The sequence below is a fragment of the Lytechinus variegatus genome, chromosome 2 (genome assembly GCF_018143015.1).
Source record: "Lytechinus variegatus isolate NC3 chromosome 2, Lvar_3.0, whole genome shotgun sequence".
In the NCBI taxonomy this organism is placed as follows: domain Eukaryota; kingdom Metazoa; phylum Echinodermata; class Echinoidea; order Temnopleuroida; family Toxopneustidae; genus Lytechinus; species Lytechinus variegatus.
This window is the reverse complement of record NC_054741.1, coordinates 61,852,738-61,924,826: the sequence shown is the minus strand read 5'-3', so window position 1 is coordinate 61,924,826 and position 72,089 is coordinate 61,852,738. Positions and strand designations below refer to the sequence as shown.

The window sequence follows — 72,089 nt, the reverse complement described above, 5'->3', positions numbered from 1 at the left end:
ATCGCACTCGTGGCTATTCACTGTGTGTGTACTATTAACTTTCCCAAAATATAAAAGAACAACTCATCTTTTCATATCCATGCCAACTATGTGTGACTGTGTTGTATTACGGTATATTAATATAGGTAACAACATGGATATTCAAATGTCCACGAGTGATTTCTTTGTGATTGGACATGACCATATCCATTGTCGAAGAAATCACTTGGCTTTAAAAGGAACTAGCAGAAGTTTCATCTCGGCACTACTTGCTAGAACTTGGAATTCCTAATTTCACACCTCTTGTCTTCAATATCAATCAATCTCAAGTCATGTGTGGTGTCAAATATAATACCTGAATGTTAACCCTCCGAATTTGGATTACCTTTCCTTTTGAATAAGCACTGTATTATTAAAACTTTCATATGTTCTTATGAATTCTACCTGTCATATGTTGTTTGAAGGTTTGCATGGTGGCATGTACAATTGCTTCTCGCCTATCCACTTCTTCTCTTCTATCCACTGTTTCTATAACACTCCACATGGTGTACCGTAAACCACATCAGCAATTCTACCTGTCATGTTTTTTTTTATTCTTGTTTGATAATAAAAGGAAAAGAACAACATTATCGATTTTGAATAGTTTATTGATGAAAGACACTTCATGGCCACATAGCCGAGTTGCAGATTTTACAACATAGTAAAAAACAAACGAGATCAATGAAATAGAAAATAATTGTGGGAATGCACATTCAGAATTGCATATCAGTTATCTCATTAGAGATACTCGAATGGGGCATTTTCACATACATCTCTCATGATAAATAAAACAAAACATGATTTATTCCTCTTTTCAGAGTACCATAAATTTTGATACACCGTGGTGCTAAAGTTAGTGAACTCCACCAGAAATGAACTCCTTCATGCTGGTTGTTGGACGGAGAGAACAACTCTACAATGTTTTGCGAGCCCAGAGAAACAAACTTCATTGAATGTAATATTCACTATTGAATATCTAAAACATGGCAGAACATGTAAGCTTGAATGCATGTTAATTTTCTAGTGGGGTTCACGAACTTATTTTGTTTAGCAAAGTGTTATGGCATAAGTGACTAAATTTTCCTGTGAAATCTGATTAGTTCATCTAGTCATGCACGGTTGAGTATGTATAAAATGCAAATTTGTAATTTCCAAGTCGCATGGATAATTTTTGTCCAAATAACAGTCAATAGCTCTTTTTGTGCTTTATTTTTGGAGTGCGCTCTATCAACCATGACGTGGTTACCTCTTGTCATAAAAGATGTGAAAATACAATTTGATATGAAGATATCAAATTTAATTTGGTTAAATTATAATTAATGGATTTTACATTAAGAACACTGATTTTGATTTTTCTTTAATTAAAATTCATGGATTTTATATCGAGCACATTTAAGCCTTAGAAAAGGTGGGATGATAAACATTGATGCAGTTTACTCATTCACTTCAAACAGAATTTGGCAAAAAAATTACCCCCCCCCCCCCCCCACCATTACCCTTGTAATTTTTTAAAAAGTTAAATAATCCCTGAATTACATCATTTTCCCTTGATTTTATGCATATAAGTTTACTTATGACTAGAGGAGCACATCTGCCAAATTATTTTGCTCAACCAATTTGTAAAAAGAGGGAGTGTTTTTGGTTGTTAACAATGTAGCTAAAGTGTAACACTCTTGTAGGCATTCCTTAGAGAGAGGAATTGGATGGGTACTAGAGGAGAGAATCAGAGATACAGTCAGAGAGGGAGGGAGAGAAAGAGAAGGCCATGAAAAGGGATAAATTGTATTATTAACCACATCAGACATTTGAGCAGGGCAAATTGTTGCCTGTTTTTGACTGTGATCAAATGGTCATTCAATAAGTTTCCAATTGTTTATCCACGGACCAAATTCATTGCCCGCTCAGGAAAGTCTATGAGAAAATGCATGGAAATGTAGCGGGCAATAAAGGCAGAACTGGCATCTGGGTATTCTACACATTTTTGTACGCGTCCTAGAGCTGCGCAGTGCTATAGTACGTCATAATGTTGAAGTTGAGACAACCCTGGATACTGCGTCCCCAGGCCAGGGACGCGTCATTTCAAGTACGTCACAATGGTAAAATTCAGAGGCCTAGTCTGCTCAACATGACAAATAGATTCCGTTCTTAAACTCTAAAATATCAAAAAAGAAATTTTCACGATTTTAGCTCTAGATGCCTGATTTGGTTAATAATAGCAATATTGAGTAGCCTGGGGTGAAAGGACGAATATCGCCCTCACTAAATTGATATCACCCTCGTGACTCGAGCGATATAAATCTAGTTTGGGCGATACATGTCGTATCACCCCGAGGTCAGTCAATATCGCTTTAATATCAAGATATAGCTTTAAATGTATAAAATGTTAATATGATCTTGATAAAAATATAAAATTAATATTTATAATCTCATATACATTAAATATGGTAAATATAGTACTAGCTTGCCTGCCATCAAAGGAAGGTAACTATTAAATGTTGATGAAATTTTAACATAAGTTAATATTTATTCAATAAAAGTTTTGCAAAACCAAACAAAACACAAAATACAGTAAACTTTTAAAGAATTTGGAAATACAATAAAACAAACCCTGAAACCACAGGCCATTTATCGCCCAGGTATGACCATAACTTATACAGACATAGCTTGCCACATTAACTAAGGAATTAATAATCAGATTTTTTTCATTAGTTGTATAATTCATATATAATTTTCCGATGGGAAATTTGATGATTGTGAGTTCTCAAGTTCTTGTTTAAATTTAAGTTAAAAAGGTCCACTGAGAAGGGTTGCTCTTCACATGCTTTTATATTCAGAATATGCCCCAAGGGTATTTTGGGATATAATACAGGTGAGAAGTTCTTCCAGACACTTTTGGTGGGATCATGCCTAAAAATTGCCAAACATGGCACCTATGGGATAATAAACAAAATATATATATGTATAACAAATATGCAGATATCTTAATTTGAAATAAATATCCATGTAAACTCATGAAATACATCTACTAAACATATCATATCATCAACACAAATAAAAGAATAGCACCTTCATATAATGTAGTAGTAAGGAACCAGAACAGTAATAAGCACTTTTAGAATTTTTGATGTTTTACCAAAACTTAAAAGAGACTAACATTTTTTCCTGACTCACTATATCGAGCCTTACACAATAGTTCTTCATTTTTCCTTATATGACTTATAAAGTACTGAAAAGTGTAATATCTTAGGTACCTCATCGTGTATTCAATTGGCATCAATGATCTTGTGCATCATTCATTTGTGAAAGTTTTGATACGATACCACTTTGATTTCAAACTGACCAAGACTCATAAACTTACAAAAAAACATCAGTACTGAATTAGACAAAAGTAATAAAAAAATATTTCACACTCAAATAGATTTTTGAAAAATCTAAGTAAAGAAATAATAGTACTTCCACAGGCAGTCAAATTTGACCTTTTCGCTTTACAATTTGTTAATAAAACAAAGTTAAACTCCATGAAATAAATGTTCATTTCTTAGGAACAGGGACTTAACTCTAAACAGATAATCACTGTCCCCAAATTTCCCATTTTAACATTTGTTATAATAACAAATGAGACATTCATGTGAGTGTACTTCAAAAGCTTGACAAATGTATCAGTACAAGATACAAAATTAAATCCTTGTTATCTACTTCGACATACTTCCCATGTGTTTTCATGTTTATTGCTCTCATATTACAGAATGGTGTAGCTAGTTGTACTATTAATCACTCCATGCCCCTCCGCTACTGATGGCCAATGATTCTCCTATCGATGAAACTGAATATTGCAGATCCCAAAAGTCATTGCAGTACACCACTGAAAGAAAATATTCATTGGAATACAAAAAAAAAATCAAACAACTGGCTGATCAACATTTCTCTGTTGGTGGGATGCTTAGCCTACAGAATATAGATTTTTAAGATTACAGATATTTTTAAGATTACATAGCCTAAAGAATGTAGATTTAAAAGATTGCATATTCAATGATGAAAAATGGTTTTTGTTTTGGGTTGACTGCAAATCAAATTTTGTCAATATCAGGTCAGGGAGCGTGGAGCAATCTGGGTACTTACATATGTAAACAAACAATCATGATCTGATGGTAATTTCAACATTTTGTTTCACATGTTCAATGAAAGAAAGCGAGGTTGAAGCTAGTGATGAGATGCTTTACTAAAGAAATTTGAACTTTATAAAAAGAAAATCATGCTTGCATTTTAATAGTTTACTTAAATAATGTTTCATTGACTTCCTGTTGATTTCCATCACATTGTTTAGCGAACAATCAGACTTGCACATTTTGTTATCTATACTCCTGCCACAGCGGGCAACCATTAAAAGAAATTTATCTACAATTTTTATCAAAACTATACAAATATGACTGAACAAACAAAGTTTTTTTTGCTCTAAGCTTATTTTTGTCAATTTGGTTGTCACTGGGTAAAAGACAGAAATGGACTTTTCCAGGGTGCTATAACTTCCCTTTGAAATACAGATACCATCAGCCAAATGACCATTTGGTATCCCTTTTCCAATCCGTTTTGACTTACATGTCTCTCCTTCTTTCAAAGTTCCTTCCAAGACGCTGCATGTCTCTTCACAGACGTCGGCTGGGAACAGTTTAAATCTAAACTGACCTTTGACCTGACTGACCCAGGTCACCTGCATGTTGGCTGGGTCAAATCTCTGTTAAAAACACACACATGATGACGGTTTCGGTTTATTCTTTGATTAACAAGGAGTAAAGCGGAAAAAGCTTGCACATCAAGACATTAATGCAAACCTGGGGCCCTGTTTCATAAAAAGTTACTGCTGTAACTACCATGGTAACCTTGAATACGATTGACTGCTGAGCCCTGATGCCATGGTAGTTGCAATAATGGCAAAGTTACAACAGTGTAAGTCCTTTATGAAACGGGCCCCAGGTGATGCACACGTTCAAAAAGTAAATATGAGAAGTATATACGTAGAATGAAATGGAAATTATATTTCCAAGACTGTTATTGCAATGAAGGACGGCATAGAGGTAATGGTAGTTATATTTCCCAGACTCCAGAGTAATAAATGAAGTAGGTGTAACAATTGGGGAATTGAATGTATGATAAAATAAGATATAGAATTTAATGAATGTTTAATGAAGCTCTGGTAAATACATGAAAAAGAACATTTTTGGAGAGTTCATTTCCACAAACTTTGTGTCTATCTTCAGCTTTATTAAACAAGAAGTTCACCCCTTTAATAAAGGGGTGAACAACAAGTTTGTTTTAAAAAAAAGTAGATAATCTTTGAGAAAATATTGGTGAAGGTTTAGATAACATGTAAACATGCCTACTTACCCTATATTCTGATGCTATCTCTTCGTCTTTTCTTCCTCCTACTATAATGAAGTTTTTGGGATCAGCCTCCACCATCCCTGGTAGGAAGTAAGGTCTGCTGTAGTACCGCCGTAATACTTTAGCTGCTGGCAATTTACAATGTCCCCTGTTAGGGCAGCAAAAGTGACATATCAAAAAAACAAAGTGTAGCAGGACGCTGTCCAGTACAATAATTTTGATTTAAATATTTCTTTAATTTACATCAGCTAAATTTCAAATGATGTTGGTACATCACAATCTGTGTCATTAACCACTTGTTCACTGCTACCACCCTGCCTGTGGTGAATGTACAGGTGAGACTATGGTATGCCAATGCTGTACATAGCACGCACTTTAAAATATCATTAAAATATCTCTTTTATGACCAAAATTCCTAATTTCCATACAGTTACAATTTATTTTTCATTAGTAACTTGAGAATAATTTTTGTATTCACCAGAGCGCTCAAAAACTTGAATTTTTGGCATGTTTCTGTGTACGCCCTCTATTGGTGGAAAGTGATATGGCAAGAAAATTTTCATTTTCAATCTCTATTTTTAATTAAGGAAAAATAATTTAAAGAATCAAATTGACATAAGAGCCAAATTATATGATGAATAGGTGTATTGGAAACTAACAGTGTAAAAAAAATCAAGCATTTGTCCCATAGAAAAAGAGAAAATAAGCCATTTTGCCACCTTTTATTTTGCCACACATGGAGATGTAACTGAGAACAAGGTTACATCATAACCTTGTTCCTTGAATGAGTGTCATTAACAAGCATCTGAAGTGAAACTTTCTTATTTGTCAAACTTTGAGTAGGGTTATAGGAAATTGAGTACTACTTTTGTAAATATGGTAGTACAAAAACAAATACCAGTCATTTGTAAAGTCATTCCTAATTTTACAAAATGCCTTTATGAAACAATCCTCAGGATGTTCCAGATAGAGATGAACAGGATACAAATATACCAGGCTTTGAGTAAGTGTAGCGGGAATTATTCATCCGAGGTTGGACTGGCATTACTATTTTTCCCTCAGGCTTGGGAAAAATAGTAATACCGGTCCCACCTTGGACAAGTAATTCCCTCTATATACTTTCAGAATAAAAGCATGGTAGGCTATATTTGTTTTATATCCTACATTTACTTAGTCAGAACAACAGATCTTGCTTGACAAGAGTGTCGCTAAGGCGAGCACATAATACACACGCCCTGTAATTCAGAAAATGGAGATACTAGTCAAGCAAGAAAAGTGGAAGGTGGCGACTTCACCTTTAACCTTCTGACGTCAAAATCAATAGAATTCCTGAGATCCATGCTAGTATCACACAAATCAAATTATACCAGCCTAGGTTAACTTAAACTGAAGTTATCAGGTATACAAGGACTTTAGAAGGTTAAGATGAGAGCATGTCACTGTCGACCTTGACCTCTGACCTTTTGACCTCAAAATCAATAGGCTTCCTGAGATATATCATACACACCAAATAATATGAGCCTAGAATAAATTAAACTGTACAGGGTAGTTAATTATCATGTTTACAAGGACTTCAGAAGGGTAAGATAAAAACATGTCACTGTGACCTTAACCTTTTGACCTCAAAATGAATAGGCTTCCTGGGATCCATGCTAGTACCATACACATCAAATGATATGAGCCTAGCTTAAGTTAAACGGAAGTTATCTCGTTTACATAACAAGGACTGCAAAGGGTAAGATGAAAACATGTCATTGTGACCTTGAACTTTGACCTTTTGACCTCAAAATCAATAGGCTTCCTGAGATCCACGCTAGTATCATACCATGGACCTTCCACAACTGGACATTCAACGAGAGCATTTTATGACCACCATGTTTTTCTAACTGTCAAAATTGCTGTCATAAGGTGTTTCCACAAGCTCCTTGCTTTTGGTCCGTTCCAACGACCTCCGTTTTCCCAAACATTTGTAGTTCCGAAGCCCGTTCCGAGGGCCCTCCTTTTTACAATAAGCCCACTCCAAGGCCCCCATTTTTTGTCTCGCCCGCGGCACACCCCCACCACTTTTTGGGTCGAGTGCCCCCCCCCGACCAAAGGTCATTGACCCTAAATGACCTTTGACCTTGGTCATGTGACCTGAAACTCAACCAGGATGTTCACTAATACTTGATTAACCTTATGCCCAAGTTTCATGAACTAGGTCTATATACTTTTTAAGATATGATGTCATTTCAAAGATGTTGACGCCACCGCCGTCGGAAAAGCGGCGCCTATAGTCTCACTCTGCTATGCAGGCGATTCAAAAACAAAACCACACACATCTCATGAGCATGTGGTCGATGACATGTGGCAACTCCTGCGTGATCAAGAAGAGACCACATTCACCCGATCTGGCTCACTCTATTCTAATCAAGTGGTTTTCTCGACAAACCATAAGAGACCATGCCAGAACCATTTTTTTTTAGTTACCAATAATGCATACAGCATTTCCATTTATTTGAAAGTAGATTAAATACCTTGCTCATGGGCATAGGTGCCGCGGCTGGGAATCGAACCACGAACTTTTCATGTAAAGCCAGGGGCCGTATTCTGAAATTGTCTTAAGAAAAACATTCTTGTATCTTTAGAGTTAGACCACTCGGCCACGGCACCTCCACTATAATTTTTTTTTTAACAAGTGCACACCTAGTTACCAATATAGCATTTCCATTTATTTGAAAGCAGGATAAAAGAGCATTGTAGATTAAATGCCTTGCTCACGGGCATAGGTGCCGCGGCCGGGGATCGAACTCCGGACTTTCCATGTATAGCCAGGCGCCTTAGACCACTCGGCCACGGCACTTCCATGAATGACGGTCACCGATCGATCACTGGCCCTCTTTCGACCCAAAACGGTCATGTTTTAGCCCCGATTGCTCAGAGGGAAAGTCCCTACATATTACCTAGAATGCAATGCGCAATTGTATCTGTATATACGCTGTCTTGCTCTTGCGTGCTACTGTCGTCTGACCACAAAAACAAATCTCGTTAAATTTCATCAATCCTGTGAAACAAAAGTGCGCCAAAAGTCATTTTTGGGCAATTCAGATTTTTAATTTTTGTTATGCCCAGCTGAATGACAACACTTTGAAGAATACTTTAGCAAAATATGGCACCAAAATATTTCATTCCGGAATTTGCATAAAGGCTGTTAATTTCCTACGGCCTACCTCAAATCGTAAAATGTGACATTTTGCGAAATGTCTATATGACATGACAACCAAGTTGAAAAACAGGCCATTTCACAGGAGGTTTTTCATGTAGGAATCTGAAATGGCTCCCACATAATCCTGATATATTATTTTTTCGTGTGAAAGGGTTAAAAGGAGATAAAAGACACCTTTCAGGAGGTGTATAGAATTATTCCTCGAAATAGGCTGAAAATCTATGTTTTTTGCATTTAGGGGCCTAGATCTTTTATTAGAAATGTTTAGATTTCCGTCTAAATTCTATAAGCATCATTTTTCCCGATGTCTAAGCTTTAAGTCGATACCAAATTTTGCTACCCGTTTTTGCCCGTTGTCATTTTAGAGCCGATTTTACTTGACACAACACCCCAAAAACCTCCTAAAAAAAAATCAGTCATTTTTATACTGCGCAGTCATAGCGCACCTTATGGGTGTACATTGCCGTTCACTTTAGCTCAAGCTAACATTACCGGCGCTCAGTGCATTCAAGGAAATAATCCTACCGGGTACCCATTCACCTCACCTGGGTCGAGTGCAGCACATTGTGGATAAAATTATTGCTGAAGGAAAACACGCCATGGTTAGGATTCGAACCCACAACCCTATGTTTGAAAGGCAAGAGTCAGAACCACTAGACCACGGAGCGCCCACAATTAGCATTGTTTGAAACTATATGGTTCAGTCAAGTTGATCCTTATTGCCAAATCTGTAAAAATGAAATATTGTATAATTCAAACAATAGAAAACAAAAGAAAAAGTGAGGGACATCATCGACTGTCTCATTTGCATGTCACTGAGTTGTGCATATCACTGTTTTGTGAAAAATAACAAAATTTTAAAATGTCATAACTTTCTTATTTAACATCCGATTTTGATTTAGCATTTTTTTGCGATTTTCAGCGTTATGCTAGTTTGCTATTTTTCTCTATTTAATCGCATCAACATTTTGTGGGGTGGACTTGACCTTTAAAGTTTTTATAAAGATGAAAAGATAAATATCAGTGACAGAGGAACAGAAGATAGATAGAATTAACTTTTTGAGATCTTACCAATGAACTTGGAAATGATCTAATGTATGCATCTTTTGGAAGAAGCCTTGCAATGTTGAAGCCATGTCTAGTCCTGAAACACTGCACACAGACGTCTCTGATAAAACTGGATCATCAGTGTAAAGCTGTAAAAAAATACAATGTTCACATGTGACCATCTAGCTCTTAACTGAGAATGAACTGACCAAAGCCAAGTGAGTATTTCTTTTTCATATAGTTCCCATAGGCGGATCTAGGGGGGCCCGAGGGGCCCGCCCCCCCCCCCCTTGGCTGAGCAAAAATAGGGAGAAAGAGGGAAAAGAGAGGAGAAAAAAAGGGAGGAGTGAATAAAATAAGATAAGGGGAAGGCTTGGAAAATAAAAATAATCTTTCATGTCACTACATAAAATTTTTGCTCGCGCTTTGCGCTCGCATTATTTGATTTTCAAAAATATGTAACTTCATGGCTAACTTGCATACACATTTTATTCATTGCCCAGAATGCTCAAAATTTTAGGAAAAAATACATAAGATTTAAAAAAAAATTTTAGCTTGCGCTTCGCGCTCCCATTATATAAATAAGGATTATGGTATTATATATTTATGTTTATTCACGAGAATCAAACTAAGAAGTGACTATTAGGACTACCCCTTCAAAGAAACCTAAAATCCCGGCAAAAATCATATTCGAGCGGCCAATCGGGGAAAATATGGCTGAAAAAAAATTTCTGGGGCCCCCCCTATTGGCGAAGGCTGGATCGGCCCCTGAGTTCCCAACCATCAAAGTAATGTAATACATTGTAAAACTTTATCAACTAAACCCACAAAACTTATACAGTACAACAGTACAATCAATTCATTAATTATTTGGTGAATAATGAATTACAATTGGTCTCTAGATATATAAACTTGGGTTTAAATGATACCACCAACTTTCTTTGTTAAGAAATGTCTATATTGATTGATTGATTGATTGATTTCCATGCAATCTTTGTAAATTTTATTCCCTTAAAACATGCTCCAAATCAAGATCTTGTTCATGTAATAAAAAATCAAGACAAATATTTGGAAGAGGATATTTCCAAAAACGTGATTTGATAAAATCATAAAACATACTGTTTTTTCTTGAATAAATGTCAATACTTCTTACTCAAGAAACATACACTCTCATGAAATTTTTGAGGCTTTTTTTATATTTGAACCTTCACAATCCTTTGTCACAGGTTCCATGTGAAAATTAAAACAAATATTTGGAAAAGGATATTTTCTAAACACAATCTGATAAACTAAAAAACCATACTGTTTTTTTGATTAAATTCTACACTAAAATCTCCAAAAACAAACACTTTCAGGTGATCTGAGGGCTTTTCTTTTCATTTGAACCTTCCCAATCCTTTCCAACTCTCGAAGCACATACCTTAGAGATGTAATCTAAATCAAAATCCACATCTTTGACAACCTTCCATGTTTTCATTGCATCTGTCACAATGATCGGGACAGCAATGAAGAGATGATCTTCTGTCATGGCATCCTGGCTAATATTTTCAGCTCTCTCCACCGTTGACAGACTGGCTAAAGGCTGCATAGGATCACAAAACATAACCGTTGAAGTGCACCAACCACTGGTCATATATTTGCAGGGTTTAAACTTTAATGGGAGCTTGGTGGCCAATTGCTCCCCAGAACGTCATCAGGCTACTTAGGAAATGCTTGAACAAAGCCAGCTGGCCCCCTTTTCAAGTACATGTTATTTATGAAACTCTAGCACTAGCTAACACAGCTTAAAATTCATACACTGCACACAATTTTTTTAAACTTCATATACACACTGAATGGCCCATTGGTTGAACTAGGGGTTTATGCAGATTTCCTGTATACATTATGCTTATTTACCGCTCATTAAAAAATGCTGATGCGCGCTTTTGTAACAGTGCGCTAAATTGACGCCTGTTGCCGTGGTTATCCATGCTATTTTATTCACGAGTCCACCGTTTTGCATTAATGATTCTACTCTTTAGTGGACTCATGAATAGAATAGTGTACTTAACCATGGCAACCGGTGTAAATTTGGCATACTGTGACAAAAGCACACATCAACTTAGGAAATTTTTTAATATACATGGTAAATAAGCGTAATTTACACAGAAAATCTGCATAAACCATGGCTCCAACGGAAGATTTTAACAAGTGGAATGCCTCTGGCCGTCTCACCTGCATCACGCGGTTCAATATAGCAGCAGTGCTGACTTTGAATACTACTCTAACTCGCACAAGATGTTCAGTGATACATGGTTACTCTTATGTCCACTTTTTTATGAACTAGACCAATAAACTTACAGAGATATGATGGTTATTCAACAAAAAAACCCAAACATGGCCAAAGTTCATTGACCTTACATGACCTTTGACCTTGATCATGTGACCTGAAACTCGAACAGGATGTTCAGTGATACTTGATTACTCTTATGTACAAGTTTCATGAATCAGATCCATAAACTTTCAAAGTTATGATGGTAATTCAACAGATACACCCAATTCCGCCAAAGTTCATTGACCTTTGACCTTGGTCATGTGACCTGAAATGCGCACAGGATGTTCAGTGATACTTGATTACTCTAATATCCAAGTTTAATGAACTAGACCAATAAACTTTCAAAGTTATGATGGTAATTCAACAGATACCCCCGATTCAGCCAAAGTTCATTGACCCTAAATGACCTTTGACCTTAATCATGAGACCTGAAACTTGCACAAAATTTTCAGTGATGCTTGATTACTATTATGTCCAAGTTTCATGAATCAGATCCATAAACTTTCAAAGTTATGATGGGAATTCAACAGATATCCCCAATTCGGCCAAAGTTCATTGACCCTAAATGACCTTTGACCTTGGTCATGTGACGTGAAACTCATGCAGGATGTTCAGTGATACTTGATTAACCTTATGTCTAAGTTTCATGAACTAGGTCCATATATTTTCTAAGTTATGATGACATTTCAAAAACTTAACCTCAGGTTAAGATTTCGATGTTGATTCCTCCAACATGGTCTAAGTTCATTGACCCTAAATGACCTTTGACCTTGGTCATGTGACATGAAACTCTAATAGGATGTTCAGTAATACTTGATTAACCTTATGGCCAAGTTTTATTAACTAGGTCCATATACTTCCTAAGTTATAACATCATTTCAAAAACTTAACCTCAGGTTAAGATTTGATGTTGACGCCGCCGCCGTCGGAAAAGCGGCGCCTATAGTCTCACTTTGCTTCGCAGGTGAGACAAAAACCACCAATGTCTCCCTAAAAAGTGTAGAACCAAAGGTAATAAGACAAAGGATTTCACTCTTCAGGCTTTTCATTTTGACATGTTGACCAAATTATCTGATGTGCAAACATCAGCCAAGATTAAAGTTGGTCCATCTTCAAAGACTTCACTTAGCAAGAGAACAAGCAATTTTCAGTATGACATGCCTTTGACCTAGTAGCTACAAAGTAAAAAAAAAAATCAGGCATCCTTTACCTCATAAACTAACCTCTGATTTCTACTGAAGACTTTCAAAGCTCTTCAAAGAAAAAACTTATTATGTGAGTAAGCAAATGTCAATATGACTTTTGACCTTTGACCTTGCACAAACAACTTAAAGTAGACCTACAAAAAATTAAACAACCTTTACCTTGCAATCGTCCTCTGTGATTCCTCCATAAGACTGGTATGGATTTTCAAAGAGACAGTCCCTTGCATGGATTGTCGTCCAGTCCCAGTAGGGCAACACCTAACATATATAAATATTAATAAGTTTACACATTATCAACTTCTTTAAACATACATGTACATGCAACACTAATACTTGCCCAAGTTTTGAATGAAAGTTATGAGCACATTACTTGGTCAGAGTAATCTTGCACTTACATGTATGCACCAACTGTTTACAGGCAAGTGATAAATTACATACATATCTAAATAAAATTGCATTTACTAACAATTATGCATACCGTAATCTCAAAGATACCATATCAAATGAAAAGAAATCAGTCAACAGGATTAAAAAAAGTTATATTCACAAATCAAACAATTATTTAATGAAGACATTTTCAGTTGTAAGGTATCCTTTAGCTGATTTGATCTGCATGAAGCTAGAATCAATTAATTTTATTTAAACAAAATCTTCAAAATAACCTGTAGGCCCTGGCACATTCTTGACTTTACATTTTACCAGTCAAGGGCAGTTGACTTGAAGCAGACATTCAGTCTATGGTTGTGCCAATACAACATGAAAGCTTGAAAGGATGTGTTCCCAAACACTGGTGGATCCAGGGGGGGGGGGGGGGGCACAGCTGGCCCATGCCCCCACCCCCTCTTGACAAGCAAAATTAAAATTTGTAATGTAAAAATGTTGTTGAAACAGAAGTGCCCCCCCCCTTTTGAAAGTGATGACCCTTTCCTTTGAAAAATAATGTGCCCCCCCCCCTTTTGGAATATCCTAGATCCGCCCCTAATCCCACAAATACAGTCACGACTCACTACAATTAAAAGTCTTCCGCCACCCCTTCTTTCTTGCAAGTATTCTAGTTATGGGCCAAAGTTAAATCTCTCTACTTACCAATTTGACCATTCCCACCTTCGCCACAGCCGAAATGAAGTCAGCAGTAGCTTCAACCTGGTAAAGGACTGCAACGACTACCACAACCACTGAAAGCAAAATGAGATTTTTAATTCTTTCTTTCCGCTTCCATTTACTGTTAATGGCTTGAAGTGGTGCTGTTAAACTTCGAAACTCTTCCGGGCCAATTTTCTCTGCTGCACACATTTTCAAGGTCTCCATGAGCTTCCGATCTATTTGCTCTATTTTTCTCTTTCGAAACATTTTTGAATGGGTTTTATCAGCTGCTCCTCGCATTGGGCACTCTATCCCGGTATCGCTATAAACTGGCTGTATCAGATCTGTTGGGTAAAGATATAAAATTCAGATACATTTATTTCACACCTCTTTAAAATACAAAAAAAAACAAATTACAGATAAAATTCTTATACAGTAGAACAGATATTGACAAGTATAAAGTATAAGTAGTCATAAACAAAATTAAATAGTAAAACACAGTAAATAAAAACAATAATTTCCGCTGTACGGCGGATGTGGGGGAAAGACAGAAAGCCATTGGCCTATCAAGGTCTATCCCCCTGATTACCGTACAACAGGAAAAACAAAACAAACAAACATAATGCAAGAAAGGGGAAAACAGAGGAATTAAAATACTAATTAGCGGGGGAGGGGGGGGGGGTGGCAGGCAAAGGAGGGGACACAAGTGTTAATTATTGAATATTGTATAATATTGTATTGTAATAAGTCATTATGGCATATATACACATAAATATAGGGGAAGGCGGGGTAAGTTGAGCATAGGGGCAAGTTGAGCCACCACCCCCAGTCTAATAATGAATGAGTCAGACATTGTGGTGGTGTCATGTATTGATGACCAATTGCATAACCCTTAACCCCACCATTTTGTTTTCAACTTTGAAACAAAAAGGACTTTTTTTAAGAGGGAAAAATACAAATTTCAGCCAAAAAAGTAAAAAAGGGTTTGAAATAGAGAAGTGCTTTTTACCCACACACGTCTTTAAATATATTATAGAAATAAGAACAGTATTGTTAGTCCAGGTATGGATTTTCATTCTTGTCATACTCTTTTACATGATGAATGCATAAGAAATGTGTGGATGTGAAATATCGCAATAAGTTTGGACTGGGGTAATTGAAGCCAAATCAACATGGGGCAAGTTGAGCCATAATTCTTATGGTGATGTATAATAAAAAAAAATAAAAACGTAAAGCCATTGATATGCAGGCAGAAAGGAGCAAATTCACATGACAGTTCTTTTACTTTTAGAAGATGTTAGTATTTATAGAGAATTAGCAAGTGAAAAGACTTTAAATGGAAAATTGACATCCTGGTTTTTCCCGCATACATTTTGTACATAGTTTTTGTGGCTCAACTTACCCCAGACGGTGGCACAACTTACCCCACAGATGGGGCAAGTTGAGCCATTTGAGATTTGACATCGTTTTTTTCAAAGGTCACAATGACATTCAGCGTGGGGGTAGAAAGTTACATATAGGTGAAAAATATTTCCCAAGAATCAAATTTAAAGGTAAGGTACTTATTTCTAAAATATTACTAGTCATATCAATTCTAACGTGCAAAATGCAAAAAGTGTCACAACTTACCCCGCCTTCCCCTACTGATACAGATGTATATATAACATTTAGAATTTCACTTAATTATTCTATATTTTATGATTAATATGACTTAAAAGAAGAAAAACAAATATTTGCACCAACATGCTGTATGACACAAGAATCAGAGTAAGCTATAGTACAGTATGTAAGAGAGCATGTTTGTATTTTCTCATATGTTTAATGATTGACTATCTTTTAAATGATTTGGAAGGCTGTTCCAAATCTGGGGCCCTTCATAGCATATACTTGCTCTGGAAACATCATATTTACGAAGTGGAATATACAGGTCTGTAGAATTTCTGCAGATTTATTTACGTTATAGTTATAGAGGAAATATTTTTCATTGAGAGAGGAAGTAGATTATGTATAATAGAATACATAAAGACTGCAACGTGAAACTTATAAAGGTCATTCAAAGGGATAATTTGCAGTTTTTTTAATAATGGTTCGGAGTGAGCATAACAATTTGAGTTGTTATAATGCGGATAGACTGTTTTTGAAGTTGAAATAGTCTTTGGAAAAGGTATCTATGACATTGTCCCCATACAGTTATACCATAATTAGGATGCAAGAAAATCATTGAATAATATAAATTTACAAGGATCCTCAGTGGGAGGAGGTCCCTTACTCTGTATAATGCTCCAGTAAATCTTGGTATTATCCCTGAAATACAGCCGACATGATCTTTCCAAGTTACAATGTAATTGTGAGGCTATCAATATGCCAAGAAATTTCAGAGTGTTTTCTCATTTTATTTCGATGTTATTTATCATTAATTGCATATCACAGTTGATGGATCTGCCTATATTTATAATTGATTGTAAGATTTTGGAAATGATATAGAATTGAAAGCTAGTACTATTGTACTGCATTTTGCAATATGTAGTGAATTTGTATTTGCATTTGCTCTATCATTGTAATCTATCAACATATTGATGGAATTCATGGATATATATACAATGCAGTTTACCAGTTACTGGTAAAACCTACCTAAAAATAAATTTTTCTTCAAAACGGCATTTTGTAACATCGCTTATCGAAGCTACGTACATGTACGTCATAACGAAGCAGTTCAAGGGTCAAGCCTATTGTATGTATCAAGGGATCTACATGAGATCGGTCTGGGAAGAAACACCTCATTTTTCACCTTTTCATTAACAGATTTTTTGCACCTTCATACATATCAGGCGTATGAAGGTGTTGAATACAATCAAAAGAATTTACATGATTTCTATCTTCAAAGATGGATTTCCTCGCGAAATCCATCTTTGTTGACAAGTCTCTCTTATAATATATGCTTATGGCAGGGGTTTCAAGGCTTTGTGATGAAGAAGTATATGTCAAAATATTAAAAAGCATCATCACAAAGTCCTCAAGGCTAAGTGTATCCTATTGCCGAATACCTTTATTTCAATGATTTAAAAATGACAACTAGAGGAAATACAATCAATTGCATAGAAAAATTTGCACTGGCTATTCCAAATATTATGAAAATCTATTTTATGTTTACCAAATGTTATCTTTGCATCGCACTAGCCGCATACCCCTCCGCGAAAAAAAATATTTTCGTGCACGACAAATTACATCATGATTCCGGACATGCACCGAACAGGTACAGACATTCTTGATTTAAATGATGTAAGAAAGAATCGGTGTGATTCTTATCTCTTTATATATCATATCATGAGTAAATTCTAAGTTTTTGTTTGCGTTTTTATATCGAATTTGAGCAGATGTTAGTAATAAATTTGTGTTTCATCATCATTATCATCTGCTGTAATCTTCAAAGGGCTCTGCAGCCTATCTCAAAGATGGTTTGCTAACCAATTTTATTTTTCATTTTAACTACTGCATGTTCCATGGCACTTTCCAATATTATGCCCGTTTGCATCGAGATGCTCATCAAGTTTATCAATGCGCCATCGATCGTTGACGGCTCTAATCATGGTAAACCTCGCGCACAGTACCTTGAAAACTAACCGTCAACTATCACCCACAATACACCACACCTCAACAATGACGACATTCAAACGAAGGAGCAGACTAGTCTTGAGGACTCCATGATGTCTTTAAAAAAAAAAATTGACATACTTCTTCATCATGGAGTCTTGAATCTCTGTCCATATAGCCATAAGAGAACCAAGTAAACAAAGATGGATTCCCCTAGGAAATCCATCTTTTTATTAAAAATCACGTAATTGGTTGTGATTTTATTTATCTCTACACCTAATGCGTAGGAAGGTTTAAAAAAACAGGCCAATAAAAAGAGACCCCTCGATCCACATGTAAACAACGCAATACAATGGCGTCGACCCTTGAACAACTTATGTATTACGCACTTCCGATACACAATGCCGTCTTGAAGAACAATTCAGACCAAGAAAAAAAGAAAGCAGTTGATCGTACTCGCGCGCATCAATTTTGGCCGCCGCATGAAAATTTTTGCTATTTTTACTATTTTCAAAAATTGGCTAAAAAAAAAAAATTGTGATGTTTCTCATCTGTGCCCTCTTCCCTTTTTGATTGCAGCATCATTTTCATGATATTTAGTTATTACTATTTTTATGCTGCTTAAACTTCAAGTCCACCTTAAATTATTTTTTATTTGAATCAATAGAGAAAAATCAGACAAGCACAATGCTGAAAATTTCATCAAAATCGGATGTAAAATAAGAAAGTTATGACATTTCAAAGTTTCGCTTATTTTTAACAAAATAGTTATATGAACGAGCCAGTTCCAAATGAATCGATGATGTCACTCACTCACCATTTCTTTCATGTCTTTTGTTTTTTATTGTTTGAATTATACAATATTTCAATTTTTACTCCATGCTGAAGAAGTATATTAAGGGTACCGGTATGGTACGTCGAATTTTTTAAAAAGACATCATGCCATGGACAATGTCAATGGGGGAGTCTTCAAAACTAGGAGCAGACGACATTGAAAATCTGCAAATCAGGCCCATATTACCCTCAGAAAGTATATCAATTGTTAATGCAAAACTCAGATATTTTAAGTATTTTCTATCATTTTAGAGATAAATAAGGTTTGATTTGCCATATATAGTCACGTATTGTATTACCGGACACTATCATATTTCCGGACGCGCATATTACTGCGTACGAAATCAATTTCGTACCGTAAGACTTCCGCAGTTCAATTTCACAGATCAATTCAAAGAACAAGTTTGCAAAAAAAAGGTGAAAAATCCAACTTTTACCTTATTTTTCTCTAAAATGACAGAAAATGCTTAAAATATCATATGACATAGTATTGCATTAACAATTGATCCCAATCGATCTATTTTCTGATGGCAATACGGACCTAATTTCGGGCCTGATTCGCCAAATTTCAATCTCGTCCGCTCCATCGATCAGATCGTCGACGGCTAGTTCTCAAGGTATGTACCCCAGCCGTCCGTGCGCGAGGTAGATAGAGAGCCGTCAACGATCGTCTGCGCATCGATAGAACTTGACTGAGGGTCACTATATGAACGAGCATTAATACTGGAAAGTGCCATATCACACACGCAATCATTTGAATCAAATTTTTTTTTTTTAAATGAATTTAGTTAGCAAACAACAATTTATTACAAAGATCTGCTCAAAATCGATATAAGAAAGCAAACAAAAACTTAGAATTTACTCATGAGATGATATATCATGAAAAAATCACACCAACTCTTTCTTACATCATTATAATCAAGAATATTTTTACCCGTCCGTCGCGCGTCCGGAATCATGATGTAATTTGTCAAGCACGAAAATAATTGTTTTTCGCGGAGGGGTATGCGGCAAGTGCGGTGCAAAGAAAAAGGTTGGAAAATATAAAATAATTTCATCATATTCATCATTTTCAGAATATTTGGAATAGTGAGGTATAATTTTTCTTCATTGTATTTCCTCTAGTTGTCATTTTCAAAGCACTGAAATAAAGGTGTCCGGCAATAGGATACACTGCCATACTACACACGCGTTTACCGCCGCCGCGCCAACAAATAAACGTGGGGACATGGGGGAAGAACCAGTTGACCCACCCAGAACAGACCCCGTGCACTTCGCGACAGCGTCTTGGTCGGGCAGGCACTGTCACTGCCTGGACTGAAAGTTCGCTAATGACGACTGGAACTCACCAAGAATTCACTCCGAATTCAGATGATTCTCGACAATCATGCAACTTTTTTAGTCAACTACGAATACTTGAAGATGTACCTTTAAAAGACAGAGGTCTTTTTTGTGAGTTTGTCCTTCTTTGATCTTTAGTGTTAGACGTCTCTGAGTGGTTTTGTTTATACGAGAGTATGAAAAGCCACTCAAGTGTGACTTTCACATCTTATTTTTTGCAGCGGGCCGGGCAATTTAGAGTGAACATTAAAAAAAAAGACAATTCTTTGTGGTCAGCACATTTTTAACAGATCGCCAAGGTTATTAAGGGAGGTAACCAAATATATTTTAAAAAAAAACAAGTAAATAAATTGCGCTCTCTTGGCGTTGACTTTTGCCCAAAGCATAAGTACCGTATATTATGCCAGGGTTGGGCTCAAGATATTCAATTAAGAAATGTTCAATTACAATTACTCTTCGATCAATTTACATTTTTTCAATTAAAATTCAATCTCCACATATTGGGAAAGGGTACAGTTGCATGCAAGAGATACATAGCTATGGAAAAAGAGAAATAAGCAATCCAGAGTAAATCAAATAATAAATTAAAAAAGTTATGCAATCGAATGTAATTAAAAGTAATTGACAGTACAGTCAATTACAATGACCTTTCCCTTTATAAATTTAAATTACGAATTACAATTACCAGAAAAATGTAATTAATTACGTAATTGATCAATTACATTGTAATTGAGTCAAAACCTGGTATATATGCCTTCATATTAGTATTGTACAAAAAAAGGGTTAAGGGTGGCTTAATTCTGACTTGCTATTTTACTAAATTCATTCCAGGGGGTGACATGGCTGGGTATTTTGATGGGGAAGGGGCGGAGGGAAGGAAAGATGACATAAATGTGATGTTATATTTTGTCTAGATTTGAAATGTGGGTATTTTAGATGTGTACGGCCCGCAAGATTCTTTTTTTTTCACTACTTAAAAGGGGGAGGTGGTTGGCCTGTCTTCAAGTGGTGCTGCCCCAGACCCATTTCATTATCTTACCTTTTATCGGAGCCTGCTTATGCTTTTAAGCTACTTGCAAAAAAGAAAACACGAGGTGAAAAAGGAACACAAGGGAACACCAGTTTCCTTAGACCCATTACCAGTACAAGCTTTTTCTTTCATTCATCCCCCCCCCTGCCGTCTCTCCCCCGACTTCCTTATCTTCTTTTCTCTCTCTCTTGCTGAAATGTAACATTACTCAATATAGATTAGAATATACAATGTAGATTCGAGGACTCCCTTGTAATGAGAGAACGGTTTACTTCCAATTGCCAACTCGTCTACCATCATTCGGTCTACCACCAGTTCGTCCACTATCCACATGGTCTTATTGCCAATTCGTCTACTCACTATTTCGTCTAATATCCATTCGGATCGATGGCCATTTAGTCCATATACCATCTGGTCTAAATGTACTAAGTGTTTATTGTGCAAAATGCGAACAAAATGGGTATTAGACCAACTGGTTACGAGACGAAATTGTCCTAGACGAAATGGTGATTAGACAAAGTGATTGGACCATATGGTTGTTAGACGAAATGTTGATGGATGGAATGGCATTAAACTAAATGAAAGTAGAACATGTGGTGAGTGGATGAGCTGGCAGTGGACGAATTGGCAATTTACCAAGAGAACTACCCATAAACCCTCCTGTATGTGCTTTTGCTGATCAATATCCAGTGTATGAATGAACCTTTGAAACCATATCAAAATTCATTATACCTACTCTTTTCCAATAGACAGTATCTTGTTGGAATCTGAGCCCATATATATATGCAGGCTAGGTTCTATTAGAAATGTGTATTATAGTATCAGTTTCCATTGGGTTTGAAATATATGATTAGCTTCCAAAGAAATAAGTTTATATTGAGAAAAAAAAGGGTCTATATTAGAATTAATGCATTGGCTCTATCTCAAAAACAAAAATGAAAAGGAATTCATCGCAAGTCATGTCAGACTAGGAGTAATATTTGAAGAAGTTTTATCAACCGATGTAAAGTTAGGATCTTTGCAATGCTTGCATTTCAGGGGGGGGGGGGGGGGGCTTCATGGCACATACGGGGAAATTGGGGAATCTGAATCAGAAAAGGGAAAGAGGTTACTTTTGACTTCACAAATCCTGTACCTGCTCCTGATAATGATGATACAAATACATATCATACATATCATAATGACTTTTATTCAATGAATTGTAAAAATAATGGAATGCAAAATACCACACTAAATACAAGTCGTCCAAACCCATCGATCGCGCTTTAATTACAGTAAAATATAGAATATCCATACATCCTAGCCTCTTGGGCCTAGGGCTCAATTGTCTCAGCATGAACATGCCTATTAACCTGGTAATATACATGGGCAATATCTATTCTATAGTTCAAAATATGGTAATCAGTGAAAAATAATGCACATGTTTGCTTTTGAACTGTGATAATGTGATTATAATTCTGTGAAATTTGACAAATTCAGATATACATGATTTAAAAAAAAAAGAAACAAGGTTGAAAAACTGAAGAATTTTACTAACTCTTTAGCCATTTCCAGATTTTCGTACCAAAATAATCAGTTACACATTAAGATTTTGAAAATCATAAAGCCTTGACTCATTTTAATAAGTCCTTCTGTTTCTCAACCCTAAAATTCATCTTCATAGTACAAAAGCAGATGAGAATTAAATGAATTCTTACTGTGAAACATAACAGAATCATTTGCAAGGATAAATCCATAGTATACTTATGCAGTAAAACAATTGTTAAACTGGTGAATTTTGTATTCCTTATCAATGTATTGACAAAATGAAAAAAATTTCAATTCTGATCTTTATTCACAGATTTATGATGGCACTTCTGCTGATTAGAAAATGTAACCAAACACAATGAATTTCTCTTTTCACCTCTTTGATTCTATATATTTTTCGCGATTTTCATTACAAAGACAAGATGATAACTCGGTATTAAAAACATGGTCAGAATGAAATGCATTAATGATCAAAGCAATTTCTCAATACAAAGGAAGAGTGAATGTAATGTACACATATTAGCTGTTTCAACAAACTGCCATATTATTTTTACCAGAAGATACAACCATATATTACACAGAGATAGTCTTACAGATATCTCAAAAGTTCCTTGAATAAAGATAAGATCACTTGCTAAGAGATTCTCCAAAGATAAAGAGTACTAGTGTGTGAATTCATTCATCTGAATAATGAAAAGAGCAAAAGATTAAAATGTTCTGTGACAGACTTTTACATTTTTTGCAAATACCATATTCAAGTATAGTAGGAAACTGACACATCACCAAGCCTTATTTCCAAAGATTTTGTAAGGAAATATTCTCTTTAGGTCATTTGACTATGTATTGAGTTAAACAGGAGAATATGTTCAAAGATTAAATGACAGATGAGAATTTAGGTTTCATATCACAACAACAACAAATAAAATAAAGGTGAATATTTGTGGGTCTACTGTGTCTTTAATTGACAAGCCTGTTTTTCTCTAAGATTAATATTAATATAAATTGAGGTGAGGAGTCAATTTTTCTTTTTGTTTTCACCATTTGCAATTCAGGAGTACTTTCCAAAAAAAAAAGAACATAGAAAGTTCTGTAAAAATAGACTTTTCACAATAAGTTACACATCTACTACACATATTATCAATATCTTTACAAGAAGAAAAAATCTGACATTGCCAATAACAAATAAAGTATGTTCTATCTCCTGGCACTTTGCAATATACATCAATACACATGGTGATGTACATGTACTAATATTCTGCATTAATGCTATTTACAGACACATGTAAGCAGCGCTGCATGTAAGTTCATATTTGACATTAATACCAATAATGGTGTCAACGTGAAGAAGACCTCTGAGAGAATAATACGGTGAGCAGGTCAGCCATCTGAAGGGTCATAACCACATGAAGTAGGGAGTTCAGCATTTGTTCAAAGAAGGCCCAAGAAGGGGTAGGGGTCAACGTTATGATTTTTGGATGAAATGCAGGAGAAAGTACCATCGTTTTCAAAAGAAGTGACCTCACATCATTGGCTGACTGATGAGTGAAGCCAAAATATGAGCCATTTCCAAAAAAAAAAAAAGGAGGAAGGGATGACATGTCCCTTGGATCTGGCACTGCAAAACGTATATGTCTAGCAAGGTTTCAGTGAGAGCTATCATGCTGAAAACTGTGATATCAACCTTTTGGGGAGATTTGACAGAGAATTCAGGAGAAAATTTATCAATTACACACACTCCACAGGATGCAATAAACGTATGAATCTGGGTAATACTCAATATTCAATAATTTTTTGCACCTGTATCTTTCAATTTCCAGGAAGTTGGCAACTCTGGGGGCCTGCAACAGAAAAAAATATCATGCGCTAGTCACAAACACATGTCTCTGATCGGTTGAAAATCAAGTTGCATATGATTTGTGAAGTTGCGTTTGATTGCTAATCTTTCAGAAACAGGCCACTGATGGTGTAATCCCTCGATGAGATACCTATATCCTCTACTTGAAGAGATCCTCTCTATCGCTGTTCATGTTGTCCACATCCTCTAGGGAGCTGAAGTTGAGGAAGTGAGACGGTCGATGCACCTCGTGGTAGAACTCTTTGGGGTTGGCCAGGTGGAGGTCGAATCGCATGTTGGGGTCGTGCCTCACACCTGATAAAAAGACGCAGAGAAATATTCAGCATCATGAACATTCGCAACATACAAGCAAACTGAAATATATCTTAGATCACATGATTTTCTTTACGGTTTGTACAGTGTCACCTATGACATAGAGGTTAAATTTTACCATGAAGGATGCCAGGAATGACAACGCTTCACCTGTTCCAAACTGACAATACTCATCTTTAGGTCATTTGACTTCTTTTGAATGGACTTTACTCAATCTGAGGAACGGGTGAGGATTTTTACAAAGCTAAACCTTCTTGATGTCATGAGGAGCATCATTTGCACATTTTCCACTTACTACGATAGTAAAATGTTCACTTCAAGCACATGAGAAATCGAATAAATAGTGCATCGTTTGACTGACGAATAATGCATGTTTGAAATTAATTTTGACGAGTTGTGGTCATGCAGGTGCTCTGCAATTTAATCTTGTGCTCCCCATAGAACAAAAGGCAGCTTTAGATTAACAATGCCTTTATCTGGGCAAAAAATAATGTATCACATTGCTAGATTGGGAGTAGATGATCCATGCGAGTGCAGAACAATGTTTTTGCCAAATAAAGAGAAATGCTTCTTCTGTATCCTCCACTGTTATTGGAGATCCACAATATAATTGTACTGTCAAGTTTGATTTGCATCACTATACAGTTTTTGACACATCACAGAAGTTGCTTTGCAAATCTAAATCTGCTTGATACATCTAGGACATTCTTACCCATGAAGTTGTAGTTCCAGGAGCCTTGAGCAGGGACCATGAAGAAGCCCAGGAACCGATCGGAGAGCAGCATCTGAACCCTCTCGTAGTGGGATGGCATGTACCCCTTGGGGTTGTTGCCCTTGTCTGTGTTCTGTCTACCCCAGTCGTAACCACTCGGAGTTAGCTTGTAGGCAGTCAAGGAGCATGACCCTGGTGTGAAGCTGGGGTTACATAGAATGATAATAAGAATGACAACAATAATGATGACATGCAACATATAGAAAGTGATTACAATTAATGATTCAAGAGCAAGAACCATCATCCAGCTTCAGCGCTACAACCGTAATTATGTTGTTCAGTAGTGAACACCATATCTACGAAGTAGCCATACTTACCTATTCCCTTAAATGCCATTCGATCGCCACGCTCGAATACACCCGGCAAAAATTTCTCCTATAAAAGGAGAAAAAGTCTGCAACGCAGACTAGAGCCCTGCACGACAAGGAGGGAAACCCCGCCCTATACTATAAGTACCTTGCGTGCGTGGCTCACTTCCTCTTTCTTAGGCAAACGAACCTCAGATACAGAAAGAGGGGAGGTGGGAGGGTAGCATAGGTAAGTATGGCTACTTCATAGATATGGTGTTCACTACTGAACAACATAATCTACTTCAGATACGCCATACTTACCTATTCCCTTAAATGCCAGATTCCCACGGAAACAACTATGGGAGGTGGTCAGGCCAAAGGTCAAAGCCAAGAGGCCCTACAGATCAATTCTATTATACAAGATACTAATGACAAGCTTGTAAAGTTAAACTCATACCTTGGATTAGCGATGGGGACCGGACAGGGTGGCCCTCGCAAACTTGGATTCATCACCGAGGACATCCGAGAGGTAGCAGGATGTGAATGTATTAGCATTGGACCAATATGCCGCTTTCATTATATCCTCCATGGGTACGCCCTTGAATAAGGCCCAGGAAGCAGCCAATCCTCTTGTGTCATGGGCTCTAATTTTCTGGTGAATGATGACTGGATCACCAGCAGACTTCACTGCCTCCACAATCCGAGAGATAGTATCCGGCGAGACAGCCCTGTGAGGGGGAATGAAACTAACAAAAAGTTGATCGGAAGCACGAAATTGTTTAGTCTTATCAAGATACCATTTTAAAGGTAAATGCTAGTTTTGGTAACGATATCAAAATGAGTTCGTACAGAATCCAATGAAATGACCACCAAAGTGTCTGTTTGTATAAATAAAACGCATGTGCCAAAGAATTCTGGAAGAAATTGTGAAATTTCTGAGAAATCAGCAAAAAAGCACAGGAATCGGGTAGGGCGTCGGGCCCGACGCCCTAAGCAATAATTATAAATTGTCCCACGTGCGCTTATCTGTGTTGGGGATCTTCGGTGTGAACATTTTTCAGCGTAAATTTAAAGATTTCACAAAGTTCAGTTAATGTAACTGTACCAGATCTAGATCCTCGGTGATATACTGACAATTAAGCCTTGTTTTACAGACTGTCTCATGAAATCAGTGTTTACTGCAACTACTGGAATTTCTCTTTAATGCTCTTACCGGGCACCAAAATCTATCCTCCCTAACTGAAGAAAAGGAACTTATGGATGGTAGAACAATTTCAAGAGGGAGAGAGGACTCCCGTTGATTCTTAGCAAGAAAATGACCATGAGGAATAAGTCTAATCTTGTTTTTCTCCCAACGAATATGCCCAGGAGCTGTGGTAAGAGCATGGATAGAGCTACGCCTCTGACCAGAAGCCGCTGCCAGAAGGAAAACAGTTTTTATGGTTAAATCCCGCAAAGATGCATTATGCATTGGCTCAAAAGGGGCTGACTGAGGGAGACTAACACCTGGGGAAGGCTCCAAGCAGGAGCAAGAAGCCTTCTACTGGGTCTGTTAAGAAAGAAGGACCTTAATAACCGTGACAGAAAAATAGACGAGGAAACAGATTCACCATTGTCAAAGCCTTCGTGTAGGACAGCTATGGCAGACCTGTAACCCCGAATAGTATTACATGCCAAATTCTTGTCATACAAAGATATAAAAAATTCAGCAATCTCACCTACAGATGCCCTGCATGGATTAGTCTTAGGCTGCCGACACCATCTCACATAGTGACTGAGTCTGGAGTCGTAGGTTGATCGTGTGGAAGACCGTAAACGTTCTGCTGAGAAATTGGCAGCCCGTTCAGAAAGTCCAGCCTTGATTGCTGCTGCCCTGTAATGGGCCACAGTGTGAGCCTCAGTTTGTTGGGCTCGGGGTAGTAGTGCTGGGTCCCTGGTAGTGTTGAGGCAAATAGATCTATCTGTGGGTTGCCGAAATGATTGAATATCTCCCTGGCCACAGCCTCGTGGAGCATCCATTCCGAGGGGAGATAGCGCCCCCTCGAAAAGAAGTCTGCTATGTGATATGTTACCACCGTCTGGTTGTCTGACTTTATCAGGACACACTTTTCCACTATCTCGGATGCAAAGTGTTGGAGGGCTAACTGCACCGCAATCATCTCCAAACTGTTTATGTGAAAATTCATCCTCAGTCTGCAAGGGGGAACTGTATTCACTAAGCTTGCTAAGAGTCCCAGAAAAATCTGCCAAGTCTTCGCAGTCGAGAGACGACTGGACAGGAGTTGCTCCGCGACTGCTCTCATTCTCTGAACCCGGTGGGGAAGGGGGGCTGCCACCTGACGCGGGATGTCTATAAATGCTCCAAGGAAATCCGGAGTCTGAGTTGGAGTCAATCTTGATTTTTCCCAGTTTATGAGAAGGCCTAAAGGGAGGTCCTGGTACTGGTAAGTGTCCCCTCCTATTGCGAAACCTAGGAGATGCTGAGAGGACCTTGCTATTGGAACATGAAGATACGCGTCCGATAAGTCTATAGATGCCGCCCACTCGTGGGGGCGAAGCAGGGGCAGGATCTTGGAGAGGCATTCCATCTTGAATGGCTTGTTTTCGATGAACCTGTTTAGTTTCTTTAGATTCAGGATCATCCTGAATTTTCCGGACCGTTTCCGAATTAGGAAGACATTTGACAAAACAATCTTTCGGCTGGAGGGCACCTTGGAAATTGCACGCTTTCTCTCCAGTTCGTTGATTTCCCTTAAAAGAGCCTCTCTCGTTTCGAGTGGGGGAGGGCAGAGGTGGTTAATTGTGCGAACGCATCCCGATAATCTGGGTCGATCTCGACCCAATATCCCTCCCACACTATCCTGAGAATTAATTTGTCTGTTGTTATGAGGCTTCAATTTTTTGCAAAGAAAATGAGCCTTCCTCCTACGGGGGCGTGTAAGTCTGGGGAAAACGGTCCGGCCAAGGAGTCACAAGTGTTTAGGGGGGTACTGAGAACCGCGGGACAATCTGCGTCGACCCCGAAAGGGTGTAGGGGTCCTTTGATTGGTCTGGGGGCTCCTATCCCTGACCTCGCGTTGTGGGGGGCCTTGCGGTTGCTGGTTACTCGGCCCAGAGGCCTGCTGACGTGAGGAGGAACGTTGGCCATAAGAATGTGAAGACAACCTGTACACTGTCTTATCAGCCGTGGAAGAGGCAGAGATGGAAGATTCTAAAACTTCCTGAAAACGACCACTGAAAAGGTCATCCCCCCAGGCTGGCAGTCTTTCGAGTAGTCGAGTAGCATTTTTTTCAATCTGAAGTAGGTCAATGACCTGTGAACGTCTTGCTCTCGTGCAAAGTATGGCCGTTCTCGACGCCTGTTCAAACTGGTATTCTGCAATCTTCAGAACACACTCCCATATGTCTCTGCGATCCTCTGGGGAGATACCTAGTCTCTCAGATTCCCGAAAGGCTGTCAAAAGATATGTGTGATAGGTTGCTAGGCGCATAGATGCCCTGGCTGCCTGGTCAATAGAGGTCAACTGACTCTCCATACGCTTAAATCTACGTGACCCGAGTGGATTCTGATTAGAGTAGCGCGATCTCTTAGCCTTAGCATCACCAACACAAAAGGCTGCATCTGGGACTGTGGGAGTCTTGAAAGCGTGCTTAAAGTCTCGTTCCCCAAAGCGAAAATGCTTCTTAACCACTCTGTTGGTAGGGCGTAAGTCCCTTCCCCTGTCATTAAGGTAATTCAGGCAGGATGAGAAGGGTTTGTCAAGCTTCACCGCAGCTGAGTTGACAGATTGTCTCCCAAGCTCCGAATCGAGACAGAAAATAGGCTTAGATTCCTCTGAGTCGGTAGTCTCTGCCTTAAGCTGGGGGCAGTATTTCGTAATCAAATCTGCAGCCGAAACAGGCTTGCTTTCTACGCTATCATGGCGAGAGCTGGGTCTGGAAGCAAAAATAGCTGAAGAAAAACCCTCACTAATCACTGAAACCCCCTCCTTCTCATAACGACCGCTAGCAATGCTCTGTCTCTCTGATCCTGAAGTGGAAAGTTGAGACAGCAAAGAGTCTGCCCATTTTCGCTTGCGGGATGCTATGGGCCGATGGTAGCCATATTCAGAGTTTGAATCATCCTCATTTATATCAATAGAGGGAGCATGACAGGTACTCGGGCTTCTCCCCCGAGTACGGCTTTCAATGTCCCGTTGTCCTGGCCGTGGCCGCTTCGCCGGTACTCCGTCACGCCTCAGCGGCCCGTCCGGGGCATTCTAACGTAGCCTGGGCTGTCGGGCCGAGTTTTGGTCTGCGCCGCTGCTCTGGTAGGGGCGCTGGTGTCGCCTGCAATCGGCTGATTCGACAAGTTCATACATTTTTGCGCCGCCTGGAACATCTTCATGAACCATGCCGCCGAGGCAATGTCCGTGTCGTCAGGGGGATGAAAACCCGTTTTTACGTCCTTCCCTGATTCCCCCATCTTCGCTTTCTTGGTGACGGGAATCGTCTCGAATTTATCCGAGTCGTCCAAAGAAAACTCGGCCCCCTTAACCTTCGGTATCTTTCCCAGTAAGGTGACGGACGTCCCGAGGGTTAATTCGTCCGGAGTAGGGGTTTTAGCTGTCTTCCCCTTGGGTTTGGCCTGGGAGGGGGTCTTGACTTTTCCTTTGAGGGGGATTTTGAACCCTGTACCTCGTTTAGACCTGGCTATATTGGGGGTTTTCTTTCCTCCATCATCTTTCATAGCTCCATCCTCTTTCGTATTGTTCTGGGAAGTGTTATTACTGGCTTGATTGGGGCCCTGACGGGGAGAGTCTTTCGATCCAGTTGTTTGGCTCATTATGGTGGATAATATAGACGTGGGGCCTGAAACGTACCTCCGTCTGGTTATGGCTATGGGATCGGATGAGGCGTGGGTACCGAGACCTCTGCCTACTTCTGTGATGAGACGTGGGTTCTGAGACCTCTGTCTACTTTTGTAATGAGACGTGGGTTCTGAGACCTCTGTCTACTTTTTGTCATGAGACGTGGGTTCTGAGACCTCTGTCTACTTTTTGTCCCGAGACGTGGGTTCTGAGACCTCTGTCTACTTTTGGGAAAAGTCTTTTACTGTTTGGGTGTATAGAAACTCTAACTGAGCGTAAGCGCCACACAACCGTTAGGTTCGGGCGCCGGCAAAAGAAAGAGGAAGTGAGCCACGCACGCAAGGTACTTATAGTATAGGGCGGGGTTTCCCTCCTTGTCGTGCAGGGCTCTAGTCTGCGTTGCAGACTTTTTCTCCTTTTATAGGAGAAATTTTTGCCGGGTGTATTCGAGCGTGGCGATCGAATGGCATTTAAGGGAATAGGTAAGTATGGCGTATCTGAAGTAGATAACACTAGAGCATGACATAGGGCACTCAAGCATTCAAGAAATATGTATCTTCATGGAGGATATGTAGCAAGATGAAGCAACACAAAGGATCCAGAAAGCATTACACTTCGAAAGAAATCTTTCCTGTACAATTATACTAATTGTACTAATTATACTAATTGGAGAGAAATTATTTTATTATTTTTATTTTTTTTTTTATTATTTTATTATTAATTATTTTTTCTCAATGCCACTCAATTGACACGACAGAGTTGAGGAAATCTGACCTTACTTTACATGACTGAATTTCTAGAAGGAAGGACTTGTCTAAACTACACAAGATTGTCTGGAGCTCGTTTTGAGACATCAGGCATTACAAAGTTATATTAGTTCACCCTTTATTTTAAGTTTCATATCCATCACCACTTAAGTGGGGATAAGTGACAGTCAAGTGAGAATGTGTCAATTTGGGATGAAGTGTTGGACCAGTGATCATCAATGAAAGATGGAAGGAAATGAAAAAAAAACACATTCAATTTGGGGGCTGGGGAAGGAAATAAAAAACAGTATCAAAACAAAACTTAAATCACCCAATGTGGGACTCACCTGGATGTGATGATGACCGTCTTCTCTCCATCCCACATGGGATTATCGGCCATGATCTTAGCGTGGGTAGTGACGTCTTGAGGCGAGAGCTGTGGAAGCTCATTGGGTTGGGTGTGGATCCAACCAAGTGGCTCCATCTCCTGTAACGATATCATATTCATGGAAGACATGTTTTGTCAGAAAGTCAGATTGTGATTTATAATTACGCAAGAATTTATGCACATCTAGCAACCTTTTCTTGGATGCTAAATCAGATTCTCAAACAAAACATTCTGAATCCCATCAGCTGAAGTGGACATCTGATCTTCGTACATGGAAAATTTAATATATTTTTTGGAGAATTTTCCAAGGGTAATATCAAATCACAAATTTAGAATAACTCATTTAGTACTCTACCTCAATTTTATGACTTCATTCATCAATAACTACTGACAAAACTAAGCTAAACTCTGATTACAGTTCAGACTATTACCTATTCTTTTTGTATACAAAGTTTTATGATTACAATGTCATCAGAGCAAGTGAAATTGCATATATATAGCACACAAACATACCAATGCCAACACATGCCAACCAACGTACAGTTTCTATAGAAATTCCCCTTAAATAAAACAATTAAAAAATATCCTTATCAATATATCTGAGAGTTATGTACAAATATAGGAGATGGACTAGAATCCCTCCTTTCATTTCTACAAAAGTAAGATTAGGGATAGTTGACAGGTATAAATGAGCCATTTTGACATACCTTGAGGAATTCATGGTCAGGAAGCTGGTTGGGTAGATGAACGGTCTGATGGGTGCCCCACTGAGGTACCATCACGATGCATCGGATCTCTTTGACCTGAGGGTTGTCCTGGGGAGACACTCCATACAGGTAGCCCGCAATCTAAGAAGAAAACACAGAGATAAAGAAGACTCAATCAGTCCATTCCATAAGATGGAGATGTAGATCCTGATATTAGTTGCGCGCATGCAGGTGACTGGTCACTTATTCTGGGACACCACTTGGAATAGTTTTAGAAATTCTGAAAATCATCTAGAACAACCCCTTTCCGACAAGAAAAAGGTGTTTTTTATAGCCCAAAATATGTTAAGTCTGAAAAGAGGCATCTCTGCTTATTTGGTCCCATGCATAAATGACAGGTGATGGGCAGATCTGAGGAATAATGTATAGTAACCAAACCTAGTTTTGAGATGAGGATGGTTTATTAAATAACAAGGATTCACATCACTTCTTTACACATACAATACAAAAGATTCAAAGGTTTTATATCAACTTTTCCATGAAATCATATTGAAACAAACAAAAAGATGTAATCACCTGTGCTCTCAAGTCTGATATAATGATGAATTTCTTGAGGACGTTCTTGGGCAGGATGTAGGTATAGCCCGTTTCCTTGATGTCATCGGATGACACGTAGATGTGGTTTGTCCTGAGATGAAGGTTGGTGGCTGAGATGGCCCTGACACGCCACTCCGTCTTGGAGGAGAACGTTGAGGTTTCGTAGTTGCTGGTGGTGGAGGTGATGATTTCGTCACCTGTGAAGTGAAACAAGATAAACAAGAAACAGAACATGTGTCAATGGTCAAGCCACGCTGACAAGAGTGAATTTTAAACAAGCAGATAAAAGTCAAACCTGCATATCATTAAAAATTGAATGAACATCAGAAGTAAAATAAGACATATGTGGCATTCAAATATTTTGCAAACACTTTTCTCCTTATTCTTTGAACCACTACATGAAAGGTTCAATAAAACACAATTACGTTTGACAGAGTTTTAGTGTATCAATTTCAACAATAATGGACCTTTAAGTTTTCGAATTATAGGGTAATTCCATTGGGACCTTCCTCACATAGTTGCCTTTGTTTACTAATTCATTTGAAAATTTGTACTCTACTGAAATTACCTTGGCTTCAGTAGTTAATTAAGTGAACAAAGAAAATGACGATGGGACGGACAAAAATGTTGATGATTTTATGGAATAGCTCTATACTAAAAACAAAAAAAAATCATTTGGCCAACTCTGTGGGTTTTGAGCTAGGCGTTTACAAATGAATTCACTGACCATGTTTATTGACGGTCCTGGTTGTAGTGGCCGTAAGCTGAGATTGTTCCTTGGTCTGCTTCTCAATCTCAGCGATCTGCTGACGTTGCTGGGATGGTGCAGAGATCTCCATACCCAAGATGATATCACGGATCTCAGACTGCGTCAAGGAGGCTACGTTCACACTGCAAATTGAATGAAACATGGCGTAAAAGAGATGAATATATGATATATCTGAGAGGGGAAACTTGAGGGGAAACTTGATTTCTTTTGTTATAGCCACAATAAAGGAATTGAAGAACTTAAACTGCCACTAAGTAATAAGGATTTATTTATTCAATCATCTATTGAAATTACGGTAGTTGGAATATTCACAATATAAATAGTACAAATAAATTAAAATACTGGAGAAATGGAAAGTGAAAACATGACAATAAATACTGTACATGAGTATCAGAATGAAAATAAGGAAAGGTTCATCAGAGAAATAAAAGAGCAACAAGGAAACATAAAACAACAGAATTTAACAGAAAAGGACAGGGAGAAAGGAATACAGAAGGGAATATATTTGAAGACCAGTAAATTTCAAGATAACAAGGTGATTCTTGAACCACGAGTCTTGCCTGATTTCGCGATCGATAAAACATATGCAATATGATCTTTTGACCCCCAGATGACGTGTGAGATATTACCCAATGAATATTTGTACCAAATTGACGCAGATAAACAGAAATGAGAGCAAGTTGCACAAAAACTTTGAAATAGGATGGGCATGACCTCATATCATTTGACCTTTTGACTGCCAGATGACCTATGTTCCCATCATCCTCATGGACCGTATGTGGTATTACCCCAAGGATCATATGTACCAAGTATGAACATATTGATGCACAAATAAAGAAATGAGAGCAAGTTGAACAAAAACTTCAACATTTTGGAAAAGACTAACAGACCAATGGACAAACAGGAAAACGATTACGAGGTCTCTGCCGAACTTTGTTTAGGCGAGACAAAAATAGAAGAGGGGGGGGGTCATGCAGAACCATAAGTTTACCAAACATCATCTACTTTGTGAGAAGGACTAGATGTTGATCAAACACACATATAATACATATTTTGAAGATATCTTACTGTTGACCGATAATGAGCTTCTCCAACTGGGAGATGTTTTAAAACTGAATGGGAGGAGGGGGTCACCACACTTAAACTGCAGTGTAATCAATGTACTTGTACTGGTGACAGTGATAGTTTTGTTAATGCTATATTCACTCACATCTTGACGAACAAATTTTCCATCTGTTATATAAACATTCAGCTTTATTCAACAATCTTACCATTCCCTAAAGAGAATGACAGTCGCCAAATTCATTGAAAATACAGTCCTTTGGACAAACTGTACTTAATGAAACGATGTACTCACTTGTTCTTCTTTCCATAATCATTCAAGATGAGGTCCTTGAGGGCCACTTCGACCTTGATCCATTCTTCATCAGTAAGTGTAGGCCAGATGTGATGTGGTTCAGTTATTGTGGTCTTGTCTGGCTTGAGGATTACCTTGGTGCGGTCATTGTTGACATGTAGTGCTCTCAGGATCAGGATCAGACGTGAGAAGGCCTGTAGAAAGACATTAGTTAGTTAACAATTTATCCTACTCACTTACACGATGGTTGGTCAGAGAATAAGGGAAACACTGATTTGAATATGCATACATGTGCACTTGCCCTGTAAAACATGTACACTCTCAAGATATATTCCCTGCACTCAGACAGATTTGGGTTTCCTAAAGAGTAATAGCTTGTTTTGTTTACAGAACCATGGTTATTTGATCTCGGTCTAAAGAAAAAAATGATAAAAGCCTTTCGACAAGATGAATTTGCTATCTTGACTGTGCAAAAGCACTAATGGATTAGAGTTGCGTTGTCCTCTGAGCAACGGTCTCTAAAAATATGTGTTTAATCATGGACTTCATATTACAGGAGTCAAGGATGGATTAAGTGATTCTGAGCACTGTTTTAGTGTCAGGAGCCATAATGATCATGTTGCTTCTGCAATAACTTTGTAGCTAGTGATCTTGACAAACTGAGCTTGTACTTACTGTGTAGGAGGAGATAGTCTTGAGCCAGTCCTAATAAAAATCAAGAGCACCACCTGAGGCTTGGTTGCCTTGAGGACAAGATTCGGCATTTCTCAAACTACGATACCCTGACAAGTTTCTGAGCTTGTACTTACTGTGTAGGAGGAGATGGTCTTGAGCCAATCATCATAGAGATTGAAGAGCACCATCTGAGGCTCTGTAGCCTTCAAGATCAGATCTCCAAACTTCTCAACCTTCAAACAAGCCTGGAAGGGAAGCTGCAACTCACTGCCCTTGATGACGATGTTAGGGAAATCCAGCAAGTGAACCTAGATGGAGATGAGGAATGAAATGAATCTCTGTGAAACTAAACCAATCATGTCTTCTTGCTGAAAATAGCCCATTTTTCCAGAGTTTTTTATTCTCATAAATTCTGACGTTTATACCACTACATCTCATGGTAGCATTCAGAGGGGTTTATTTTATTTAATTTTCAAGAACATTTCAATTCACTGGGATAGAAGGTATTGTCACCAAAACAGTGATAGTCTCATTACTTCTAGAACTGTCAAGTTTCGATTAACCATGTTTCAACTCACCTCCAGAGGGTCCAACATGCCTTTCCTGGTAACAATGATCTGCTTAGGTTGTTCCTCAACGGGTAAGGACCTAATCAGGGCAGCCACTTCTTCTGCAGTCTTCCATTTGGCAAGCTGCAATGGAAAATGATAATGGATGTAATGAACAAAGAATATGATCTGATGTACATACCCTTTAAAATAAAACAATCTTAATCATATAACCAAAAAATAGAATTGGGCCACCAAAATTCTTGAAAAGCCAACAACTGGTGGCCCGGTTGGGTTACCAAAGTTTACATAAATTGTAATATTATGAAACTGATGACTTTGGTGGACCGACTGGGCCACCAGGAAAAAATGATAGTGTGAAGCCTTGCTATAATTATCAACAGCAAACTATTTTCAACATGATGATAAATTATATTTGTAAAGCCGAAATTCATTTTAATTCATGGTACAAGTTTGCTTACAAGATAAGTCACAGGAAGAAAGAGATTACCTGACCAAGACGTTTCTGTCCTGCCCACACGGAAGTGTGGATGATCTTGAGGAAGAGTTGACCAGTCCTAGGGTTGAAGATGAAGATGGCTCCGTTGATGGGCTTGGTTGTCAAGTTACCCTCGAAGGTCTAGGCAACAACAACAAAATGAATAATTAAATTCCACACACCAAGATTGTTATTGCTAATTAATGAAAAATAAATCATATGATAAATTGTAGATTCAAATGGTGACCACCCACACTTGCCCTGTGCACTCATCACCCTTCCAAAAATGTTGGAATACAAGAAAATAAGCATTGTAAATCTCTATACAATAAAATAAATACATACTGTAATTTTTAAATAGATAAATGTTACAAAATAACACATTCTATAACCCCTAATTTTTTTTATCCACACAGCTTTCCTTTACATTACTTTCTGCATTTTTCTGTTATTTTAGTCTCTTTCTCTCTCTTCTACATGTTCTATTTAAATCTATTATCATTTTCTGCATTGGAATTCCTAATTTATCAGTAATTTCCAGAATCAAGTTTGGAAAAGATACATTCTACATTTTATCTCTCCACACGAAACGACTCATTTAAGTCTGTTATTTTAGTTGCACAGGTATATTTCTGAAAGTGAAATAAAATATGAAATTTAAGTTTACATCTGAAAACCCCTTGTCCCCTACCTTATGAATGGTGACCCTGTACACATTGGTATCATCCACAAACCAGATGATCTGGTTGGAGAAGAGTTCTCCGTAGTTCTGGGAGGACAGGTACGGCTCAGTGGGTTCCGAGGAGTACAACTGAAGACCCTTTCTGATTCTCTCTCGAAGGACATAGAGGGCGGGGTTTGCCTTCATGATCTTTGCCATGGCTTGCTGGATCAGAGGCTTGCATCCCGGGAACCAGTTACCGAATGCACTGTGACACACATCAGGAAGAAAATATACAAAATATTAACTCAGTTTATTATTTGATGAATGACAACAATTTTATCAATCATGAGCTTTCATGTTTAAAACAACTGATAGTTATCTAGAATTAATCCTTTGATTATTGAACATAACAGATTTCTGAACCATAAAATCAGGATGATCAAAACATGCACTTCACCTCCCCTCTTTCCTTCCAAATATTGTTGATTTCTATGATGTCTCTACCAAGAAGGCTGCTATATTATGTGCTATTTTTGCTTCACAAGGTGCTTTGCAATCTTGAACATGCAAGTCACATAACGATTGACTGCATGGACATCGCTTGTGCCCGGAAAAAAAGAGCACATTAGGTGCTGACCATTATTCAAGGAAGATATCTATAAACCAGGACAAGAAATTGGAAAAAATACACTATGCATTCTGCTTCAAAAAGTTACATATCATTTTAATTTGAATGTCGATAATGCGAGAAAGCTTAATTGAATTTTACTATCAGAAATAATTTATTAGCATGAATTGTGCTACAGCCGCTTGTTTTGTTTCTTGGGGTTTTTTATACACAGCTATGGGGAAAATCGGCGACTTGGTTGGAACTAATACACAATTAAAATGAAAAGTATGGGTCCAAAGACCAATCCTTGAGGCAAACACAAGAATAACTCACCTATGCAGATTATAGGCAAGGTCAATTGCAATGAGAAGCCCAGTAGGTGAAGGGTAGATACTCATGTTGTCTGTGGTGTAGTCCAGGTACTTTGCTCTACCATAACGTTCCACATCATGGGAATCATAGTCACCCCATCTCAGTTGGACATCGATCCAGTACTTCTGTGTCGTGGTACTGTCCATGGTATCCCTACAGAGTTGAAAGACAAAGGTGATTAATTTCTCTTATACCATATCAGAGCTGCCAACCTAAATTGTAAAAAATCCTTCTTTTTAATCCTTTTTGTCCTATTTTCAAGCCTAAAATCCTATTTTTCTTCAAAATTTTGGAAAACATACAAAAAAATAATCAATCTTACAAGTTTCAACGATCTTATTTCCAGGGGGGAAATCCTACTTAGTGTCACTTTCCCCTTAAAAATCCTCATAAATGGGACAAAACCCTACTACTTCACAGCTCTGCCTTATGATGAAATCGTATAATACTGATTATCATCTATGCGCTGAAACATGAATTGTTCGGTGTTGATGGACAAACTAATGACATCATTCAATATTATATAAGACTCCTGTAACAATGACATCTTAATGACATCATAATGATCATTGATTTCATGAGTATGACAAATTTGAACTTTTTTATGGACTTGAAGTGTATTAATTATCCAAATCATATTAACAATAACATTTGTTCACTAGCATGAGTGAGGGGTTTTCCTCACAACCTCTGAACAATATGAAAACTTATGCTGAGCTATGACGCATCATATCTGAACAAGACTTTGGTCTTACTTGGTGTCAGCTAGGAGGGAGGGTCTGGAGACATTCCACTTGTAAGCAGCAAAGAGAAGGATATCAGCGCAGGAGCTGTTCATCTTGTAGGACTTCCTGGGATGGATGGTTTCCTTCTGGACAGTCTCAATCTCTAGGGCATCAAGCTCTTGATCAAACACCTGGGAAATATAACAAATCATGAAATCAAATCATGAAATCATAACAGTAACAGGGCTGCAACTGGGGTTCTGGGATCTTAGGGTATTTACTTTTTCAAGGTTGGGACTTTGGAGAAGAAAATATCCTCCAAAAGCAAAATATTGTCCTTTTTTCTCTTATCAAATTTTTCAGGAAGCACATGTTGACCTATTCTACCTCCATGGTTGATTTTTGACAAAATGACAACCCCCTCCACCTCTTTCCTCTCCAAAAACCCTGGCTTGAGTAACAAAAAGCCACAATCACTTTAAATTGTTCATCAAAATTGGAGACATTACTCTTCTCTGAATTAATATAAATTTGTATTTGCGACCTCTATTACCCAGGCAGTTTCTACCCTGCTCCTTTTTCTTTTTTACCAAAGTCACCTGCATTGTGCTGTTCTTGACCCAGGTTAGAAAATGGGTACCTGTCAGGAACATTTCTTCTGCCAATGTTTGTGCAACACAGGATGGCCAGACAGGGTAAAATTACAAATGCACTTTGAGCTCTCAGGTGGATGGCAGATCACCTTGCATTACCCATTTCCTTGGGAGCGTTTCATTAACATTTGTCATCCGACAAGTTATCAGACGCAACAATCTTCATTGAGTTTGATTGGCTAGGATGCACTGGTAACTGTCAGATAAAACAAGATATGTCCTTACACAAAACACTCCCCTGAAGTGTTCCTTCCAACAGAGAAAAGATGCAAGGTGTTACCTGGCATAATCCCACATTACCTTGAAATATTACAATTCAGTTGAAACACACTCAAACAGACAAGCATCAAAAATCAAGATTCTTCTGCTGTAACTTACCTGACACAAGTCCATGACCACACTTTCATGGATCTTCTGCCACAAGTGAGCCCTGAAGATCTGGATGAGTGAGATCTTGAGGGTTGGAATCTTGCCATGCATGAAGATACCAGTCAGATCAAGCTGTACCTGGAAACCCACATATACCTGCAAAGATATTCAATTACCACAGGACAGTCTAAATAATTAATCGGATAATAGTAGATGAAATATGAAGTCAAACAGCTTCTTTATTGTCAAATCTATGAAAACAGGTAATATTTTTAATTTCACATGACACAATAGAAAAAGGGGATGGATGACATCATTTAAATGCCATAACTTTCTCATTACACATTTTCTAATTTTGATGAAATTAAGCAATATTCTGCATGATTGCCTTTTCTCTGTTCATTAACAATATCAACTTGTTATTTGAATAGACTTAGCCTGAAAGAAAAGAAAAATGCTGCCGATACTTACATTAGCCCTGTTAATGGTAGGCGACCACCAGAGAGTGAACCTTCTGTTAGGGATCTGGTTCAAACCGGATCTCTGCGCATTGGTCAACTTCTTGTATTTCATAGATTCTTCAAAGCCACTGGCCTTCTCCCTGTAGATTAAAACAAATAAATTCATTTGTACTACATATTGAAGACTGACAATGGTTAGATTTCATGGTGAATTTGACAACAGCTATCCATCAAAATAGCAGTATTACATTTTTCGACCAAGAAGTGGTCTGTAAATGCTGCGTACATTTTTCTCTGTGAATTATACCGCAAAGTTGTTATCTCACCATCAAATTTACCAATTCAGGCAATAGAATGTCAGTGTTTTTTATCATTTGGGGCAGCAGATTTGGCTGAGCCAATAAAGACAAGTATGACACACAGATTTACACTGCTTTTCGTAGTGTCTAGTATCATTTATTGTATCGATTATAATCTCCCATCAAAGCTCCAGATAGACTGACCATAAAACAAATCAAGGGAATTTTGTGTGTACAAGATTCCATAAAGTTAAAAAAAAATCAAAAACATATCAACACTAAAACTCAACTTGAAATCATTCAAGAAACCAATGTTGTTGAATACTCACCAGAAAAGACCTTCCCATGTTGGGAAGTAGGTTCCCTTGAAGAGAGTATGTTCAAGAATACCTTCTACCCCTCCTAGAGCCTGGATCATGTCTGTCCTGTAGTTATTCAGGTTCCATAGTTTACCATCATGGCGCTGATGGGTCCACCAGAATGGATTCTGCTTCAGGACCTGACAACCCAAAATAAGATAGTCGAATGGATTAATCAATTGCAGAATTTGAAGAAGGCAAGCTCTATTCAAAAAGTGTATGAACACCGATGTGCAGTGTTTATATATATTTCTAATCAAATACAACATGAGAGTGTTTCTACTCAGAGATCATTGAAACAGAACAATTTAAAATGTCCTATCAGCATTTCACTGGTACCTGTGATGAAAGTAATAGTCTCCAGTTTTTGTCAAGTTAAGGACACATTAACATCATGTCTCAGTCTTTTTCCAGGATAACATGGGAAGGGGTAAGCCCTCATTATCCAACGATGCATTCACTGAGGTTATTATAGCATTGCATCGAACAGTACACAGCATAAGGTAGGCTGGGACTGTAGATACCAGCAAATGCATGTCTACCGAGTTACATCCATCCTCACAATGAATTATTCATACCGCATTTACAAAGTGAAGGAAAGACAGAAAGACATACTAGGAAATTTACAAACTGACAATAATATTGCTTGAAATGTTTCTTTTACCTGGAACTGTTTGAAGTCTGTCCTAACTCTCCAGCCCTTGTCATAGGCTAGTGTGTGTCTGTCCTTCTGGAAGAGGGTATTGATGCGAGGGATTCCTCGATCCCACGAGTCTTCCAAGTCCTCAAGGGTCAGACGTCTGGAGCAAGAATTTCAGAAATTTGAAAGGTCTTATAGAGTTTCTACGTTTTGTGTTTCAAGATCACATCTTTCACATTGCACAATTGGACATCTACATATTATCTTTCATTTTTTTCAAAATTTTATTCTTTTTACTTATCTATTTTGAGCCTTAGCCTCCTGTCTTTTGAATGCATACTTAGCCCATACTCAGTCAGTGAACTCACACTCCCAGTTTTGTATGCAATGTCATCATCCACTGATTTCAAACATTGGCCTGTATTTTGAGTGTGCAATCATCCGACTTGCCAAGGTCAATACACTTTCATTCTATCCGATGGTTGGATATTGCATTATTAATCACCTATTTTATGTATTAGCCTCTGGGTAGCACACACTTGCTTTCACTCCATGAACTCACTCTCCCATGTTTTCATTTAGCATTGCACACTCCGCCCATTCTCACTTTTCTGTAAGTCAATAAACCCACCCTCCTCTGTTTCATATTATAAAATTATTACTCACCTATTTTGAGCATTAGCTTCTTGTCTTTTGAGCGCATACTCGGCCCACACTCTCTGTGAGTCTATGAACTCACTCTCCCACGGTTGGATGTAGCGGTAGAGATTGGGAATGAGCTGATCTTCATCATGGCTCATACCAGACCTAAAGTGAGTGATGCCAACATCTGTCTGCTTGGACCACCTGTAAGGACAATGTAATTTCACAGAAAATTACCACTAAATCTAAAATTGAGGCCGGTGATCTGCCTGAGCGTTTGAAATCCTGGTTACACAACAGGGAACAACATAAAAATGTGCTGAATTGTTCTCATTTGAACTGATTCTCTCCAACAAGTAGATCTACGTTGCTTTTATATAGAATTTACAAATACTAAATTACATACATCGGTTAGAAGAGAACATTGATGAATATTTCTAATAATTATATAATTTCATGACCATGGATTATGATTCTGATAAACATGACATAATAAATATGCAAAAATGTAATTACTTCATCTCTTCATCACAAGTCTAAGCAATTTACCACAAGAAAAACAGCTTTTACATGTTTTATCAAGGAATGGAGCAATAAATTGAATGTGACATACCTGAGATCCGACTGAGGAATGAGGACATGCCCCATGGACAACATCCCCAGCCCTCCCAACTCTTTGGGTGTGTAGAAGACCACCGGTGGGAATCTGCTGGGCATCTTGGAGTTCAGACCGATCTTGATACGGGTCTGGATCTTGTTCTCACACTTGACCAGAAGGTCCAGGAGTTCCTGGGTGTTGACCACAGCCTCTCTGAAGTAGGTCATCAGACCAATCAGGGCCGTGTTCCATTTGTTCACAATCTGTGGGAAAGTTCAGAAAGATATATTCATTCTAAGCCCCTGGAGGCGAGAAAAGTTGGGGGGGGGATCAGAGCAACTTTTTTGCCATCCTCTCACGACACACAAAACAATCAATCAATCTCAATCACTACAAAATGAATTCAACCCATAGGCCGATCAGGCTCATTTTCCATTTGTTCATGTATTACATGAATGTTCATTATCAATACAAACATTTTACTACATGATCCCTGACTGCTATTTTCATAGATATAAGGTATCCTTTTATTCTCATCCTTATTCAAACTATGTCTGCATTGTTTTCATGTTTCAGTCTTTTTCCAGGATAACATGGGTAGGGATAAGCCCTCATTATCCAACGATGCATTCACTGAGGTTATTATAGCATTGCATCGAACAGTACACAGCATTAGGTAGGCTGGGACCGTAGATACCTGCAAATGCATGTATTCCACGCTACAGTACACCCGTCTTCATTTTCCTTTGAATTATTTGCAAGGCATTTACAAAGTAGAGGGATATACATGATTGACATTTAATTGTAACATCAAGGTGAATTTGACATGGGTCCATTCAACGAGGCTCTATAAGTAATAATTTAAATCAAGTTGTTATTACCTTAGTGAATGTAGTTGAACCTGAAGCCATCAGGATCTGTCTGACTCTGTTGTGGAACCTCTGCAACGATTCATCATCTACTCGCAGGAAACACTGGGCTGTGCGTTCCTTAGTTACCTGATTGAACAATTATGATTAATTATTGGAGGGCGAGAAAAACTGCTCATGTAGTTCAACTGTTTTTTCTAGTAAACTGCATACAATGGTAACAATAACATAATCTTGGGAACCCTGTGAGTTGTCGAGATATTCTCCAGTCTGAAATGTTCAGAGAACAAGGTGACAAATCAAGGTGGTTGGTGTTTTCATGACTTCAAAACATCATGTAACCAGATAGCATGGACATCATTATTGCTTTGACTTTTGACCTTGATCCCCCCCTTCGCGGAGTGATCGTTGTCAATCCTAAATGCATAAATCAATGAAGTTTGAAATTGATCTGTCAATTGTGAAACCAAAAAAATGAGACAGGCAAATGGACAAACAAGACCTCCTAACAATGCAAGAAAAAAAAAACATCATGTATTAAAGCTAAAAAAAATACATACTTCATTCTGTAGGTTCCAGATGCCATCCTTGTGTGTGAACTCATCACTTGTGGTACGGCACTTTGGTAGGATGCGACACTCAAATCCACTCATGTTGAAGAGCAGGTTAGGATTGTCTTTGCTGTAGACAGAGACAAAGCTCTGCTCCCATAGGAAGGTGGTGATGGAGCGAGGAAGGCGATTCTTCATGTCCCAGAAGACAGCACGTCCCCTAGAAAAACAAATGAGAGAGTGGACATCAATATTACTCTGATAAACAGCTTGTTCTCTGAATATGACTTAATTCTAACATAATTCTGTGACAGTGGGTAGATACACCATATGAAAATGATGAAAATCCATATTTTATTGTTTGAAATAGACATGAAATGAAAATTTGCTTTGCCCATTTGATCGTGGACCCGGCAGCCGCTGTGCAGCGCCAGATCGACGAGGCTCTATCCCATTAATTGTTGAACGCCAAACAGGGTAGCAGCGACTCCCATCTTTAAAAGTCTTTTGGTCTGACGCGACCGGGGTTTGAACCCTCGACCTCCCGGTTGTGAGACAGACGTTCTACCAACTGAGCCAACACACCGGTAGATATCAGAACCGCAAGTACAATGGTTGGAATGAAAGAGTTCAGATGATAGGACTTTTTTTTATTCAGCATTAAAATGAAAGCAAGGTACAAAACAGGCACACAAACATTGGAAACGGAATCACATGAGATGAGATCAGCTCAGTGTTGGTGCTGCTCTTTCTGCTGACATTGGTGTTGGAAGCACAATTCAGATTGCTTTCCTGAACATCAAACCCAATCAGAGTGCACAAGAGATAGTTCACAATCCAAATCACATTACCGACGGCTCAGCACCTAGCGAGACGCATCCCAGGAGCCAAATCATTTGAGTGTGGTGCTTGCTATGTTGATGTATAATTGACCAACACCAAAATGTAAACACTGAACTTGAAATCATCCATTTCCTATGTGAAATTGCCCCATATAATGTATCAGTTTAGATTCAGGATGATGGTAGTGAGAAGCGTACTATCATCCAATATCACCCATCACTGACTGGTTTGTTTGGTGTAGCATTGCTACGAACAGACATCAGCATGGAACGAGTGGCTGAGACTGCAGATAACAATGCATCAATAATGGTTCACTTTACAACCTACATGCTTGATACAAATTTAGCACAACAAACTACAAATATTAAAACCCATGCCCTTTCACGAGGACCACGTGTGAGGAACACGTGTAAAAGAAAGCTGACTTATTATCAGACTATGTAGTTTCCATGGCAATGAATTACCTGAGAATGTAAAAGATGTGTCTGGCACGTATTCACTTTAAGACCAATGCTCAAGAGCACTGGGCAAAAACTGAGGAAGTTGTTTGGACTGTAAAATTAGCACTGGACTGAACAGCTGCTGAACCACACACTGATTTCTACATACCCCTTCAAATTTTGTTTTGCGGGGGTAAAACTTGCGACTTCCTAATGTACTAATAGCGACATACCACAAGTTTGCTTCACTGACTAATGTCGTATTAGTCGTATCCCAAGATCCGAAAACCCCTGTTACTCAAATTTTGCATCATCCAATAGTTTGCTGACCAACCGTTACCATGCAATACCCATGTATTGCAAGATTTCATGTTACACACATGTTCCATAAGCTTCATCACACCTTATCTAAACTTAGCTTAGATACTTACAGATTGACATCATGTTTCATAAGTCTCATCCTGGCATCCCTTGGCCAGCATTTTTTGTTGTTATAACCCACAATGTTTTCATTGTTAGGGTCTGGATGCTCCGTCAGGTAGCGTTGGATCAGATCACGTGCTTCTTCGGCCGTAAACCTACAATGATACACAGGGTTTATACACAACATCCATGATAGATAAATGCTCTTATTCTTTACTTTTTTTAATGTTCAAAATGATGTTGAAGGTATATATTATAATCTATATATGGACACATCAAGAGTAAATTAGTGGTTTTCAAGCTAATAACGATTATAATATCGCAAATCTACCAAGGAAGACACTTCAGCTTTATCAGCTGGTCTTCCAGTGGGCTCTGCATAGCATTGTGTGTTATTACCCTTCTCCATTTTATTATGCCTGGCTTACTGGCAGGAGGCCCCATTCTGAAAGTCTATAGTATGACTTGAAATCCGGGGGAGCACTTTATAAATGGCATTGTCGGACCTTTTATCTGACAAGTCCTGTTTTAGGAAAGTTGTCAGATCTGAGAACTTGTCACACTCTAATGTTTATAAAACATTCCCCTGATCATGAGGCGGACGGTCCACCACCAAGCCACCATGCCCAGTGGGGCAAAGTGACAACACCCAAGATACATGAGAATCCTCCTCAGGGATAATAAATAGCTTACCTAAAGAAGATATGAACTTTATCGATGTAGCGTGAATACAGTCGGATGGGATGGTTAGTCTCTGTCACAACATCCTGTAGAACAGAAAACATGTATTCAAAATGAATTTGGGTTGCGATTGTTAGCTTTGAATTGGTTTTTTAAGTGGTATAGAATAGGTGTTAATCATACACTAAAGACTTGATTTACCTGAAAGATTCTAAACTCATTACTAAAAGATTAGTAAATTATTTTTTCAAAGCAAGTCTCATGTCCTGCACACAGACATGCATATAAGGGACTGTACATCAATGTTTGGCCTGAAAATTTCTGTGGGTGCATTTTTATTTTCTGGGGGAGGGGGTATTATTCTGAATTTTAGGGCACCTAAAGAACATCTCTTTGCAGTAGGCCTTGTTTCCATAATATTCTTCCCAAATATTACAACTGATTATAATCATTGATTGTGTATATTAAGTAATAACAAATGTAGGACAATCACATTGGAACAGACAAGGCTAAGAGTAAGCCACATTATCATAATAAATAAAGCTCAAATATATCTTGTAAATGTTGGAACAGAGAGAGGGAGAGTACACAGACCTGGAATTGTAAGAAGTCATTAGGCATCTGCGGTGGTCCAGCCATCTCACTGGCTCTGTGTAGACCGAGTGCTAACAGGTCCAGTACCAGACCGTAGAACTGCACAATGAAGGATGCAAACTGGAGCCCTCGGATGATACCATAGGAATTGGTGTGATTCATGTCCTGTGCAAGTTAACCAAAATACAACATTCCACCCAATAAACTAATCTTTTTTCAAAAGTGTCACAAAGATGTCAAAATAGGATATCAAAACATTAGCAGGGTCATTTTTAGAGCTTGCTCTTAATGATAGTATACTAGATCAAAAACATAGTACCTGCATGCGCCAAATGATCTTTAGTATACATAGAGCTGGATTTTCATCAATGCCATTTCTCCCTTCATTTTTCACTGGTATCCATGAGGCAAACTGGGGTTCATTCAAAAGTCTGCCCAACAAAATTCTTGTGCCAATAATGTGAATAAACTGCACAAACACTTAGTAATGAAGTGTGTCACTTTGATAACACTTACGCTGGTGATGCAATGTTACAGTATACCAGGAAAGGAGTAACCAATTGTGATCAAGGCTTTTGATATGTGAGTAGCATGCATTTATTTAGAACTTTGAACAAGAGAACACACTGATATCTTAAAGGACAAATTTATTTTTAAACCTTTGTTTGAAATCAACTCAATTTCTAATGTTCTGTTTCAGTCTTTTTCCAGGATAACATGGGGAGGGGTAAGCCCTCATTATCCAACGATGCATTCACTGAGGTTATTATAGCATTGCATCGAACAGTACACAGCATTAGGTAGGCTGGGACTGTAGATACCTGCAAATGCATAACATACTGTCGACAGGATAGGCAGTCAGGTGAAAAGGCAAACACAATTATCTCCAATGGTGATAGAATCCAATGGTGGTACATGTAAAATTGAAATCACTTCATTAACAATACAATTATAAAAAATGAACAGCCTACATCAAATGATTTCAAGTTTGATGTTGGTGCTGGTATAGGTGTTGGAAACACAATTTAGATTGAAATCCAGCGCTCCAATGCCTAGGCTGCATTCACAAATTATTCCATAGCATATTAATAGCTCAACACAAAGTGTCAATCATCTCAAGACCAATATTTTTTTATTTTGGTGCTGCGCTGATGTAAACACCAACCAAACACCAATTCCAGCACCAAAAGGTCAACACTGAACTTCCAATCATCCATTACACTGTAAGACAGCATAGAGGAAAGGAGTGGTTACCTTGTAATTGATGACAACATTGTTCTTGGCCGTCATGTAATCAGCGATGTTGTGATCTACGATGAGACGCAGTAACCTGTTGAGTAGAGTCAGATCTATCTTCTCGTAGAGCTTCTCGTAGCGGGATTCCATCATCACGTTACACTCTCCTTCTGACATGTCCCACACATCCTGTAGATTGTTGATGCCTACAACAAACATGGAATAATAAAACCAATGTGAGCAACATGAAATTATAATAAACATAGGATTTTAGATATTAAAATAAAAAGCTCCAGAGCAAGAAATACAAAAGCTCTACAAAGACCATTTAAAATGCATCTCACAGAAATATATGTAGAAAGCATTTTGAAGAAGTGAAATATCAAACCGATTTTCAAATTTACTCTCCTGAACAGAAATAATATGCCAAATTTCTATGTTTAGTCTATCTAATGCTTTTTATTCAAAATCTCTGATGGAGTTGATTGAGGATATACAACTATCAATATGGATATTACAACTTGACATGAATACTTTCAAAACCAAGCAAGCATGGTGGCTTAGTGATACAGCAGCTGCCTCATGAATGAGGGAGGTCATGGGTTCGATCCTCAGCCGAGTCATACCAAAGACTTATAAAAACGGGACCTGCCTTCTTGCTAGGCACTCAGCATTTCGATCGGAGAAGGGTAATAATAACATATGTGAACTACTACCCCAAAACCACCAATTAGTTGCCAGGTCAGGTTCTCTGTAAATAGCCAAAATAGTACATTGGTCTTCAAAAACCAAAAATTATAAAAACCGGTTATCTGAAAGAGCAATTCTTCTTCATACCGTGAAAATTTGAAGTCATGAAATCGAATAAAAGAAAAGATACATGAGTTTTTTTTTACACTACTCTTTCGGACTGAATGGAAGTTTCACTGAGATTACACAGGATGCACATGTCATGCTTGAGTGAACCCCAGACTTCAAACCTAGTTTTCTCCTTATTTTTTAAGCTCTTGCTTACTTTCCTCTGCATTCAAACAAGTACTTGCAATGTTTATTGTCGGTAAATTTTAACATACTATATATCATTTTAAAGCTTAGGAAGTGAATTTTCACGCTTAACAAAAACAAAATACTCATTTTGGTTGACTTATTGTTGGTTTTGGGGTGGCAGGTCACATATTATGTTATGCAGTTTCATAGCTGAAGTGGCTACCCTGGGTAAATAAAACATCATCATTATTATTATTGAAAATCATAAGCTCACAATGTAAACCATCAGATTATTATAGATATTACCTTGACACCACTTGTAGACTAGGAGTGGAGGAGGTTCAGTATCAGCCGGCTTGATCCAAGGAGGGAAGAGACGTCTCTTATCAGCTTCATACCATAGATACTGATCAAGGTAGGCATCGGTGATCTTCTCCAAGGGTTCTACATCATAGACTGGGATCAGATGACTGTATAGATCCATGAATTCTATACCAACCTGTGATGTAGATAATGAATGATAATAGGAAATTATGATTTGTGAACTGGCACTTTAAATAATATTGTACCAAAGAATGATCCCATGAAATCAATACCAACCTGTGAAAAGAATGATGAAGATAGTGAAAAAATATTAATCACCATGAACCTGCAAAATGGATCAAGAGAACCAGAGCTAGCCACCTAAACAGTGAAAAATCTTACTTTATATTCATTTTATCCTATTTTCAAGCCTTAAATCCTATTTTTTTTTAATTTTCAAAAACATAACAAATATCATTTTACAAGTTTCAAAAATTTAGAGTCACTTTCCCCCTTAACCCTATCTAGGCCGGGGGGGGGGGGGGCCTCGGAGGCCCCCCCCTCAACGAATCGCGCGATATTTTCGCCGTGCGAAATTTTTTGACCGCGCCGCTCGCTGAGTTTTTACTTTCAAGTCTTGCGCAACTTTTGAGACCAATTTTGCGTCACCCGAGTATGTGGTTCCGAAATTACGCAACATTATGTAAGTGCATGTCAGACCGAAAATTGCTCAAAAACGTGATTTCGTGTACAAAGTCAATGCAAATTGTGTTTTCAACCAAATTTCATAAATGTATGATTATTTTTAGTTTTGCTAGTCTAAATGTATTCATTTTATGCTTTTTATGATCACAGAAGAGTCCCCAACAAATTTCATTGATAAAAACAATGAAAAACAAAAGGTCAAAAAACAAAGAAATACATAAGAAATTGCAAAAAACAATATAATACATAAGAAAATGATTTGATATCACATTTTTTTTCATGTACTCTTGCTTAGGACACCACAAAGAGTTTCTATACCAAAAATTAGTACATTTGGAGCTTTATTTAGGGAGTTAGAGGAAAAAGTATGATTTCGCATACTAATTACGCATAAATTAGCATAATCACTTAATAGCGATTCGCATGAAATAAATTACTATACAATCTTGTAGATTATGTCCCAGGCAACCCGTGTGCCAATTTTCGGCGCGATCGCGCGGTCGACGGCCGAGATCTTAGGGGGGGCCTGGGAGGCCCCCCCGGCCATAGGAACTCCCAAAATACCCCGGCCTAGATAGGGTTAAAGTCCTACTAAATAGGATAAAATCCTGCTAACTGGCAGCTCTGCAGCACATGGCTGCCAACATTTTAGCATTTTAATAAGAAAAATATGCATCATAAGCACAGCCTGAAAACAACATAAGGCTCATCAGACTTTCAGGTTGCTTGAGTAATATGATTCTCCTATTTTCACACCACTATGTTCTAGTGTGCATTATCCTACCCACTGAGAACTATCGTTCCCATAAGACCATTTGAATAAAGCATTTATACACAAATGTGCAGTAATGTTTGTGTGCAAATTTTGATTTATATAAAGTCTACAATAAAGGTTTGCTCACCTCTTTGAAAGCACGCTGAGTAAGGAGATGACGTTTGATTCTACTGAGGGCTTCATGAGGGTTGTCATAGGCCTGTTCTATGAGACCGAGTTCCTCTCTCTGAGATTGGTTCAAACGACTTTTCACACTGCACAGGAAGAAAATAAAAAATAATTCGTTCAGTATGAAACTTGTATAGATTCTTGATCTCAAACAGCCAAACCTCAGCCATATTTTGCTTATTACAATGTAGCACAATACTTAGTTTAATGTAGAATAATATTTTATTTTTTAAAGAAAACCATATTAATAATTCAATTGATCTCTTATATAATGAATAATTCATTTGTTAAAGGACAAGTCCACCCCAACAAAAAAACTTGATTTGAATAAAAAGAGAAAAATTCAACAAGCATAACACTGAAAATTTAATCAAAATCGTATATAAAATAAGTTATAACATTTCAAAATTTCGCTTCATTTCACAAAAACAGTTATATGAACGAGCCAGCTACATCCAAATGAGAGAGTCGATGATGTCATTCACTCACTATTTCTTTTGTTTTTTATTGTTTGAAATATGAAATATTTTGATTTTCTCGTCATTGTCATGTGAAATGAAGTTTCATTCCTCCCTGAACACGTGGAATTCCATTATCTTAACATTTTGTGCTTCAGGCAATGGGGCCCTAATCGTCAAATTCGTAAAAACTGAAATATTGTATAATTCAAACAATAAAAAAACAAAAGAAATAGTGAGTGATTGACATCATCAACTCTCTCATTTGGATGTAACTGGCTTGTTCATATAACTATTTTGTTAAAAATAAGCGAAACTTTGAAAAGTCATAACTTTCTTATTTTACATCCGATTTTGATGAAATCTTCAGCATTGTGCTTGTCTGATTTTTCTCTATTGATTCATATCAACATTTTTCTGAGGTGGACTTGACCTTTAAGCGTATAAAGATCACCGATATTATGCGCTATATAAGTACAATATTATTATTATTATTATTTGCCAGATATGAAATGCCGAATCAGATTGTCACTCCAATGTCATGCTTTATGTTGATCCATCAAAAAGGTTTAGTTATTGCGATGAGCCATTTTCAGTCATGCAATAACCTCGGTTACCTTTGGCCTTTAGATTTCAGACTCACTCCTCTATACAAACAGGAGAGAAGTTTGTGGTTGATCACGAAAAGGTCTTCAATCATTCATGTCACGTGCATACTCCATCAAACACTACTAAAACATATAACTTATGAAATCAATGAAAGCCGTTATAAGGGTTCCAATGTTGATTTTTTTCTTCTATAGAATTGGTAAGTTTAAAAGGAATAATGATAAGATCAATCAATAGATCAACTGACCTGTATGCTTCCTTCAATCTCTCCAGAGCCAGGATGAGTAGTTTGGTGTCATGTTTGTAGGAGAGGGGAGGGAAGGGGATGGGTGAGAAGCGACGGCTCTCAAGCCAGTGGACAGTGGTGGTGTAAATGGCAACGGCCTCCTCAGCAGTGATGTATGGACCATCCTATGGGTAAGGAATGAAACAACAGTTTCAAATTTCAAGTTCCATTAATTTCTCCTTAAGAGATCATCAGATCAAAACATACATAGAAACAAACAATTTTGAAATGACATGTACAAAATGAACTAATGTGAGAAAAAATCACGAAATAGGCAGTCATACATAATCAAAATACTTCTACATGAATATAATACACCATAACATCACTATTATTTTTTCAAAGAAAAAAAATATTCAAGAGAAAGAGAGCCTGATACTGAATATAGGATTCAGATAATTAGTTCTCGTTTGTATTTTCTTATGAAGACAAATAAGAGAATGGCTGAATGTGGAATGCAGGAAACATTGAGTTCAAAATGACTGGTCCTTGATCACATATGCTGTCTATACCGCATACCACAAATCAAAACTATTTTAAAGATTTCGGTCTCATTTTGGAAATATATTTCACAAACAAAAGAAGAAATTTTCTGGGCTTCATCTTTATATAACATGTATTCATACAATAAGGGCTCAAAGAGAAATTTTTATGTTACCCAATCCCTTTCAAGAAGGGAAAGAGGATTACCTTCAGATAGTTATGCTGCCTTTCCTGCTCTGCCTTGAGATAGAGCCTGGTGAGCCTTCCTAGGTTCTTCTTGCATACAGTCTTATCTACTGTAGCCCCACGTCGGATTCTCTCGCGGTTGTAGTGAGCCGTGTTTGTCCACCAGTCTGCCTTGGACTTCACAAACCTCAGGATCATGTTCTCAATGGGGGTGGGAAGGCCTGGTACCTGTAGGGACAAAGGAAATGAGCGTATGTCAGACGATATCAGTCTTATACAGTAACATGTCAGATCCAGTCGTGAGCCATGCTTTTCTCTTGTCAGATTCAAACCTAAACAGATTAATTTTTAACACGATAACCTCTCAACGCTAAGTTTCATGACTTTCTTCTTTTGAGGCTTGCAACTTTTTCAGAACAAGTTAAGGACACCCTGATATGTCGTTATGAAATTGAGCATGATTATGTACTTGAAATAAAGACTGAAAATTGCCCAACATTGTGTTTTAAAAGACAAATCCAATAGGCTTTGTACAAAGACTACTCAGTTTCAATGGGCAATGGGTTAATTCCCTTGAGCAAGAAAAGAAATTTAAGGTCGACCTTACCTTCCAAGGGATATTAGCCTTCCAGCATCTCCATGCTTCACTCAGATGTTGCAGGATAGTCCTTGCTTTGTTCTGCTTTATACCTTCAGGCATCATATCAATGATGTCATGCATCACCTGTAATGAGATAACATCATTTACAACATATGGGACTACAGATTATCAAATTGTAGATGGGTTACAAGATCTAGCCAAAATCAATCATTTTTTCCCTGAACTATAAATCCTCCATATACACAAGTGGAGTGGTCATTTCCTCCATGGGAATTTGTTATAACTTTGTTGTGAGCAATAAAAGGACAAAATATTTTCATGCGAAAATCAACATCTCTACTATAAAATGCTTTACTTGCACACATAATCCAATCCACCTCCAATCAAATCAAATCAAATTCCTCTTACATATATATACGTGGATTAGATTGGAGCGTGTGTGTGAGTAAAGCATTTCATAGAATCACAATTTATAAAGTTTTGATGGTGCAGTGACATATGATGTTCCCAATATCAGCAGATTTTACATCAGATTTGTCCATAGCAGATGATAAAATGACTGGTGGGTGAGAAAAAAAATCCTGGTTAGCTTGAAGAAAGCAGGGTTGATCAATAAATACTTCGGAATGGCAATGGATCCTAAACTACCATGGTCAAATCTGAAACCTACAGATTAAGCTCCTACAATTTCCAAATAGCTCAATATCAAATCATGAAGTCACTCCCATAAACACACATGAACCAAGTATAAATTCAATTTATTAAGTAATAAATAGAATTTATTAAATGGGAAAAATCTAAGGGTATAACAGACTTACTGATGCACGAAGCTCCAGATCATAGTGACTCTCCACCCTCTGTTTGGTGACGGTCTTGGTGACACCCTTGGAATGACGTCCTTCAAACTGCCTGGAGAGGAGGTTGCCTAACCAGCGTTCCAGCAGAGGGGTGACCCCGCGCATGAAGAATACCCAGACACGCCATCCAGCCGCCCAGATACCGCATCCTGGCCCTTTACCAACTGGTCCCTAAAGGGAAGAAGACAGGATTTGAAAGTTACACCATATGACATAATAGTAAAAGATCGTTCGCACTGGACTTTTTTTTGCTTGTCAAATTTTACATGGAGAAAATGACAATTTTCGGTTAAAAGGTTTTATTTTGATGTCAAATTTTCCTCAGGAAAATGTGCCCCTTCCCCCTTTTGGATAATCCTGGATCGGCCACTGGGCTAAGGATTACATTTTAAATGACCCTTCATCTGGGACCCTAGTGAGTTGAACTGGAGTAAAAAGCATAATCTAAGTTTTATATATTTCAAGGTAGAATTCTTATCTGAAACATTAAAATCTCAACTAACAGCATGATAGGCAATACATCATGAGCGAACATTGTATATTCCTTAAAATTTCAATGTTACAATATTTCTTCATATCTTGCAGCCCGAATATAATATGACTTACATGATCAAATCTATATCTAATGACGACCAGATTCTTTTACAAATCAGGGCTCCACAACAAACATTTACAGTCAATTACATATTTCAAACAATGATTCTGATTGGTTCACAAGCGGTATATCAAATAAACTGCACATACATCCATTAATTCAGTTGGCTGTTGCAAGTTAAAAATAATTTGCTACTTTTATGTTATAGGAACCTGATCTATTATTCTATGTAAAGCTTACTGTAGGCCTATTAAATCTACTTACTGTATTGAATCTGTAGTAGATGACATGTTTGAGATCTTTACACATCCTGATCTGTCTCATCAGCTTATACTTGTAGCGGTACATCCCAGTAAGCTGACCAACATGAGCAAAGATGTACTGAATTCCATCTGCCAACTGCACAAGAGATATCAAATAAATCAGTCAATTGCTACTTTACAATTATTTTCTAACTAGTTTGAGAGAAGTACATTTATTTCATCTTTTTCTGAATAACATGTATATTTCTTAATAGCTTTGAAAATGAAAGTAAGAGAATGGGCTGGCCAAAAGCCAGAGCTTCTAATACATACATCCATATTTGCTATGAGAATTAAGTAGACATGAAGTTTGTGTGTAGTCTCATACTTGATTTCTGTGTGAAGTGCATGGGACTGTTGGCAGAACTGCATCAGGTTATTACCATTTTGGCAATATCAATGATTTAAAACAACCACCAGTTCTTAGGTGCATTTTACATGCTTCCAAATCACTTAATTCACAACCAAAAAAAATAAAATAATGAATGGAACTCAAATCTCTCTCTTTTTGTCAAACTTGTAATAGCTAATACTTACCTGGAAAGCATCGACGTTGCCCAGTCTGTACTGCACGTGACTGTCTACAACAAGTTTGGTAAGGCGTAGGATTTCACGACAGAGATGGAAAGCATTTCCAAAACGGGACTTTTTACGTTCCTATATATCATACAAAGAAATGATAGAAAGACAGAGGATATGGCTAAATATGGAATCAGAGACAAAGAACAATGCCTTATGATACTGCTGCTTTATATCTCAAGGTCTATGTGTTTGGGCATCACAAATTTCCAGGAGCAACATATTGTATGATTCTATTCAGGAAATTGCTTTCTATGGATCAAGGAATCAACATGAAACTTAAATCAAGTATTCATTTTCAATTCTAGATAATGAACAATGATGGGTATCCATTTTCCAAAGTTTACATTTGGCAAACCGGCTCAAAAGCCACAATAAATTTACGGTAGATATTTTAGGGTTCAAACATCATCATTCAGGGTTTTGAAGTCAACATGTAAATAGGAGTCGCCCTGGTGAATAAAGGTTAATCACTCAAATCCATTTTGTGAGACTTAGTGAGGCATGACAGCTCAGAGATAGGGTTTAGGATGATAGTGACCCGGGTTCGATTCCCACTAAGTGCTCTAGTGCCCTATGATCAGACATTAACCCTCATTACCATGTCCCTCGGAAAGGACTTAAGGAATTGGTTGTTAGGTAGTAATCTGGTGAGAAAAAAAATCAAACTGACCTTGGTTGTGAGTGTTTTGACAGGCTTCAGGTTGAAGTTGTAGTCAAGATGAAGGTAGTTGAGGTTCTTTCTGTGGATCAGGAGATTGAGCATGTTGTACCCCTGACGACACACCTGAAGACCAACCTCTACCCAGTCAAGACTCGTCGACTGGAAGAACTTGGTGGCTTTGAACGAGCGGAACAGGTACCTTAAAAATATGATATTTATAACAATAATTGTAAAACTAAATTCTAATCATGAAAATGCTTGATGCACTAATGATAAAAGATGATAAGGAAGAAGACAAGATGACACACATGAAAAAAAATAAAATGATGTCTTACACATTGATCATACTGTTCCTTGTAACTTGGCAAAATTTATTGAATCTTATTTGCATTATAAACCAGATTTTCATAGCTAGTGGTTTTGATATAACCCCGAGAAATATCTAAGGTCTTAGAAAAAACCTCAAGGAAGTAACTTTCAATAATTTTCAAGCAGGTTCTAATACTAACACATATTGGTATTTTTCTATATGTCTGTACCTTGTAATTTGGCCTTTAGGCTGCTTTTTTAGTATTTTGAAATAAACCATTCACTAGATAAAATAAACCATTCACTAGATGAAACAATTAATCTTAACTATATTACCTCTTTTTCTGTGACTTTGGTGGTTTGTGTTTGAGAGCATTGAGGACATAGATCTTGAGGAGCTTCTGGTATGAGACACGCACCTTGACAGGCTGACCGCTGGGACAATGCTCACGATACCTGATGGAAAAAGGCAATACAGATGTTTGTCAATAGTGAAACGCTCAACAGAGGGCTGGTAAACAGAAGGCCTGGGTCCCGAACACAAACGTTAGTGATTAAACGTAAACTTTATTTCCACGATTAATTATTCATTGTAGCCAATACAATCAATTGTAAAAAAAAAAAAGTTCTACGATCATTGCCTAAGTTTTGTGTTACAGTTTCTGAACTAAATCTTTTTTCTCCTTGAGATGCATGAAATATTTAATTAAAAAAGCAGGAGAAAGTTGGTTTAAATCTAGATGGAAGTAGAACACAATTACTTTCAAAGATGTGATGATCGCATGTTTCACTCTTCACTTATTGGATAGCAACATTCTTAGAAAGTGGAATTCAATGATTCAAATCTTACCATGTCTTAACAAGAGGAATGTCCATGGCTCTCCTGTGCCTGCCTGACCTCAGGTTAAAAGGTCTTGGAGCCCAGAGTAAGGCAATGCCATTGGCTGTATTATCTGTGTACAGGGGACGCTCCTGTAGGAATGGCTGGACGTAGTCTGGCAGCTCAAACTCCTCGTCATCATCTGGAAGAGGCTCTGCGTTCTGTACAGATGAAGAATCGTTGCAATATTGATGGTTAAATAGATAAGATAAAATATGAAACAAAATATTTTGAACATTTTCATAAAATTTTCCATGTTTAATGCATTTTCATTGCATTTCTTGAACTTTTGCCCAATGTGTTGTTCCAGTATAAGATGCCAGGTTCTCTACGACTTTATCTTTTCCCCCATACAAAAACTTTTGGATCAGCTTTGGTGAACAGTACCAAACATGCAAACAAATGAGGTAAGATTTTCTTATACAAACCACAAACTAGATGGTTTCTCTCATGCATATAGTAAATATTTATGCCTCTAACATTACCATATCTGACATACCTTTATACAGAATTAATATTTTAGATATCATATTTTGTCACCTACAGCATATGATGGGTGTGCACTTGGCGGTTCTTGCACATGACCAATGCCCCACAATTCATCCCATCATTCTATCTGTGTGCTATTAAAACAACGGCTACTGGAACCAGGTGGTCCATGTGCAATGCTTATGGGAATTACAAATTTAAGTCTCCAAAGGGTTAAAAAAATGCAGCCTATTCCTGGGATGACAGTAGAAAACTCTCTGATACATGCCCAGTCACAATGACAAACCAACTCCAGACTGAACAATCACATATTATCAGATGGTTTGGAGCCTGTTTCACTGGTGTGACTGAAGCACTGTTGGGTGAAACTCTTCTGTAATACATTACCTTGACAGCATGTCTGTGAGAAATAGGGTTGATGAGAGGATCAAAGTAGAAGGCAGGTAGATCAGGATCTTCTGTTTTGATGAAGACAACAGGTGGTGTATGGTACCTGCATGAAAGAAAAACATGATGAAAATAATACATTTCAAGTTAATTCATTTTTGTCCTTTTTTTTTAATTTGAATACAGAAATGTCATTCATTAGTTCAATAGTACAATTCTTTGGAATGTAATTATTCACATATAAGCATTGTAATCACAACATTGTAATCATGAATCAGTAATTCATAATCATTATACTACAGTCCCATTCAAAGTTATATTTGTACCCTACTCACCATGTCAGATGAACGTAGTAGGGTAGATTGTTGTAGAGGTATGGGAAGGCTATCTTGTATTCAGTCCTGATCTGCTGTCGGATGATGATCTTGTTGACATCATTGAACTCGTTCCAATCCTCATCCCTGTGAAAATAATATATTGCATTTCAAAAATCATAACACTGCCATTCGTAGATCTAAAATATAGTACACGTTTGAGCTCTTTAATAATGATGAACTGCTTTTATATTTGCGCTGAATACATCAGTAAGACATCTCTAGGCACAAATATATCATTACTATTTATTTACCTAGCACAATAGCCACCAGTTAGTTAAATGTGCATTGCTGCTGCAGATAAGATGCATGCTGAGTCAGAGCTAGCTACGCATGCAGCTCAGCGATTTTGTTCATTGCTTTGAAAGTTCTTCCCTCATTTGCACAGGTTCCTGTTGGAAAAATATATCATTCTTGATAACTCCCGAAGTGTTGTACACCCAAAATAGCGAGCATTCTTATTTGTGCAAAGGTACAAGATTTCGCATTCCGTGAAAGAAAGAGACACTCTTATTCAAACCAGCTATGCCTTGATGAATACAGCATCTTTCTTCCTTCACATGCGAAATTTTATGCCATCATAGTTCGACTTACTGCAGGTTTGCATCCCTGACCAGAGGTTCAAACTTGGGTCCACCAGGGATGGCCATATTGAGAGCCTTGGAAGTGAAGAAGGACTTGAGATCAAACAGATAGAAGTAATTGTCATCCACCAGATCAGTGAGGAGTTGGTTGGCCAGACGGTAGAGGGTCGACATGACAGGCAAGGTCAGATTCCATGACTTGTAGCTGGTGCCGTTGACCATCCTGTTTAGGCAGACAACAGTGAGTAGGTGAAATTAATATCTCAGCAGGTTACGAGAATTGACTCAAATATCTAATATCTGATGAGCAGTTTGGGTATTTTCAGAAACAGTTTCAACAACATTTTATGTATTTCTAGAATTTCGAAGTGAAATCCCACTGCACAGTGGATATTTTGTGCAGCAGTCATGTAAAAAATGCATAGCAAATTAAAGAGAATCCAACAAATAATACCCTACGTCACAAATTGTAAATGAATGTAACTTCAATATGTAATAAAAGATACATGTTTTCTTGTCCTTTTAATATAAATTAATTTCACAAGTTTTTTTTCTCTCTATTTTAGAAGTGCTCTGATTTACTGTTAATAAACATGTATGTATACATAAGGCAACCAAACTTAAGAGGCAGACTTACTTGGAGTCAATTAGGGGCTTGTGATCATAGAACCACTCATAGACCGGGGAGTCTTCTTCTGGGTCCAAGTCCATCTGGATTGGTTCCAGGGGTTCCACGTCAAGCACGTTGTCAGCATAGTCCAAGGGAGGTTCCTCATCGTCGAATGGCGGGAAACGCATCCTCTTAAAGTGACGTCGATCACGCTTCTCCCTCCTCATCATGATCCACATGGTACTGTCAGGATCAAAGGTTAACGGTCACAGACATCAGACAATGTTGTGTACACCTTATACATGCCAACTTCTTTACACAGAAAACAATACCAATTATTTTGGTTTTAATGATCAGATTTTCACAAAACAAGACACTACCTTTGCCAATTAGTCTATGCTCGCAAGATTTCAGAAAAAATGGTAAGAAAAACTGACACATAACCAAAAATGCAAAATAAAACATGCTGTCATATGTGTACAAACCAAATTAATTAATATTTGTAAATTTTTTCCAAGTTTTTCAAATAAATCTAACAAAACATGGTCATATTTCTGAACAGATATGCACAAATTGGTGATGCACTGCACTACTCTACATGTATTTGAAAGTAAGTGTTGTTTAACAATTCAAACATTTAATTGCTAATATGAGGTATATAATTTGTACATCATTTTCATTAAATAATCTTCATTCATCATATCACTCGGGCACCATTATAACCACACTCTGTAGTATATTAAGAATAAAAACAGCCAAAGTAATAAGGTACCCTGTGACAGTGTCTCTCATAATATCCACACCATGAACAAGTAAATTATTTGTATATTGAATTTTATGTGAATATTTGACAATCTTACCCCCATTGTGCTATGTAGCATGGCTCAATCACCCTGGGGACTTCATTGACAAATGAAATAGCCCCAGTGATATGGTAAAGGACGGAAACATCTCGGATCTGCTCCCATGGCATGGGCATATTTTCCATCAGTTTCAGTACAGCATGGGGCATGTATTTCAGGGCCCTGCAAAAGGAATAATTATTGGGATTGGGATGAAAACCAGTAAGCAGTGAAAAATTGTACAAGGAATTTCCTTGGGTGATTTTAACCTCGGCGTAGGCCTCTACAAAAAATAAGGGTGAACTTAGAAAAGAATTAAATGAATATCATCCAAATATGATTTAATTGCATTGTAAAATAGTTTTAAACTATTGATTACAATTAACCTATTCTCAGGGCGAGTAGTAAAGGATGAATAGTCACATTTCAATGACATAATTGATGAACAATGAATTATGATGTAGAAGGGGTCCTAAAGCTACGCACTTGATTTATCATGTGCAAAATATAATATTTCCTGTGCCTCAATTTCTAAAATAAACCCCTCAAAAAAAATTCTGCAACTCAAGTTTGAGTGCTAATAAATTTCTGAGTGTGCCATTATCATATGTAAAAGTGGTATCATTGGAAAGTATGATTATTCCTCTTTACGATCATGTGTCATTTGTAATGCTAGTGTTATCATGAAATACACAGACATGATAAATATGCAGCAATGTAAAAAATGAAATGTTGCAAAATTCGTTGCCATGTCATGCTTGAGTTCTACAACTCAAACTGCAAGTTTGAGTGCTAATAAATTTCTTAATGTGCCATCATCATGTGTAAGAGTGATATCTTTAGAAAGCATGATTATTCTTCTTTACAATCATGTGTCATTTGTAATGCTAGCGTTATCATGGAATACACAGACATGATAATACGCAGCAATGTTAGAAATGAAATGTTGCAAAATGCGTCGTTTCCAGTTGTTTCGAGGATGGACCGAGTGCATTCGCTGTCACCCGCATGGTGGAAATTCTATAGAAATGGAGACTCTTGTTAGAAATCAATGCATTTTGCAACATTTCACTTCTGACTTTTCTCAATGTTCAGGGTGATTGCATATTCCATGATTACATAATCACAGCAAATGGCATGTCATTGTAAAGAAGAATAATTCAGCTTTCCAATGATACCAGCTTTCATCTTTTATACTTCATTAACCAAAAATATATCATCCCCCAAAACTGAGTTGCAAAACTTTTTTTGAGGGGTTTATGTTCACATTATTATTGGCTAAAATGAAATTAAAATGAAAATAACTCCAAATTTCCAAACAGTTGTGGGTTTTCTCTGCATTTTAGCACGCAGCCTCTGTAGTTTATAGAAAAGAAATTGAATAGGAATCATTTGTCACTCTGCAGTCGCAGCTGCACACACTGAGTGTGCATTTACCATAAAAAACTGCATGGGAGATGAGTGGTGCGTAGCTTTAGGACCCCCTACCATAAATCAATAAAGAATTCATTTATTTTCACGCCAAATTCTATTGAACTATCAAGAGTTTGGGAAGAATTCAATTGGCTCGATTATAGAAGAGGAGAGGGGGAAATATGAAGAGGGGTAGAGCACAGAGAGAAAGTGATAATAAACAAAACTAAGATAATCTGTCTGCAAGTTAAACATTATAGAAGAGGGGAGAGTGAAATGACAATGAGAGAAGCAAAAGAGTCTTCAAATAATTAGGTGTTTTCAGCAGAAAATCATAATAATTCAAAAGCTTTTTTATTTTAATTAATTTTTTTTTTGGGGGGGGGAATAATAGAGAACTTACCCGAGATAGACTCTTTTGTCATGACGGAACTTTCTGTTGGTCATGTCACCATGATCACGAATGATTTTCCTCACATGTTCCGGGGGCATGTCCTCCTTCTGAGCATCAACGAATCCAAACTTGCGTTTCTCAGCATAACGTTTCGACTGAAGCTGCTGCCACTTACGAGCTGGAAAATACAAATGAGGGATTTATCTTAACCTTACTTCAAAACTATGAATAATACAAATATTATAATGGTTTGGTATAAGTTACTAAAAATTGGATCACATCTGTTCAAACCTGGGAAACTTACACCTAACCAATCAGATCAAAGGAAAACGTTCTTGAAGGGGAATCCATGACTGGTATTAAAATGATCAAGTGATAATTTGAAAGAAATAAAAATATAACATGAATATTATAAACTGTAACAAGAAGGGATACCTCTTCAATTTGTCATGAACTACATCTTAGCCACATGTACATTACATCGGCATATGCTTGCAAAAACTTCCAGTGGCCAGTAACACAAAGCTGAGCAATGATCGTAGAACATTTTTTCTACGATTGATTGCATTGACTACTATGTACAATCAATCGTGGAAATCAAGCAATTAATCGCTAACCTTTGTGTTACAGGACCCAGGTGTGACAGAACCTCAAGGAAGGCTCCACAAACGATTAAGCTTACAAGGCTCTCCAAATAACCCAAAGCTGCTCAGGAAGTCAGTTCGACAAAATCAGTACCATCCAAAAAAAAAGCAACATACCCTTTTCTTGGAGCTTCTCCTCTGACATGTAACTGGGTACTTGTTGTTGCACCTGTTTGACCGGCTGCTGCTGCTGTTGCTGTTGTTGTTGCATGACCTGTTGGGGCTGCGCGTAGGCCATGGGGTGCATCCCCAGTATGAATCCTGGGGGTGCTCCTGCCATGGTTTCTCACAAAGCAGCGACTTTTAGGCTCTGTTTGAAGGACAAGAATGAATGGCATAGTTAAGTGGGCAATTTGTAAATGGCCATTTACATGTAGTATAGAAATGAGAAGGAAACACCTTTTTTTTATCCAAGTTTTTTTTTTTTACCTGAAATGACCCAAAATCGCCTTGATCCACTGACTCACAAGTTTACTCACATTGTCGATATCTGATACTTATTACCATCAACTGCAAAAGTTTAAGACCACCCAAAAATTTGTATGCATAGCACTTACATGTACCGTATAATTGTAATGTAATTGTTGGTGTTGAGATTCTGTGTTTAATTCAAATGGTTAAAGAAAACTTAAGTTCAATTGTCCAATAATTCGACTAATCCTTTGTTTTCAAAAGTACTGTATTTTTACTTCAAAAATTTCCTTTTTTAAAAGGCCCTGTAACATTCTTGTTTCCTATTGTTCTTCGCCAACGTTACAGACTCGTGCGTCCTGTAACGTTGGCGAAGAACAATAGGAAATAATATGGCGCCGTACACATTGGGCAAGTCTCTTCCGTCTTTCCACAATATTTTTCTTTTTTTTTTGGATGAATCCTTGATTAAAAATAACGAGAGTGTAGTAATGTCGGGAATGAAGTTTTATCCCATGTACATGATTTAAGGCTAGATCTTTTAGAAGGAAAGTAGAAATCTCGGGGGCGAAAGTTTCTGGTTTTGTACCCGCGGGATTTGTAAATCGCGGGATTTGCGTGCTGTCGCCAAGCGGAAGACAAAGAAATCAAGATGGCGACGTAAACACGGAAGTAAGCTCTTTCCATCTTTTCAAAACAAATCTCTCGTTTTTTTAATGAATTCTTCTTTAAAAATGAAATCAATATCGCTGAAATGTTGGAAATGAAGTTGGACCCCATGTATGGCAGTGAGTCCAAACTTTGCGCGTGTCCAAACTTCGCGGACGGTCATTATCTCCAAAACTAGCCAATATCCTTAAAATCTGACATCATCAATGTGAAAAGTGACCTAAAATTACCCTTCGCTGAAAGTTTCTTTAGGATTAGTCCAGTAGTCATGAAAATATTGGCAAAAGATCGGCAAATTTGTCACCCGTAGCGCCCATTTTGAAGAAAGCAACAAGCATCACGATATCACCATTTTACAAGCAGAAATCATAAAAAAATGTGAGTTAAATGTGGTACTAACCGATTCCATAGCATTTTGCCATCAATCTGATATAAATATTTCACTTTTTGAGCTTGAGTCTTTGTTTAAATCTCCACAAAAGCTTTGGTGCGCGAAGTTAGGTCACACTTTTTCTGAACGGTTTTCCAGCACAGCCCGCATTCGCCGATCGGAATAGAATTTTGAGATCGCGATACCGGCGAAACCCCGTGACCTACTTTACATTTTCGTCCATGATTTTATAGTTTACAATCTTGCCGTCAATGTGGTAACTATTTCTTGAATTGGTTTTGTATAAATTATGAATAATTTGTGGACAAAATTAAGCCTGATGAATATTTTTGAAAAGTGCGCGAAGTTTGGACACCCCATCATACATGTTTACTTTTAGGGCTAGATCTTTCAGAGGGAAAGTAGAATTCTCGGGGGCGAAAGTTTCTGGTTTTGTACCCATATGTGAGGAAGTATAGGGAGGAATCCCAGGCGTTAGTGGGGAGTGACTCCATACGTACAGTATATAACTTTCACTCCCCAAAACGCCCCAGGCTAGCTCAGACCTCAGTCAGTGGCGTGGCGGCATTACATGACCGATTACAACATCCATATTCCACTCCATTCACTCACAATACAAATCGTCTAGCTTCGCTTGCTTTCTCACTGCACTCCCGAGCTACCTGCTCCAGCTCTTAAGGCAACAAAATTACATCAAATGAAATATGGCATACTAGACAAATGTGGTAAGATTCGGATCTAATTTTAAGAATAAATTGTGAATTTATATGGTCTCACTTTGTTAAAATTTGGAGTCTAAATTCTACTCACTCTTTCGTAATCTCGAACAAGACGCAACGCAAGTGTTACCAAACACAGAGGGCGCGCGACTTCATTGACCACTCTCGATCTCGCATGGAATCTCGCACGTCTCGCATTGAAATATATATATATTTCCGTGCTCTCTGCCATTTTGATATAGCGGGGCAAAACAAAGTTAACACAAAAAATCCTGTAAAATTATACATTTGTACTATCCTGCAGATCTTTCCATATTTTAACGTTTGTACAGATCCATTTAAGCAAATGACGATATAACTGTCGAAAAATATTTCCGCTTGAGTAACTTACTTTTGAAAAGTTATAGTGAAAAATTATTTGCGCAGAACTAAGTTGTGCGAATAAAAGTAGACCTTAATCATAAAGAACGTGGAATTTAGCAAGTAAAATTGATTTGAAGATATATTTTACATTTTTTAACTTGTTTCCTTGCCCAAAACACTTCGAAGAGTGCATTGCGCCCCACCCCACTCCTCTACACACCGAGGCTATCGTGACGATTTGCTTTATTTGCTGTCACATGAAATGGCTTATATGGGCTTGATTTTCATTTGATTAATCATTGTCAAGCTTGGAAAAAGTGAGGAGAAACAAGTATTAAATGAAAGATAAATTGTAAACCCACTTTAAATGATAAAAACTTAGTGAAAAATGCTGGAAATGTCTGACATAAACTTTTGTTCAGATTCGTTAAGTCCTCTGATCGAGCTGGCACAAATCAGGGTAGGTTGTGCTTACTAAGTGTTGAAATTTCAATTTGGGTGGCAAAATTTGTTACAAAATGCTGTATCCGTTTGATTTCAGTTGACTAAAAGGGCAAGGGAAATGTATGAACATTTTTCGCAGGGTAAATTTGATTTCGCTATTTCCCTTGACACAGTCTGAAAACGAGCATTTCTGTGCAAACAGATTTCTGCGAGCTCATAATGTAGATTGCTCATTCAAGTGTAACATTCTGTCAAAACTATTACTTTCGTTGGATAGATGAGACCCAAACCCAAGATCATATGTGAAAAAATTACCACATGTTGTTTATTTATTTATTCCCAGGGCTTTTTCAAAGTGTAAACTTTTTTAATACTGTATACACTGTTAGAAAATTTATCCTTAAAATAAAAAAAGTTCCTGCAGCAGAGTCTCGAGATCATCTGTAATCTTACCGAATTGCGTAATCTTACAGGAATTTGGTATTTGGTGTATGGAATCTTACAAACTTCCTTGAAAAAAACACCCTTTTCCCCTTTTTAAACAGACTGGTTATGTTAAATTGCAGAAAAAATTCCTGTTTTATGAATTTACAGAATGATTCTGTTATTGCTTTCTGCAAAATCTTTTGTTTATTTTCTGTAAAATCACGGTTTTTTTAACAGTGTAGCTGAGGTGGATAAATCCTCCTCTATGGGCTGATGGTCTGAAATCTCTTTTTTCCGCTCGCACTTCGCGCTCGCATCAATTGATTAGTTTTATACCTATAGGCCAGGCCTACCGTTAACACTAGCGTACATACGGGGGGGCAGAGGGGGCAGTCTGCCCCCCACCCTGGCGAGCTTGAAAGACCCCCCCCCTGACGAGCTTGAAGACCTTTTTTTTTTGCTTGTCGAATTTTTGGGCGGACGGTTTTGCCCCTGGCCCTGTGGAAAATCCTATAGGTACGCCACTGACCGTTAATTAAAAAACAGTTATATTCACATCCTTGTCGGTATCTGTGGCGTACCTAGGATTTTCCACAGGGGGGGGGGGCAAATTCGTTCGCAAAATGTTCAAAGGATCTGGCAAGGGATCAGTTGACTCGTCAGGGGGGGATACGTCCCTTGCGTGGGTTGTGACTCGTCAGGGGGGGGGGCAGTCTGCCCCCTCTGCCCCCCGTTGGTACGCTAGTGGTCGGTGTGCAATGAGGAGACTGATGACATCACTCACTTACTCATATTTCTTTTGTATTTTGTTATATGAAATATTCCATTTTTCTCCCTGTTGACATGAACAACGATTGATTTCTCCCTGAACATGTGCAGTTAGCATTGTTTAATACTTTATGGTTCAATCAAGTTGGTCATTATATTAAAATATGTAAATGATGAAATATTGTTTAATTCAAACAATAAGAACAAAAGAAATAGTGAGTCAGGGACATCATCGACTGTCTCTCACTGCAGATGCGCATATCATAAGCGAAACTTTGAAATGTCATAACTTACTTATTTTACATCCAATTTTGATGGAATTTTCAGTGTTATGCTAGTTTTATTTTTCTCTTTTTTAAATCAACATTTTTCTTGGGTGGACTTGACCTTTAAGACAATATTGTAGTTTTAGATGTTCAGGGAGGAAAGAAGCTTTGTTTCACATGACAATGGAGAGAACATTTAAATATTTGAAATTGTCATGAAATAAAATACAAAACTAATATTGAGTGAGTGATGTCAAGGCCTTATGTAGAAATTGTTATGGGGGAGGGGCAGCACGCGTAAAGTTTTTCCCAAAAAAAATGAAGGCGAGAGAGCGAAGCGATTGAGCTTGATTGGAGCGATTTTGCATTTTGTCAAGTGAAATTGTAGGTTTGGTGCATAATTTTGGTAAATTTAGTGAAAATTTTCAGTAAAATAATGTCTTTAACGGGTCAATTCCACCCCATAGGAATGTTGATTTGAATAAATAGAGAAAAATCAAACTAGCAAAATGCTGAAAATGTCATCAAAATCGGATGTGAAATAATAAAGTTATGACATTTTTAAGTTTAGCTTATTTTTCACAAAACATTGATATGCACAACTCAGTGACACGCAAATGAGAGAGTCGATGATGTCACTCACTCACTATTTCTTTTGTTTTTTTTATTGTTTGAATTATACAATATTTCATTTTTTACAGATTTGACAATAAGGACCAACTTGACTGAACTATATATGAATGACCTATGAGATAAACATGGGTGTCGATCACGGGGGGGGATGGGGGGATATATCCCCCCCAATATTTCAAGTGGGGGGGATGGCCTGTATTATCATCCCCCCCAATAATTTAGGGTAGAAAAATTATGATGATGATGAAAAAATAAAGTTTTATCATGATGATTATAGTATACCATCAATCAGTTTGTTTCCCTCGCAATTTGTGTATATTGTTATTAAATAAAAACATTCCTTTTCAGGACTATTAAACAGATGGGTGGAGATTAAAATGAAAAAGAATGAAATGTTTATGTATATGATATTTTTTAACACATGACATAAAAGGACCCTAACGAAAAACAACTTTTGTTGATAGGGTGTTTCATCCCACCAGTGGTGAATAAATTAATTTTGATGAATCAATTAATTCAAAAGGGTGGAAAAATAAACCAGAGTAAAAGGGTGGCAAGATAAATCGTCTAAGGAATGACCATATAGCTATTACAGTAATAGCTCTATGGAATGACGGTAAGCCCGATGGCGCACGAGAAGCCACACAGTTTGTAATTTGTGCTAGTCTTAATTGGTCCGAATCTGCATTTTATCATCATGCATTAAGAAAAAAGATATTGCCAGTCGGGTTAGATTTAAGAGAAGTTGGATACACAGAGGCGTCGATCGGGGGGGGGGGCAGGGGGAAAAGATATCGTTTTGCCCCCCCCCCCAATAATTCCGCATGTGCAACTAAAAAATAGAATAAGATTGTAATGCTACACTGAAATCAGCAAGCGAGATTGAGATACCAACTCGATTTTCATTTAAAATCGTGCTCAAAATGTCTGCTTTTCAGATTGGAATATATAAGTTTTCAGCTCGCGCTTCGCGCTCGCATGATTTCTGTACCAACAACCCATACTTTTCATCATTAAATAGGTGAATAGAATGTCCCGTTTTTAGTTCTAAACCTTAAAAGAACTCCCGCTTCGATTTGCAATAATCTTTTGTTGGATATAATATATCTTGTTCTTTAGTAAAAGCGTCCATTAAACTATCTTTTTTTTCCAGGGGAGCGTTTCATGAAAGGACTTGTCAGACGTTTTATCCGACAAGTCCTGTTTTATCCGACAGTTACTATAGTAACAGTGCTTCTCAACCAATCAGAATCAAGGAAAATATTGATGAAACGCCCCCCAGATCGAAATATTTTCAGCTCGCGCTTTGCGCTCGCATCTGTTGTTCTTTTAGATACCCATCTTAATCATTGGTACCAAAAATGCTTAGAATGTCAAGCCATAGAGCTATCAAGCTTTCAGGTCAGAATATAAAGGAATTTCAGCTCGCTCTCTAGTGAGATACATACTAATCTATCCTCGTGAGTTACTAAAAACAAACCTAAACAGGTACATTTTTCCTGTTTTCATGTCATACTTAAAAATTTCAGCTCGCGCTTCGCGCTCGCATTGTTGGTGAGGGTGATATATATATATATATATATATGTGTGTATACATCATGCTCAATAAACAGATTACTATGTACATGGTCCAGACAATTTTTTTGTCATTTTTTTCTTTCGTATTAGTTTAGAATAGGCTTACTTGTAACACAAATTGAATTTTCAGTACACTACAACAATGAAGGAATTTCCAAGAACTCCATGCATATCAACCACTCTCAAATGTCCTAACTTGTGATTTTAGTGGGGGTAATGTTGAAAGATCCCCATCCACATGAACATTTGTGTCAATCATCCCCCCCAACCAAGAATACCGATCGACACCCATGCCTATGAGATAAACATTTAAATACCCAAATACTTTATTTGATTTAATCATATTGGCACACGATTTCATGGTTATTTCATTTAAACAAGTATAAAGATCGAGCAAATTCAAATAGCCGAAGAGATGTTTTCAAATTCGCAACGGTACCCTCCTTGCAAAGGTTTAGGAATTCAAAATCATTAATATGCGATCACTTATAGGATATGCACAGTGTTTTTCGTTTTTATTATTTTTTTTTACTTCATTTGAATGATTATGGAAATGGGTTTTACTTCTTAATTGGATGTTTACCATTATACTGAAATGTATCATCCATCTGAAAAAACATCATCGGAACAACAACTCGTTTTTCCACTTTCATTCAACTATAGAACGTGGTCAATACCATCCCTTCCCCCACAACGATATAATTTACAATTATGTGAAATAAAAAAAGAACAAGATGATGAAAAAAATACCTACCATTGGCATAGGTCATCCACTCACTCACTGGCGGATCCAGGGGGGGGGGGGCACACCCGGCTCGTGTCCGTGTCCCCCCCCCCCTTTGAGAGCCACAATTTAAAAAAATCGTGGTCCGTTACTTATTCTTTGGTTAAAAATCTTAGGTTTTGCTCGTCAAATTCCCAGGGAAAATGCCCCCTTTTTTGAAATCCTTGATCCGCCCCTGCACCCAC

At 37.7% G+C, this 72,089-nt stretch overlaps 2 protein-coding genes across 4 annotated transcripts; both read right to left on the bottom strand.

Annotated features, from left to right (window-relative positions):
* Positions 1-2,799: 2,799 nt before the first annotated feature.
* LOC121408555 lies at positions 2,800-20,209 on the bottom strand. 2 transcript variants are annotated; one of them, XM_041600059.1, is made up of 8 exons: positions 20,105-20,209; positions 14,255-14,595; positions 13,328-13,426; positions 11,070-11,231; positions 9,674-9,798; positions 5,401-5,545; positions 4,615-4,750; positions 2,800-3,880 (listed from the first exon to the last, which is right to left on the bottom strand). In XM_041600059.1, the coding sequence occupies exons 2-8, from the start codon at positions 14,549-14,551 to the stop codon at positions 3,786-3,788; spliced, it is 1,059 nt and encodes a 352-aa protein (XP_041455993.1). In that variant the 5' UTR covers positions 14,552-14,595; positions 20,105-20,209; the 3' UTR covers positions 2,800-3,785. The 2 variants fall into 2 exon arrangements, with proteins under 2 accessions (XP_041455993.1, XP_041455992.1); XM_041600058.1 differs by having other exon boundaries at positions 20,026-20,199.
* A 3,855-nt stretch (positions 20,210-24,064) lies between these two features.
* LOC121408554 (pre-mRNA-processing-splicing factor 8) lies at positions 24,065-66,817 on the bottom strand. 2 transcript variants are annotated; one of them, XM_041600056.1, is made up of 44 exons: positions 66,734-66,817; positions 64,570-64,762; positions 63,818-63,986; positions 62,020-62,184; positions 61,187-61,402; positions 60,560-60,772; positions 59,927-60,052; positions 59,592-59,697; positions 58,686-58,876; positions 58,172-58,291; positions 57,536-57,725; positions 56,821-56,940; positions 56,246-56,380; positions 55,348-55,557; positions 54,536-54,652; positions 53,950-54,156; positions 53,221-53,384; positions 51,866-51,992; positions 50,262-50,454; positions 48,987-49,174; positions 47,733-47,897; positions 47,151-47,224; positions 46,466-46,612; positions 44,761-44,971; positions 44,213-44,329; positions 43,347-43,594; positions 42,758-42,937; positions 42,116-42,251; positions 41,422-41,591; positions 40,804-40,933; positions 40,342-40,488; positions 39,341-39,501; positions 38,547-38,738; positions 37,631-37,868; positions 36,952-37,080; positions 36,471-36,584; positions 36,027-36,200; positions 35,218-35,411; positions 33,819-33,982; positions 33,071-33,288; positions 32,495-32,635; positions 31,747-31,886; positions 25,454-25,656; positions 24,065-24,723 (listed from the first exon to the last, which is right to left on the bottom strand). In XM_041600056.1, exons 2-44 carry the CDS (start codon positions 64,730-64,732, stop codon positions 24,569-24,571), a joined length of 7,068 nt encoding a protein of 2,355 aa, XP_041455990.1. In that variant the 5' UTR covers positions 64,733-64,762; positions 66,734-66,817; the 3' UTR covers positions 24,065-24,568. The 2 variants fall into 2 exon arrangements, with proteins under 2 accessions (XP_041455990.1, XP_041455991.1); XM_041600057.1 differs by having other exon boundaries at positions 66,701-66,771.
* Positions 66,818-72,089: the final 5,272 nt, after the last annotated feature.

Excerpts from the sequence above, each read along its gene's own strand:
- LOC121408554 (XM_041600056.1), bottom strand. The coding sequence starts at position 64,732 with ATGGCAGGAGCACCCCCAGGATTCATACTGGGGATGCACCCCATGGCC. Across the intron at positions 58,877-59,591 it reads CTCACAGACATGCTGTCAAG|AACGCAGAGCCTCTTCCAGA; the intron begins GTAATGTATTAC and ends TCATCTGTACAG. Across the intron at positions 58,292-58,685 it reads ATTCCTCTTGTTAAGACATG|GTATCGTGAGCATTGTCCCA; the intron begins GTAAGATTTGAA and ends TTTTTCCATCAG.
- LOC121408555 (XM_041600059.1), bottom strand. The coding sequence starts at position 14,551 with ATGCGAGGAGCAGCTGATAAAACCCATTCAAAAATGTTTCGAAAGAGA. Across the intron at positions 4,751-5,400 it reads AGATAGCATCAGAATATAGG|AGATTTGACCCAGCCAACAT; the intron begins GTAAGTAGGCAT and ends TGTTTTTAACAG. Across the intron at positions 3,881-4,614 it reads TTTGAAAGAAGGAGAGACAT|TGGTGTACTGCAATGACTTT; the intron begins GTAAGTCAAAAC and ends ATTTTCTTTCAG.